The following is a 72,089-nucleotide window of genomic DNA, read 5'->3' as shown; positions in this document are numbered from 1 at the left end:
TTGTTGTCGGGGAGCGTGTGGCACCCACAATAGGGTTACCACATTTGTTTGAAATTTTATTTGTGTTTATTTGGTGATTTTAAGTTTCAGTAGTTTTCCTCTGTAAAAGTGGGGGGGCGGAACTTTTGTTTCTCTCTTGTTGCGCTGGGAGCGGTAAAGGGGAGCACGCCTCCGCTGTTTTTCCAGACGTGATTTGGGAGAGAAACGATTCATATCCTGTCCTCACTTCTCCTCTTTCACCTGCTTAAAACAGGTTAGTAAGTCGCCAAATATATGTGTATTCAGCCAAGCATTAGTTTAATTTATTGTGTGTGTGTATTTGACATTGTTTTCATAAGTATAAAAATTAAGTAAAGTTACTTTTGGAAGTGCATTTCCCCGAGTGGCTGACATGTTAAGCGCTACGAGTCCTACAATGGAGATGGCGGTTGGGTTTATTTTGAAAACTCCTGAGCACATGCTGTAGCATTTAAAAAAAAAGGGATTTAACAGCACTTATGGAGAGATAAGCACTTTATTTGCATTTTGTACCGTTTTATTCTGTGAATTTTCGTTTAATTTTGAATTTAATTATTTAATTCTTTGTTTATTGGAAACTGGTTAAAGTTAACATGAGCACATTCCATGCTGCATATTTCAGTGACCTGTACATTTTACAGAAGCCTAATTTTGTGTTAGTTTTATGCACATTTCTTGTATAATTAATACTTAATTTAAGTGTTTTGAGCCAGTAGTAGGCTGTGATATAAAAATAAGTGATTTTATGCACAAAGACTGTCAATGTAAATACATGATAATGCAGATGTGTTCATCTCAGGAATGTATGTGACCAAGAAGATTTGTTAATGTAAATGTGGAACTAAAGATGGTTTAAGGGACTTTTGAACTGATTGAAGGAACTGAGTAAACAGAGTTTAAACAAGCTGAAGTTAAAATGTAGCAATGTTTGTGACAAATTAATGTTTAATAAACCAGACGTGATTTGGGAGAGAAACGATTCATATCCTGTCCTCACTTTTCCTCTTTCACCTGCTTAAAACAGGTAACATATTTGTTAATGTGGTCATCATCCTTTGAGACCCGTAACACTTATCTCAGACAGTGGAGACAGTAGATGATCTTAAACAGTTAATGCTCATTGAAGAGTTTAAAAATTGTCTGCCGCATGCCATTTGTACTTATCTAAACGAAGAAAAAGTTACCACTCTTGATAAAGCTGCAGTCCTTGCAGATGAATTTCTGTTAACACACAAATCCAGCTTTTACAGAGGGCAGGGTGAGACAAAAGTGAAAACAATATTCTCCTCCACGTAGTCCTGGTTTTAAAAAGTCACCTGTTCACAGTTGTGCAAATGAAAAAGTTTGTTTCTATTGTAGAAAACCCGGCCTGGGGCTGATGCCTCTGCTCCCCCCAGGGGGCTGGGGGCAGGGATGGCAAGGGTAAGGTGGGGGGAGGGAGGGGGTTTATTAGGTATTTAGGGGGAGGGGGGGCTCTGGCCGGGTGGCTCGTGCGGGTCGTGTTGGCCCGCCCTCTTGGGGGGGCCCGGTCCGGGGGGCGTCTGGTCGGGGGCCGGGGCCGGGGGTCGGGCACAAGCAGTCGTATAGTCGATTTGGGGTGACCCCCCCCCCCCTTTGGTCAGTGTTGGATGTGAGTGTTATGTGGGAATGTGTGTACAGCGTCTTTTTTTTTTCTGTGTGTGGCGAGTGGGGCACAAGGGAGGGATGGGGTGAATGAGTTTTTTTGTTTTTTCTTCAGGTATGGGTGTGGTCCGCTCCCTCTCCCAAGACCATCTCAAGTCTCCGATAGGTGCGGAGCCCATCCCCCCACGTCCTGCCCTCCTCCACTTCGTTGGCGGGCGCCTTGGCCCCCTGGCGCATTAGTTGGCTTCGGGTTTGGGGCGGGTTCCCGGGCGTGCGCCGGCCCGCTCCTGGCGGCCTCTTCGCGGGGCCTGGCCCCCCGGGGGGCGGCCGGGGCCCTCGTCGCGGGGGCGGGGCGCCCCTGGGGCCTCTGGCCCTCAGGGCCCATGGCTGGGACCACTTCAGCGGGGCTGGCTGCCGGCGGAGCCCACGGGCTCGTCTCCGCGGCTCTTGAGGGCGTCGGCATTGCGGTGGCTGGGGGATTTCCTCGGGGTCGTCTCTGCTCCTTCCTTGGGGGGGGGGGGTTGCAGATATCCTGTGTCGGCCCCTCCTGGGCGACCTGCTTTAGGGACCCCTTTGGGAGTCCGGGGCTACGGGTCCCCTGACGCCTGCCTCTGTGCTCGGGGAAGGTGGGTCTTTGGTTCTCCACAATCACTATCAAGCTATTTCTGGATAATGTTCACCTAAACTAGTGCACTTTCACATCTCCCACTGGTGCTGGGTCCCAGGTATTAAGTGTTCACTTATATACAGTAATCTTATAATTTATTTATTTATTTATTTATGTTGTGTCACTTTCTTTTTTCAAATATCACATTACACATGTCAGCTTACATAATAATATATATGATTTAGCAATGGCATCTAGGTGTTATTCGAGTGTATCTGTTGCTTTATGTCTGTTGGTTGTGCTGTTCTTTTTGTGTCTCTTTCCAGGTGATGGAGCAGACAGAGGACATTTTATCATTCTCTTCCTTTTATCTCCTCTTTCTTTCACCTCTACTCTTTTTTTTTTCTTTTCTTTCACTTTTTGTTCTTCCTTTACTCTCCCATTGTCATGTCCATATAATTTGAAATTCTCCTTGCAGGAATCATAATAAAGCTATTTACAAGCATAAATCAAGTGGAGCACTATGGCGAAAGCTGTTTGCTCCACTTGTAAAAGCAAAATCTGTCGAGCTCCATCTGGCATTGAGATATCAATTCCTATTGCCATAGTGCTAGACAGGACACTGGGAAAAAAAAAAAAAAAAAAAAAAAGAAAACCCGGCCATATTATTGCTGACTGTCCCACTCTGAGTAAAAAGCAGAAGCCTAAGCCTGTAGTTTTCCTCAAGTTAGATAAAGATCCGAGTTTGAGTCAGAAGCCTAAATCAAAGTGTGAAGTGGCCTGTTCATCCTCATTTTTAATGGATGGATTTGTTTCACTTGGTTCAGACCCAACTACCAAATGTCCTATCAAAATCTGGAGAGACAATGGAGCATTTCAGTCTGTCATTTTACAGAATGTTCTCCCGTTTTGTAATCAGTCTGAGTTAAAGTGTAGTGCTGTTGTACAGTGTTTTGGTGGTTATTTAACTCTGCCTTTGCACACTGTTAACCTACAGACTGCTTTAGTGTCTGGACATGTCCCTGTAGCTGTGTGTCCCTCTATTTCCATTCAAGGTGTGTCTTTCATTTTGGGAAATGATTTGGGAGGGGACAAAGTTCTAGCTGCTCCTGTCCAACTTTCACAGCACCTTAAAACAAAAGAAAGACAAAAAGATAAATTCAATAGACTGCAACAGAAAGCAGCACCTACACTAGACAACAACATACCCCAGGAGGAGGCCACTAACATCAATGTCCAGGACAAGTGGGTTAAAAACCTCTCTAGCAGGTCGCTGACGAAGCCGGAGATGGAGGTACTGAGTAAAGGCCTGAATTTTGCCATTTCTCCACAAGAAATACCCATTGTGGAACTGATAACGGCCACGGAATCGGCCATCAGGAACAACAATCTGGCTGAAACAGAGGCAGAAAAACTCAGGATGAAAATAACAGCTACCCTATCTAGCGCCAAACCACCTCCTTCCAATCTCACACCACAGGAAAGGAAAGCCATAACATCGCTTAGCCAGGACCAAAGCATCACCATATTACCAGCAGACAAAGGAAGATGCACCGTGGTCCTCAACACTTCAGACTACCAGGACAAAATTCACACTCTACTGAGTGACACCAACACATATGAGTCTTTGAAAAGGGATCCTACCAACTACTACAAAAAGAAAATCACTGACTACCTACAACAACTAGAAAAAGACAAGGTAATCAATCGCTCATCTTATTATAGATTATATCCAGGGGAAGACATTCCATGCTTATATGGACTCCCAAAAATTCACAAAGAAGGAACACCACTCAGACCCATTGTCAGCAGCATTAATTCAGTAACATATAACATTGTCAAACAGCTTGCTAGTATTTTAGCCCCCCTGGTGGGGAACACACCACACCACATAGAAAACTCCAAGGACTTTGCTAACAAAGTCAAACATTTAAAGATGGCACCAGGGGAAACTCTGGTGTCTTTCGATGTCACTTCACTTTTCACTTGCATACCTACATCAGAGGCAGTAGAAACAGTCAGGAAACGTCTTCAACATGATAGTGACCTTAATAACAGAACTAATTTCACTCCGGACCAGATCTGTACCCTACTGGACCTTTGTCTTTCTACTACTTATTTCAAGTTCAGCAATCATTTTTACAGACAGAAGCATGGTTGTGCCATGGGATCTCCAGTGTCACCTATTGTAGCCAATCTTTACATGGAAGAAATGGAAAAGAGAGCTTTGTGAACCTTCAGAGGAACACCACCAAGCCACTGGTTTAGATATGTGGATGACACTTGTGTCAAAATCCAGCTAAAAGAAGTGGAAGCGTTCACAAGACACATCAACTCGGTGGACAACAACATCAAGTTTACTCGAGAGGATGCCAATGACAACACGCTACCTTTTCTCGACTGTTTGGTGAATTTGGAAGGAGATGGAAACCTCAACATTGAAGTGTATAGGAAACCCACCCACACAGACCAATATCTTCTTTTTGACTCACACCACCCACTGGAGCACAAACTTTCTGTCATCAGAACCTTAAAACACCGGGCCGAGCATGTCCCGACTAAAACAGAAGGGAAGCACAAGGAACAGAAACACATCAAAGATGCCCTCCAAACCTGTGGGTACCCTAACTGGGCTTTTGTCAAATCAGCAAGAAAATCCAAAAGACCCACTGCAGAACATAATGGTGAGAAGAATAAACGCAAAAACATCGTCATCCCATATGTTGCTGGAGTCTCTGAAAAACTCAAGAGGATTTTCTCCAAACACAAAATCCCAGTACATTTCAAACCAAACAGGACCCTCAGACAGAGGCTGGTGCATCCCAAGGACAAAACCCCCAAACCTAAGATGAGCGGAGTGGTGTATGCAGTTCAGTGCAGTGAGGAATGTTCTGATCTTTATATTAGAGAAACCAAACAACCTCTCCACAGACGCATGGCTCAACACAGGAGAGCTACCTCCTCAGGTCAAGACTCTGCTGTCCACCTACACCTAAAGGACAAAGGACACTCTTTTGAGGACCAAAATGTTCACATTTTGGACAAAGAAGACAGATGGTTTGAAAGGGGTGTGAAGGAAGCCATCTACGTCAAGAGAGAAAGACCTCATCAACGAGGTGTATGGTCAAGTCGTTCAAAAAAGCTCTGAATTCAGAGATCAGCTTCCAGCCGCCTCGCAGTACTGGCGCAGTACTCTAAAGTGCGTGGTGTGTTTGACAAGAAATATGAACAGAGTTTCACGGATGAAATCTTTACAGTTACAGAAGTGATACAACAATCTGCACCCGTCTTTAAACTGAAAGATTTAGACAGAGAGCCCGTCTGAGGTTGTTTTTATGCTGAGGAACTTCAAAAAGTGAAAATGCCAAATAACAAAATGTATCAAGTGCGTGAAATATTCATTTCACGCACTATGCATTTTCCCCACTGTTTATCCAGCAAACGCACCGTGCGGGAGTCAAGCAGGTCTTGGTACGCTGGAAAAAATTGCCGGAGAAATTCAACAGCTGGGTGAGAGTCGATGACCTGTGTGATGTATAAAAGTAAGCGCTTCTCACCGGAGGGCTGACAATGCAACATGGATCGCATAACCGAGGACTAGGGATTTTATCTGACTCTACCGTCCAACGCTAGCCTCAACATTTTTAAGGATAATAACATATCTAGTTTCCGCGTTGATTTAGCCAAGCCTATTAATTTACAAGGTCGGTGGCAAGTGGCTTTGACGGAGGTTTCCTACCCTCACACATGGCATAACATCCCCTCAGAAAAGGCTTAGTCTAGCGCGTACAGATTGGAAGCGGATACTATACTAATTTGGATCAACTTATCACAGAGATTGAAGCCCATCTGAGAAAGATAGATTCAGATATTTATTTCAAAGTTAACCGCACTGCAAACTTACTCACCTACCAGGCCGCCGCTCAGAATCACCTACGTTTTTCCGATCCAATAGCCTACATGCTAGGTATGGAACCCGGAAAATGGGTCAAATTCGACCACTGGCAGGCCCCTCATCCTATAGATTTTAAGGCGGGCTTCTACAACCTCTATTTCTACAGCGACGTTGTTGCCTTATAGATGGTGGGCGACATTCATCCACCGCTATTGCGAACAGTTCAGGTCCAGGGTATGTTTGGAGATATTATCACGGAAACCTTTCATAATCCCTACTATCTTCCTGTTGCCAAGAAACACATTGAAAATATACAAGTTGAAATAAAAACGGATCAGAACACCCCGGTGAAATTTACATACGGAAAGTGCATTGTGAAGCTGCATTTCAGACGTGCGACCTCACACCGGACGTTTAGATGAAAAAGGATTATGCATATAAAAAAACACATGACTGCGGCTGGAATCATTCATAGCTGTGCAACCAGTCGCACCAGCAACGCTGAAGCGTGGTAAGACGTGAGAAGGGAAAAAAAGAATCAAGAAAACATGGTTTTCCTGAAAGAGGACCCATACAGTTTCTTCTCCTATTACCAACCGTCCCCATGACTCAACTATCTATCGAAGATAAGGTCTACACTGAAATATTACCTGTGTCAGCTATTACCGACACGGGCCCTATTGAGTTCTTTATCCCCGGAGATGGAGAAAAATATCTGTATTTGAACGACACCTTGCTGCACGTTCGTCTAAAGATCACTAACGCAGACGGGAGCGACTCATAAATTACCCACTGAATACAATCTTCAGTCAATGCAATGTTATTCTGGGAGATAGGTTAATTTCACAGAGTAGCGCGACTCACCCGTACAGAGCAATGATTGAAACTTTGCTCAACTATTCGGAAGACACTTTAAAGAGTCAATTTAGCGCAGGTCTCTTTTACAAAGACACTGCGGGAGCTATCGACTCAATCGTTATGACAGATGGTCCTAACTGGGGTAAGAACCGCAGAGCCTCTTTCACAGCTAATTCAATGGAATTACACCTGATGGGGCTGCTCCACGATGATGAATTCTTCTGCGAAAGACTCCTTTTGAATTCTGTCGACATGAGGATTAAATTAACCAGAGCTAGTAATGCATTCTTTCTCATGGGACCTCGTGATTCAACCTACTGACTGAAAATTCTAGGGGCTTCTGTTTTTGTGAAAAAAGTTTCAGTCTCCCCGGCTATCTGGTTTGGGTACACTTCAGCATTAATGAGAGGAAATGCCCTCTATTCTCTTTTGCGCATATATGTGAAAACATATTCTATCCCAGAAAATTCCAGGATATGTACACAGGAGAATCTCTTTTTAGGAACTGTTATGGAAATATAATCATATATATAATAGTGTAGCTTAAAGTAATACAGATGTTAACTTTAACCCAGTAACCTAAAGAAATGGATGTGTGTGAAAACAAAGGGTGCATTCAAACTTCAGATAGATACCAGGAGCAGGAGGCACCGAGGCCATATGACAGTCTTGTGAGTGATAACGCTGTTAAAAATGTTTGCATGAGGGTGTATGTTGTTGCAGTCAAACTCCCAGGAACCAAGCTAGGAGATAGATTATATTTAAAAGTCAAATGTTAGGAAACAGATGTGTGCAGCAGACTGAATGTCTCATGTAGGTCCAGCCCCGCTTGGACTGTCTGTGTTAAAAGGGGGGGGGAACAACGTGTATGTTTTGAGACAGGCTTCAGACACAGGCAGAGAACTTAAGGTATTCGATGCTGCGATAAACGTGTACGTGTCTCCCACTTTGGAATTCCAAATTGTAATAAATATATGTTTAACTTTTGTTTTTGCCTCTGAATTCACTGCCTTTTTTCTCTCTGTGCCAAATCTTCGACCGGGTGAGACGAGAAGGGGGGGTGGAGGGGCGTTAGCTAAACGGGTCCCACAGGTGTCTCGTTAGAACCATGCCTAAATGTGTTGTTTTAGGTATGGTGAACCACAAGGCATTCACTGGAAGGAGAAGCATGTCCCCTTTCAACTTTAAGCATATGGATGTGGAATATTTAGCTCTCTGCAAAGACGGCAGACAGGTCCCTGCCAAAGCGTTTCAACCTCAATTCAACGACGGTATTTCAGTCAGAGAAGATTACATGTTCACCACTACAGGTCGTCATTTAAAAGACCTTCCTTTAAGCGTCGCACTTGAGGAATTTAACAACGGTTATTCCCTGTTTGTCTTTAATCTCAATCCGAGCGAGGACGCTGACACTTTGTCACCTGTGTGTAACGGGAATTTAAGGCTGGAAATGAGATTCAGATTTCCTCTGCCTCACACGACCACCCTGATTGTGTACGCATGTTACAACTCAATTTTGGAAATGGATTCAAAAAGGCAGGTCCTGGTGGATTTTTATTAAAAACATGAATAACCGCGAGATAGAGAGTGTGATGCATCATCTGCTGGGGAACTTATTTTACGGTGTCTGGGCATCCGATCAGCTCCCGCTACTGAAACGCACGTACAAAGGACCCGCTTGTTTTATCGTTAACACTCACCCTTTACACATGCCTGGAGAACACTGGCTAGCTTTGACTTTGGAATAGAATGATCGAGCCACCTTTTTCGACTCTTACGGATTCAGTCCAGATTTTGAATTTTATCCGTCGAGCATAGTGACATTTTTGAAAGAGAGATCCTCGAAAATATTGTATCATAATCGTCAACTTCAAGACACTCTATCAACCGTGTGCGGTCACCACTGTGTTTATTATCTGTGTCATAAAGCCTGTGGGCTTTCAGTGCATGACATATTGGCTACCTACCACAATGATGTTTATCAAAACAATGTCATGGTATATGATTTTGTGAAAAAATATCAGCATTGTATGAAAAATAGGGCCTTGTGCTTGTTTAATCATGGAACTCGTTCTTTACAAATGTTTAAAGATTGTTACAAACTGTCTCTTGTCTTAAAAAAAACAACAAAAAACTGTACGCATCAATAATTTGAAAAAATAAAGTAACTTTATTACAAATTCTTTTCTCCAGTTTTTATTTCATACAGACTTTTAGGGTGAAAATTTCAACCATGCGGGTTTTTGACTCTTTTGCTTTGAGCACATCTGTTCTCGGGGTGGGATCCTCAAAGTCTATTCCAGGGAATTTAGGGGACAGTACAATTTTTCCTTTTCGTTTCATGACAGGTTTATCACCGCTCTTCTCCGATAAGCCTGTTTCTGTCATGCCTCTGTATTGGTCGTGGGCTTGTGGGTTACTGACTGACGACACGGGGATGTTTAGCTCCTTCAGGGCTGCCATGAATGGGGTCCAACCTACAGGTTCCTGGGTCTGTGTTTTCCTCTTAAACGGACGCAGGTTTTTCAGCAAATCGACCAGCTGTGAGCCCCCATCACACAATTGCGATAAACAAGTTTGCCTTTGGAGGTCCAACCCGTGCCAACTTCCGATAACTTTTTCACTATGTATTCAGTGTTTTTGTGATCTCTGTTAGGTAGAGCTTTTAAAACCTCGTTAGCAGTCTCGTCCAATCTGCAGGAGAGGCTGTAAAACCGGTAGTGTCAGCCTCATTATTTTCAGGCATAGGGTCACGCTGCATAGTTAACCCGGGGTTCGTCCAGCTGACCCCGCTTCATTAGAGTGAGATATCTCTGCAATAGAGCGTTGTCCCTTTTAATTTTTTCATAAGAACTTATTCCCGGTTCATTCAGAATCTCTCTCATTTTAGAATCCAAATCCTCTTCGGCCATCTGTCTGATAGAAGGCTCTGACGGGGTCAAATGTTTGAACTGATGCGGTGAAACCAGATACATCTTTTGTGCCGTCCTGAGAGACATTTTCTCTCATCTCCTGATGAGACCTCCCACCAGCTCTCCGATTAAAGGAGCCACTGCAGTCAGGAGAGGAACAATAAAACTGCCCGTTTGATTTTTCAGAACAAACGGCTTGCGTTTTAAATCGGTTCTTTTATCAGCCAGCAGTCTGATGATCTTTTTCTGCTTTTCCATTTTTTATGTTGAGAAGAAGATACTTTAACGTTACCTTTTAAGATATTGAGAGCTATCTCACACAAGGCTTTGAGAAAGTCTTTACGTTTCTGCAGTGTAGCATGAAACAGAGCTCTGAACAAGGGAGCATTCCGTCTGATGCGCGCTGACATGAAGAATTAATTAAATTTAGGTTCATAGATAGCCAGCCACTCACCTGGGAGCATTCCAGTTCTCAGTCTGAAAGATCTGAGTCAGATCGACGATTAAATACCCATGAGGTTCTTTGGTGACGTCTTGAAAACTCTCCATAAAGAACGTTTTCTCTGATGGAAATACGGGCTAATATATTCAGTTGCAGTTTATCTCTGAGGTTCTTAAACAACACCATATAATTAGCGTTTAAACTGATCGTACGGCTATACTTGCCTTGATGAAACATATTCTGAGTCAGCATAATAACACTCATACTTTTATGATGCCAGTATTGGGTAAAAATCTTGACCACTTCTGAATTCTCTGAAGCCTGGAAAATTACATCCTCTAAAATAACCAAATGATTTTGATCAGGAGGAAACAGATTTTCATCATCAAAAGAATCAGGTAGTCTTTCGATGAATTTAATCTTTTTATTCATTTTTTGCAATTCAGAATACATACTTTGGAAACAGGTGTAAATCCAGACTATATTTACAGGAACAACATCCATAACATGGTTACAATTTTGCAAAACACTTTTAACAAAAACATTTTTTACCCCAACCACTCGGCCCTGCTATTAGAAGTGAAAAAGGGGTTTTGAATCTTGGATCAAATTCAACCTCCTGTGTTTCACAGGACAGCGACATTTTTCTCAGTTAACCTTTAATAGCCAAACGGAAGAGTTGTTCTGTTAGGAAAAAGCCTTGTTTTATCATACACCACCCGGAGCTTTTTCTGAAATGTGGCATTTTGAAGCTGAAAACTTCTTTTATCCCTCCTGATGGTATGCTGTGGAGCCTGTAAAACATCCCCTGTAGAACCTTGCAGATAACCTTCTACCAGGTCTTTCACGCTGTCAAAATTCACCCTCTCACTGCATTCATGAGTCTGAGTGATACCTTTAAACTTCATCAACACTTTTTTTTCGGTGTCTCGTTTGGTACGCGTAACTTTTAGGACCTGCGGAAACAAACTCTTGTATGGTGTCACCTGAAAGTTCGTCAGATAAAGCCCCCAAAACATTTCCCAGCTCGAGGGAAGTCTGACCCGGTTTAACCACGTAGATCAAGCTGGCCGTATCAATGTACAAAACACGCTGTTGAAGTCGTTCGAGACAGGTGTACAATTCAGACGCGCATTCGCAGTTGTAAAGGCGGCGATAAAGACATTATTCACCTTGTTGGGTGGAGAGATGCAACGCTTGTTGTATTTCCACTGAACCATACACATTTCATCGTTCAGAAAATGAAAGTAGCTCACTGTGTATTTACCTGAAAACAGGAAGTTGAAAAATTCATCCGGGTCGGAGACGATGCTCGTCTGAGCCAGATCATTGCTCTGTGCAAATTTGCCCCAAAAACTGTTCAGACACAATTTAGCCACCTGCCTTTTAGCCGGATTCACCTCGATCTTCTTTACATCTAGCAGGATGCCTTGCTGTGGCCGCAAGGTTGTCGGTGCATGTCGCGGCGGCAACCCTCGAACCCGCTGGTGGACACCAGCGGTGAGGGAAGCCGTCAAGCTGAAGAAGGAGTCCTATCGGGCTTTTTTGGCCTGTGGGACTCCGGAAGCAGCTGATGTGTACCGGCAGTCGAAGCGGCAGGCGGCTCGGCTGGTCGCCGAGGCAAAAACTTGGGCGTGGGAAGAGTTCGGAGAGGCCATGGAGAAAGACTTCCGTACGGCTTTGAAGCGATTCTGGTCCACTATACGGCGTCTCAGGAGGGGGAAGCAGTGCAGTACCAACACTGTTTAGAGTGGGGGTGGTGTGCTGCTGACCTCGACTCGGGACGTTGTGTTTCGGTGGGCGGAATACTTCGAAGACCTCCTTAATCCCACCAACACGTCTTCCATTGCGGAAGCAGAGCCTGAGGACTCTGGGTCAGGTTCTCCCATCTCTGGTGCTGAGGTTGCCGAGGTTGTTAAAAAGCTCCTCGGTGGCAAGGCCCCGGGGGTGGATGAGATTCGCCCGGAGTACCTTAAGGCTCTGGATGTTGTGGGGCTGTGTTGGTTAACGCGGCTCTGCAACATTGCGTGGACATCGGGGGCAGTTCCCCTGGATTGGCAGACTGGGGTGGTGGTCCCACTATTTAAAAAGGGGGACCGGAGAGTGTGTTCCAACTACAGGGGAATCACACTCTTAAGCCTCCCTGGTAAGGTCTATTCAGGGGTTCTGGAAAGGAGGGTCCGTCGGATAGTCGAATCTCGGATTCAGGAAGAGCAGTGTGGTTTTCGTCCTGGCCGTGGAACACTGGACCAGCTCTATACCCTCAGCAGGATTCTGGAGGGGGCATGGGAGTTTGCCCAACCAGTCTACATGTGCTTTGTGGATCTGGAGAAGGCATTCGACCGTGTCCCCCGAGGGATCCTGTGGGGGGTACTCCGGGAGTATGGAGTACCAGACCCTTTAATAAGGGCTGTCAGGTCTCTGTACGACCGGTGTCAGAGTCTGGTCCGCATTGCCGGCAGTAAGTCGGACTCGTTTCCGGTGAGAGTTGGACTCCGCCAAGGCTGCCCTTTGTCACCGATTCTGTTCATAACTTTTATGGACAGAATTTCTAGGTGCAGCCAAGGTGTTGAGGGGATCGGTTTTGGTGGCCTTAGGATTGCGTCTCTGCTATTCGCGGATGACGTGGTCCTATTGGCTTCATCAGGGCGTGATCTACAGCTCTCACTGGAGCGGTTCGCAGCCGAGTGCGAAGCGGCCGGGATGAAAATCAGTGCCTCCAAATCCGAGACCATGGTCTTGAACCGGAAAAGGGTAGAGTGCCTTCTCCGGGTTGGGGAGGATGTGCTGCCCCTAGTGGAGGAGTTCAAGTATCTTGGGGTCTTGTTCACGAATGAGGGGAGGATGGAGCGGGAGATCGACAGGCGGATTGGTGCAGCGTCTGCTGTGAAGCGGGCGCTGTACCGATCCGTTGTGGTGAAGAGAGAGCTGAGCCAAAAGGCGAAGCTCTCGATTTACCGGTCGATCTACGTTCCTACCCTCATCTATGGTCACGAGCTTTGGGTCGTGACCGAAAGAACGAGATCCCGGATACAAGCGGCTGAAATGAGTTTTCTCCGTAGTGTGTCTGGGCTCTCCCTTAGAGATAGGGTGAGGAGCTCAGTCATCCGGGGAGGACTCAGAGTTGAGCCGCTGCTCCTCCACGTCGAAAGGAGCCAGTTGAGGTGGCTCGGGCATCTGGTCAGGATGCCTCCTGGACGCCTCCCTGGTGAGGTGTTCCGGGCACGTCCCACCGGGAGGAGGCCCAGGGGAGGACCCAGGACACGCTGGAGGGACTATGTCTCCCGGCTGGCCTGGGAACGCCTTGTGATTCCTCCTGAGGAGCTGGCCCAAGTGGCCGGGGAGAGGGACGTCTGGGCCTCCCTGGAGGTCCGCCCGACATTTGCCCCAAAAGTAGTCGCCGCCTGCTGCATCTTCCAGAATATTTGTATAGCAGCAGGTGACCAGCTTGACGTGGAGGATGAGGAGGTCGACCCAGAGGAGGACGGCCATCTGGCAGCTGAAGACAGGGAGTGGCTCCAGCTGGCTGCATGTTTAAGTGAACATAACTACATCTAACCTAACGGAGATCAGTTCTAGTCATGTTTACATGCTGCTTCATTAAATTTTTTTCACTACCTGTAAAAATAGATAAAATAATCAGTAAATTAATTTCCATTCCAACTATTTTTTAATCTTATGTTTGTAGGCGTTGTCTATTTGTATAAGATGTTAATAGAAGTTATTTCTTTATTTTAAACCATGTTAGTAACTGTTAATAATTTGTTGAATATGTTACAAAGGGAGGAGGCCCACGGGAAGACCTAGGACACGCTGGAGGGACTGTGGCCGTTTCTCTCAATATGCGTTCTTAAGCGGTCTCGTGTGCTCGTGACACGTCATCAGCCTCAGACCGAGCACTGTTCCAATTGCCGAGAACGCCAAACCGAGAACGCGCCGAATTCCCCGGATGTTGTTCTCGCCCGCCCTCTTTATCGAGCATGCATCAGAGCAGACTTGTGCGTTCTTCAGACTGACCCCTTGCCCAGAATGCACCGCGGCCGCAGCTTGATTCGAGACAGCGCAAACAGAGCTCACAGCGGTAAGTTAAAAATTCCCTTTTCTGCTGCTGTTGTTCTTCAAAAGTACGTTTTCAGATCGTTTGAGGCGAGAACATTATACTTTTAAGCTTCCCTATGTGGCCTGTTTACAGAGTTAGTGCGTAATTTTAAAAAAAGTCAGATGTTGAGCGGAACGGAGTGACCCGCAGACCTCCAAGGGAAACCGCAGCCAGGGCTGATGTTAGTTCGTTTTTAGTACACTTCTGTCGGCCAAGTAGTGTGCGTAGTACCGCTGGTTCTGATTTATTTGTTTTGTGTTTATCTGACTGACGCGTGTTGCTGTCTCAATATTTGCTGGAATAAATTGTAAATGTCTCCCTAGGACAACAGCAGCATCTAAAATTAATAAATAAATAAAATCTACAAATGTTTTAGATCTAAGTGAGTTTCTTCTGATTCAGGACACGAATAATTGAGAGGAGAAAGAGGGAAAGAAAATAATAGTAATAATAGTATATGAAAAAACAGACATTTATTTTATACAAATGTTTAATCTTTGGAACAGAATGAAGGTGTAATATATTCAACAAATTATTAACAGTTACTAACATGGTTTAAAACAAAGAAATAACTCCTATTAAGATCTCATAGGAGATCTCTCAAATAGACAATAACTATAAACTTACAATTAAAAATAGTTGGAATGGAAATTAATTTACTGATTATATAATGTGTTTTCACAGGTGGTGAAAAAATGAAATGAAGCAGCATGTGAACATGACTAGAACTGATCTACATTATGTCAGATGTAGTCATGTTCACTTAAACATGCAGCCAGCTGGAGCCACTCCCTGTCTTCAGCCGCCGGATGGCCGTCCTCCTCTGGGTCAACCTCCTCATCCTCCACGTCTAGCTGGTTACCTGCTATACAAATATTGTGGAGGATGCAGCAGGCGGTGATTACTTTTGTGGCAAACGTCAGGCGGACCTCCAGCACCCTTAAGAAGATGGAACGCCACCGTGTCTTCAGACCACCAAAGGCACGCTCAATGATGTTTCTCACCCTGGCGTGGTGTCTGTTGGCGCGTGCCTCCACTTGACCTGTACCAAATATAAAATTAACTTGTAATTTAGGTAATATGCTGATATGTCTTAATCTTCCATCCAATTAATATAATCTATCAATTGGGTGTCATTGTTGGCTCTATTTAAGGACAAGAAGGTAAGAGATCTTACTGGCAAACTGTTTCCCTATAGGATGCACCGCAGGCCAGCCAGCAGAGGGTCAGCAGCACCTCTATCTCCCGTGGCCATCCATGGACCTTCTGGATGGGCAACAGCTGAAGGAGGAGAACGATGGTGGCCCTGTTTAGCCTGAAGGCTGGTTTCAGGTCCCCTTAATTAAAAAAATATTTGGAGGATTGGCACAGAGGTGTTTATCCTCACATATTTTGTTTCTGTTTCTTCCTGTAAATAAAAAATGCCAAATGTTACCATAATTGTTTTTTTTTTTAATTGTCACCTTTTCACAGCATAAAACTATAACTGCTTAACATGAAGATTATTATAGTTCTCTAGAAACAAAAGGTAAAATGTATAGTAAATGTAACAAATGGCTTCCCTTCTCTGGTATTTTTACCATTTCACTGATAAAATGGGCTGAACTAACTGCACATAATTTATAGATTAATAACTGTAAAGGTGGACAGACATAAAATATATATATTTTTTTCCTTAATGATCAATGCTGTGAAAGTCAGGAGGTGCAATAAAGTAGCTTAACCCTACTGTTACTAATGTTAAAATTGGGTCTTCATCTTAATTATTTATTGAAAAATAGTCACAGTTTCAACCTGATCACGTTTTTAATACCATCCTCTATGTTTTTTTTAAAGATAAAAGTAGGAAATAGGCTTTCAATCTTAAAATGCCTACCAGTTGGCAATAGATGGGTGAGCAAAGCCTGCCTTCTGAGCCTCCTCTGCCACATCAATCTTCTCCTTGCTCGGATTTGCCTCCTTAATTGCACCACCTCCTCTTCAGCCTGCTGGTAAAGCTGACCAACGACCGAAGCAACAGCAATATCGCCCGTATTGCTCATTTTGCTTCTACAAAGTGCTGATTTTTAAAGAAGAAGAACTACAACAAGTACAACTCCCAACAAAGACATTCCCGCTATTGCTGGTTTTATACCCACAATTCTGTAATCTCTTTTTGGATATTTTTTATACTTTTTAGAAATTAATTTACGGAAAAAAAAAACTTTTTCAACAAGATGTGATGGTGTAGTGTATAAACAGTTTTGAACGTTAAAGAAATGCTCAAGCGCTGTGGGTGTGATGACGTCACGAGTATACTTCTGTTCCAATACGTGCTGCGTGCTGGCGTTCTCGTCAAGTCCGATCTTACTGTGTTCTTACCGAGAACAGACTTGACGAGAACGCGAGTACGGACTTGAGAAACGGTCTATGTCTCTCAGCTGGCCTGGGAACGCCTTGGGATTCCCCCGGAGGAGCTGGCCCAAGTGGCTGGGGAGAGGGATGTCTGGGTCTCCCTACTGAAACTGCTACCCCGCGACCCGACCCCGGATAAGCGGAAGAAAACGAACGGACGGATGTTACACCTTGATTCTGTTCCAAAGATAAAACATTTGTCTAAAATAAATGTCTGTTTTTTTCATATACTGTTACTATTGTTTTCTTTCCCTCTTTCTCCTCTCAATTCTTTGTGTCCTCACTCAGAAGAAACTCACTTAGATAGGAAAAACATTTATAGAATTTATTTATAGATTTTATATTAGGGCTGGACGATATAGAAAAAAAGCATATTGATAAAAAAAATACATATTGATTGATAATTATTAAAAAGATTTAAAACCTGGCTCTTATGATATTGCTAAATGACTTACTTTTAATATATCACACACAAACACTAAATCCCAATTAAATCCTTATTTACCCAACATTTTTAACCATAACTGAAAAAATAACTCAACTTAAGAGACCTGGGTGATGTTATTAAATACTGACACAGAATAAACTAAAGTGACCAGTACAATGACCAAAATAAATATAACAAATATATAAACAAATAGAATAGCCTATTTAGATGGGAAAGGTACACTAGTTACTCCTCAGGTTCCATTCTCTTTCTATATAGTCAGTCGAGAGGCTGACACAGGGCTGAGGTCCAAGGTTGTGGCGTGGGAAGACACAGATTGTAGCTCATTTTGCACTGATTCCCTGCACTCATTGCACAATTTAAGGAGCGCTGTTAGAGAAAAACTTGCGGCCCGGAACTTTATATCGCGGATCAAGAGTGGCAAGTAATTGTTTGAAGCCAGGTTTTCCAACTGCAGACAACAGCAGCATATCCATCACTATGAAGCACGTCACTGCATGCGTGATGTCCTTATGCTGCTTGGACACTTTGTCATTTTATCACAAAGAAGGGAGCCCAGTTTAGCTTGCTATACCTGCTTTGTTTTGTAAGAAGTTCCATAAAATTCCTCGGACGATGCGGTGCCGCGGCGGGGCTGAAACAGCTTGCGCTGCTGCGGGTGTGAGCGGTTTACGTGCTGAAACAAGTTGGTTACGTTACCAGACTTTGTTTTTACCGGTTCCTTGCAAATTTTACAAATCACTGTAGTTTATTTCTGTCAGACTGGCGGACTAGTAAAACCCCGTTATGGGACAGTTTCCTCCGCTGCTCCTTGCTGCGACATATTCACGTGCTCTGTGTTGTGGTTTGAGAGGGCCGCGCTTTGTGACGCCGTTGCCTGGGCCGCGATTATGATTGGTTGACAGGAAGCTTAAAAGTATAATGTTCTCGCCTCAAATGATCTGAAAACGTACTTTTGAAGAACAGCAGCAGAAAAGGGAATGTTTAACTTAACTCGAGTAAAGCCCAAATTTAAACTTGAAATTTGTATATCTTAGTTATTGAAGTTGTAACTATTTAAACTGTATGTTGTATATTTTGCATGAGATTTCAAATATTATGAGTTTACAAATTTTGTTATGCACAACTTCTGACTCTTATGCACACAACTGTCCTTTTATGTACATTTGTCTTGTGAATGTGATCTTACCTCATACAATCTTTCTAGCTGCGATTCTCTTTCCTGTTAGGTCATTTTTGTGTCATGTCATCAGTACAGAAAGTCCCCTATACTGCATGGCCATGCATTACAAAATTAATAACACCTTAAAAATCTGTGGTATGGAACAAATCCAAGAGTCTGTAAGAGGTGGTGACAGAATGAACAAACTTCTCCAGAGAGAATCCTTTCGGATTTACACCTTTAAAAACATTTTCAAAATTGTGTAACAATTTTGAAAATGGTTGACAGTTATCAATGTAAAGTTATGAATGCCTCATTGTAATGTTTTACCTACTTTTCTTAGGTATATTCCTTATGTATTTGATCAGATATGGGTTATATCACCAGGTGACACTGGGCCAGCCCCCTTTGAACATGTGACTTACCGACAGGTTTAAATACAGGCCTTGGGCAGCCATCCCGAGTTTGCCCTGATGAAGGCCTAAGAGCTGAAATGCGTTGGCATTTTTTAAACCATTTAACCATGTTTAAATGAAAGGCTTTTTTAGAAGAATCATCACTTTTTGAGTGCCTCAGTTTCCTGTTTTTACCACATACAAAGGAATTTTGGTGAAGCAAGGAGAAACAGACGGGCAGTAGGATTCTGGTGGAGAATCTCTATTTCTAATTAAATAAGTTGGGCTATTTATAGCCTCCTAATACCTTAGTCTGATAGAAGTGGTCATTGGATATATATATATATCTTTTTCTTTTTTTAATTCAGGCGTGACTTAACAGGAAAAATAGATTGTTTGGATATGGTTAGACCATACCGAAGCTGCTTAAAAAATGACAATCTTGTTGGGGAGAACAATTTTATTTGATGTCAGGGTTCTCTGTGTTGTCCTGCTCTAACTCTACTCCTCAGGTGTGTCTAGTTGGCTGAGGGGGCGTGGCCCACACCTGCGGCTCGTTGCAGGCGGCTTCCTCTGGCTTCTTAAGCAGAGTGCTGACAGACGGAAGACGCCAGAGCCTTAACCAGTCGTGGTACGACGTGGCCTCTGACCCAACTCCTGGAAACCTGCTTGTGAGTTTTTTTCGTCTTTGAACTTTGACTAATTTTGGATTTCCCTGTTTTTGTCACAGTTTTTGGTGCTTGGATGCACTCACCTGTCTTGACGTCTTGTCCGAAGAACCAGACCTTCAGAATCCTCTCGCTCAGATTTTGCTCTGGCTCACCCCTCATACTCCCTGGATGTTACCCAGCGGGGCCTGAGATTCCCCCTCCCGAATTCTACTGGTTCTTCCCTCACTCTGGTCAATCCATCTGTCACCCACTTCCGAGGAGGCTCGCTCTGGATCCCTCACCAGTTACATCTGCCGCCCTCAGCCACTAGCCGCCAAACACCAACAGGGGTAGGATCACAGAGTTCCCTTGGCGCTACTTCTCCCCAGTTAGGTCCGCCCAGCTTTATGGTAAGCAGCGCAGTTTCTAGTAGTTCTCCTGGTTCACCTTCCAAAGTCACTTACTCTTCTTCTCTTTGCAGTCTCTCCAGGCGTGACGTTCTGACCCTGCCGAGTTGCCCGTAGTCCCATCCTTTATATCTGCCTTTTTCCTAATAAACATCTTAAAACTGTGCTTTGCTTCCCGATCGTATCTGCATGTGGGCTCGTCATCTGAAAACCATGACATTTGAAAGTTTACGTTTAACTGTAGCTCTCAGAGACTGAGTGGAGTTGACTCAGACGATACACTTCCCTAGTGTTTTCATACATCTCTTGCATCAATGCATGAATCCTATCTGAAGAACTTAGTTCATAAAAGAGCGTCTCCATTATTGTCATGACACGTTGATCCTCAGCGTGTATGGCGTGCACAGCCAGGAGATCCTTAATATAGGGGATGAGATGTAGCATATGGAATCGACACATGATGGGGATAAAATGTTGCAGATAATCTTCGTTCACCTCCTCCAATCATTGATGCTGAAGTTGGTTCACTTCAAATCCGTAGCACGTATCTTTCATAAATTTCTGACAAGCAAAGTTGATCAGATGAAGTAACGCCGTTTTCACCATTTTGTACGGGGTAGTGGGCAACCTCCCCATCGACCTCTAGCGTTGACCCTTTCTCTCCACCTTCACTCTCTAGCGTCATACCTTTATTTGAGAAACAGTGCTGAGATTACATAGATGGAGGTAATCGCACCCAACGGTCCGGCCACAGCCCGTCTGCCCCGTTTCTGTCTGGCCTTCGCATCTTACAAATACCTGACCGCAGCCTTGCCGTGAGACAAAACACAGACGGTCTATCCCAGACAATCATTATCCTGCACAGTAAATAAGCAAGCCTTGTCAATCAGCGGACAGTGGAGCGGATATGCAGTTCTCGTGTCTCCAGTGCTCCCATGTGGCGTCAGGTCATAGTGACTTTAAGATAACAATCCAAAACCATTAACCTGACCCTGTATAGCAGTATGGAGGCATCATCTTGAAGAATTTAAAGTTTGTATTTTTTTGAGTAGAAGAATGAATGAAGAATCAGTGTATAGGGAGCCTTGTTTTACTCTATTAGGTAGGGTCTTAGAAGAGGGATAGCTCTAGAGGCAGGTCCTGTCTTGTTTCACTCTAACTATAGGATAGAGGGGAGGGCGGGGTCTTAGAAGAGGGTTGGTTCTCGATGCTGATGTTTTTTTCTCAGAGATGGGATGTCCAGGTGGTCATCCTCAACATTTACCATTTCCCAGTATTGAATAATAACAATCTCACACTCAATTTTCTCAACTGTATTTAAGATGGAAACTCCAACCACAAGGTTAGGAGGGGGCATAGTTTTGAGACGGTCTCAGCAAAAGAGCATCACCTTTCGAGCGAACATGTCTAGAAAAGAAGTAACTCATAACTTTATAATGATGTTACCAAGAGAATGTTTCGTTCCGCTAGATGTGCTCGCCGCCATTTTGCTCCTACGCTACACTGACAGTGGCATGGGCAGGGAGAGACTAAGCTCTGACTGACAGCTGTTCACATGGACGTACATGCACCCGCGGTCGGCCCAGCTTTGTAAAAAAGACCCTGGAGAACAACACGGAGAGATGGTGTGTGACGTCATACCATATTCCATCTATAAAGATGCTTTTAGTTGTTCTTCTTAGTTCCTTCTTTCTAAAATAATTAAATCTTGCTTATTGCTCCTTTAAAGTCATTATGTGACAACCTGAACCTTGGTCTGGACAACAGGATAATGATCTCAAATGCAGCAGGGAAGCTTCAAGTCTTTGGTCCTGTTCTGATGGGATAAGTTTTACCTAGGGACCACATGTGATAATGTAATAATGTAAAAAAATAAAATAAAATCCCCGCAAATTACCTACTATATTTTATTGAATACTGAGGTCCTGTTGTAACAGGGGGGGTTCTGATATGTGATTAGGCAGTCTTTGTTTCCTGGGTGCTTATTAATTTGCTTTTGACAAAGGATGGAGGCTGCGTTGGAATGTTTAGAAAACCTTTTTCTTAAGCTGATATCAGGACAATGGTTGAAAGGGATGAATTCGAGCACTAGCGATCTTTTAACAGCAAAACCTGCACACACATAGAATAAAAAGGAGAGAGAACTTCTTTTCAAGTCCAAGAATTTAATAACAGAAATAAAATGAACATCCAGAGCAGTGGCGGCTGGCCCATAGGGGGCGCTCGGGCGCTGCCCTCCCTAGATGTGGAGGGGAAACGTCATTATATATATATATTTTAAAAGTATTATAAACGTCAGTTTTTATGTAATAGTATGCGGCTACATGTAATATGAATTAATAAAACACTTCTACAACTAGACTCTACCAATTGTTTCTCATTTAACAGTGCATTTCCACCGACAGAACGTATCATTTCTCTTCTTCTACACTTGTGGGGCTGTGACTCAAGGAGCCCTACAAGTGTAGCGAAATAACCAATCATACAATGTTGCGATGGATTATTAACAAATATTTGGCCAATCAGCATCGCCAAAATGACTGGCTGTAGGGCTACTTGAAAAGTAGCCCCAAGCCGTAGCGTAGCAACAGTAACATAGGTGACGTCACGTTACATCGGTAGTGGTCAGTCAGGCAGTGACAGTGACAGTGAGGTAGAGATGGCGGCGACGATGACAGTTCAAGTTGAAGAGCAGCTTCCACAGAATTCCATGAGATCTTTATTGAGTTACCCTTTCTCGAGAAGGACTATGGTGGAAAAAATCCATGTAAAGGAGCTGGGACCTGACAAGCCCGAAATAAAATTAACGCAGAGAGCCGAGCAAAAATTGAAATCCTACAACCGGACTTTTAGCAGGAGTTGGTTCCAGCGTAAGTCGTGGCTGACAGCCTGTGGGACAGCTAATGCCCTTTTCTGTTTTCCCTGCATTCTTTTTAAAAATGACCGGAGTGATTTATCGTGGACACAGTCTGGACAGACAGACTTAAAACACCTCTCCGAACGTATAAAGAAACATGAAAGATCAAGAGTTCATATGGAAAACTGTGTTAAACTGTCCGTGGTTGGAAAGATTAGCATAGCGGCGCAGCTAGATGATGGACACCGCATTGCGGTAAGAAGGCACAATGAAGAGGTAGATCGAAACCGGCACATTTTATCAAAGCTCATTGAGTGTATTAAGTTTTGTGGTGCTTTTGAACTGGCCATGCGGGGACATGATGAAACTGATTTTTCAGACAATCCGGGAATTTTCAGAGGTCTAGTCGACTTGATGGCATCCATTGATCAGGACTTAAGGGAACATCTTGAAAATGCAACCGTTTTTAAAGGCACTTCCAAGACAGTTCAGAACCAGCTCCTGGACTGTATGCTGGCTGTTCTGAGAGAACGGATCATGGATGAAGTAAAGTCAGCTCAATTTTTAGCCATCCAAGCAGATGAAACTACTGACATTTCCACTCACTGTCAGTTGGTGTTGGTATTAAGATACATCGATGAACGCAACAATATACAAGAGCGTTTTTTTGAGTTTATCAAGCTACCCAGCGCCTGTGCTGAAGCAATAGCCAGTGCTTTATTGGAGAGGCTGCAGACCATACTTCCGGAGGGACAAGAAAAAAAGTTGATAGCCCAGGCTTATGATGGAACTGCGGTAATGAGGGGTGCCACGGGAGGAGTGCAGCGGAAGGTGCAGGACATCTATGCACACGCCCACTATGTTCACTGTTATGCCCATCAATTAAATTTGGTTATGCAACAAGCAACCTCTCATATCCCTAAAATCAGTCATTTCTTTTCCGACTTGGGGGGATTTGCTTCTTTTTTTACAAAATCGAGCAAGAGGACTGTTGTGCTTGATGAAGTGGTGGCCCACCGACTTCCAAGTGCATCATCAACACGTTGGAACTTCAACAGTTGTGCTGTTAACACAGTATATGAGAACAAGGATGAGCTGGTGAAGTGTTTTCAGACTATCCGGAATGGAGAAGCATTTGATGGCCCAACGAAAAGAGAAGCCGGCGGCTTTTTGAGAATGCTAGAGGACGACACGTTCTGTTTTTTCCTTTCGTTGTTCCACAAGATCATGCCTCACGTAGACGTGTTGTACAACCAGCTGCAGAAAAAGAACATCGATTCTGTATACATCGCAGGAGTCACCCAGGCGTTCATCAATCGCATGCAGGCTATCAGGTAAGATAAATCATGAATATGTAGCCTAGCCTATCCTAAATATTTATTCTCTCTGCATAAATTATTGCCTTAAATGTTTATATGTCATCTTATTCAAACAATGCAAAGTTTAGATTAAATGTATGATTACCAGTATAGTAAGCCTTGGGGTAGGTAAATATATCCCTAGTCAGCCAGTTTTCAGAACCTAACATATGGAAACATCTGTATTGGATCAGGGATGCTGTTCCCAATCTGGCTGATGATGAGGAGTACAGGGGACCTGTTCAGGAGCCACCCTCAAAGAAAAGGAGAACATTGGGAGAAGACACACAACACCGTTTGGCACTGGAGGTAGGCACTTGCTTTGTGGTCTGATTTGAAAGAGATCATTAGGCCTAACTGAAATGTCATGAGGATACTGGTCATTTTATGCAGTGGTCCAGATCGAATATGTCAGGGGTTAAAGTTCTCCGTTGCTGCGACAAATTTCCATCATTTGGAAAAATGAGTGAAAATTGTTACGTCTAGACTGTTTTTTCAAGGTTTTAAACTGAAGCTGCTCTCAACCAATAAAACCTGGCAGAGCTGGGACATTAGCCAATCAGAGAGTAGGGCGGGTCTTTGCAAAGTGGACACCTGCCAATCTGAGCTTCATCGGCGTTCAGTTATAACTTTTGCATGAGCATCTCAAACTGGCCACAGATGACTTAGATGAAAGTAGCGGTGGTCAAAGTTTTCATTTGGAGTTATGAACTAGCAGGTCAGAAATTTCAGCGGATTGAACACCTGACAACAACCTCCCTCTGTAAGCGTGTCTGTCGCTGGTCCTGCAGTTTATTAATTAATTACTTTCACCTGTGGCCATGTCACCTGTCAGCGTTTATTCCCTGGCTTCCAGTGGCTGATAAACCAACCAGGGATCTCCGTATGATTCACTATTAGGTTTTATGTAAAAATAAAAGAGTGACGTGATAGCTCAGGCTAAATAAGTATGATGCACTTTTTTTTTTTTTTGAAGACGAAGAAGGGTTGGAATGTGAAACAATGTTCTGCATTTGACTGGGTTAGATTTGGAAAAAGTAAAAAATAAATAAAAATAAATTCCACCTGCACTTTTCTGAACCAAATTAGACAGGGCTGCTTGATGGGTTGGGTAGTCGTCTGGCAATCAGAGGGTTCGATTCCAGCTTCCCCTTGCCACATGTTGATGTGCCCCTGGGCAAGGCACTTAACCCCAAGTTGCCTACCGAGCTGCGTCTCGGTGTATAAATGTGTGCGCGTTAATGAGAGCGATTGGGTGAATGTGGCTCTAGTGTACAGCGCTTTGGGTGGTCAGCATGACTGGAAAAGCGCTATATAAGTTCAGTCCATTTACCATTTAAATGATGAGGATTTATATAGATTCAAATAATTAAGGAAACTACGTCAAACACATAAAAAAAATTAAACAGCAGCTGCAACATGGATTGGAGAGTGGTTTCTATCTGAGGGAGACCAGATACGATTCTCAGAGAGCTTTAATGTAGTTAATTTTTATTTTGGAGCGCGATGTTAAGCAACATTGTAGAAGCAAGTCGTATTAGAAACAGCTGAGAAAGCCTCCTGTCTGTGGATCTATGGACTCTTTTTACTCCAACCCAAAAACCTCTGCCAAACAGGGGGGCTGGTGACTCTCCAGCAGTCAGTGAGCGAGAGGCAGGGACACAGAGTCCATCATGGACAGGTTTCCAGTCGCAGGGCTCAAATGTAACCGTTTTATTAAACTTCAAAAAAGTTAATCTATTCCTTTTTATAAACTCACGAGTTGTGAGAATTGATTGGTGAGCAATAACAGGCAAAGCAGAGTGATTATTATAATGTGCGATCTGTGTAAAATTAAAGTGTATGACATCATCATAGTGTTGGTTATGTGTCCTGCATTGTCCAAGGCTGTGGTCGGCCTTGTATGTTCATAGGATTGATTTATATTGAATGTGGCAGGGAGCCAGAGGAGTTAATGTACAGGTGTGAAGAAGATGATGTAATGCTGTCTTTTGCACCAGTTTCAGTTTATGGAGGTTTTCTGGGGTACAGGGAGGGAAGGGAGATGAAACTGTAAAGTGGACTGTGGACCATTTTGGCAAAAGTGTGAAGGAAGAACTTGATGCTGCAAGTATGAAAGTTAACCAGGTGATGATGTTAAAAGTGAAGGAGAGGATGGAGAGGCTGTCCAGGATGACACCAAGGCTCTGAAGCTGAAAGGTGGCAGAGATACAGGAATTGTCACTGCATATTGTAAAACTACCAGATTTGGTTAAACTTGACTTTGCACAATAAGCAAGTGAGGTAACTAATGTGGCTTTATGTCCACGGTCCTGGGCATATATGGGCTGACTCAAATTTTTTTTTAGTCAAACTGATTATTTTTTCTTTAACCCCGGGAATATGTATATTGTCATATTACAACATGAATAATTACAGTAAGCCATATTGGTTCATTACATAATGTAATACTATATCTTCAGAATGATGATAACTGGACATGTGAATTCTTACTGTTTTTATATATTTGCAGGTATGTGAGACCATAATGAGACACGCCAAGGAGAGGTTTTCTTTCACCAAGCACCTCGTCAGTGCCACTCTGTTGAAAGGAGACTTGTTCCAACAACACAGCAGGAAGTTCCCAGATTCAGCGCTGGAAACCACAGTGGAAGCCTACCCTTCACTGGAGAAGGCCAGACTTAAAACTGAATTGTCTCTGATCTATAATAACAAGGAGTTCCAGAGTTGCAGTGGTGCACTGGCTCTCTATCAGGTTTTGATGGAAAACAACCTTCAAGACACATTCACAGAAACTGTACGTCTTCTGAATATCCTCATCACCACACCAATGACAACATCAGAATCAGAGAGGTGCTTCTCTACTTTAAACAGGATAAAGACTTTCCTTAGAAACACTATGGCACAAGATCGGCTTAATGCTCTAGCCATGCTCTCCATAGAGAAAAAACTGACACGGGACATTCCTGATTTTAACACAAGGGTCGTTGAGAAATTTGCCACACAGAAAGACAGACGAGCAAAGTTCTTGTACAAATAAGAACCCTTTCACTGTTTATTTCATTTATTCTCTCTTTCTCCCTCACACACACACACACACACACACACACACACACACACACACACACACATACAGAAAGAGAGAGAGACACACATTTTGTCATGTGTAAGTGTTTTATCTTATACTGTATCTTGTATCTTATACTGTTCATTTAAAAAAAAAGACTTAAAATTGCTGTAAATGGTTAACTGTATGTGTAAAATGCTAAATCTGAGAAGGGAATTAAATGTTTATTGTGGAATTGTAGTAATTTTCTGACTTATAATTTGAATGCATGTGGGTTAGGCAGGGAAATCTATTGGCCAGCCCCACCAAGATTTTTTTTCACCAGCCGCCACTGATCCAGAGAACATCACTATGTAATGCTGTTTACCTGAATTAACATAATATTTCGATTAATAAATCCTCTCTACTAGGCTAGTGAAACTTAACTACTAAGCAAAATTAAGATAAAAAGAAGCTAAGCTAAGGAACTATTTACATGCAAAAACAAACAAAAGACAAAACAAAAGTGGTTGGTCATAATCAGAATACGTCAGTGAATCCTGGTTCACTGCAGATCTGATTAACAAAAACATGGAATGGAGTTAAAACATTTGCCATGTATTTCAATCCATTCACAATGCAAAGCCCAAGTTAAACAAAACATTATTTGTTGAAATAATATTCTGAGGACCGGTTTGTCCTGTAAAATCATTTAAGTCAGAATCGCGTGCCTATGTTTATGCGATTCTACCTCCGCCCGCTAGGGGCGCTACAGCGATCGTCGCTAACCTGGTTAAAATCTATAGTTATCAAAATTGTCTTGAAAACCGGCATTAATATACCATATTGATGCGGGAATAAGGCTCATAACACCATCGGAGGATGGCAGAGCAGAACAGTTACGCTTTATGCTTTAAAACGGACTAAGGTCCGAAACCGGATGTTAGTAGGGCTAATAGCATGTTTGGCTAGCGCGAGCTACCGGTTAGCCCTTTTGTTCTAAACACCACGGTTTACAAATATTTCCCAATAAACCTTTTTCTTCACCTTCAGCCTGCTGCCCAAACCTGTCCTTTTCAGTTCCGTTCAGTTTGGCCATTCACGGAAGGGGCGTTGAAGGAGGAAGTTGTTGGTTTCTTCTTGGCAGGCTAGCGTTTAGCCCTGCAGCATGATGTGGCTAATCACAGCGTGGGGAGGGAATGGAGGCCTGGTCTGAGCACGTTCTCTGAACCGGTGGCAGTCCGATTTGAGCAGATTTCCTCAGAATTCCACAGCTTTCCGCTCCACCTTGGCTCGCTCCCCTGTATAGGCTGAGAAGAAATACACAGAGTTGTTTCGCATGCAGGATCTTTGCTCCTGCTACCGGTGATGATGTTAAGACAGCAAACTTAGCTCTGTGTTTGCGCAGACATGTTGTTTGTCTGGATTCAGTCAGGTCCTCTGCTGAAGCAGGCAGTCAAATCTAGCAGACCCTGGATCAAGCGTGGCTGGTCCAGGCAATCTCCCTCAGCTGCTGGCTTGTGTGTCGGTGAGGGCCAACCAGGCCCTCATGGTTTGGCCTTCTTTGTCTGCTCTGAGAGAGTTCAGTAGAGCTGGGGTGGTCTGCAGAAGAATGCTGAGGAGAAGAGAGTCTGCAGAAGTGGGGGTCTTTGTCTGTGGGAGGAAAGTTTTATCACCAGCAGGGGACCCCCTGGTGAGAGAAGGAGGGGCTGTCCCCGCTGGCTCTCTCTCCTCTGTGGCTGTGTCATCAGAATTCAATCTGATTCAGTCAAGCTATTTTGATGATCATGGCGGTAATATCAATCAAATGCAAATGGTGGATCGCGTGATGCAATGCACTGTGCCGTAAGTATAATTTTCTTCTGTTTATGGCCTTCTGTTACACAACTGCTAAAATTGTGTATGTGAGCGAATGCTTTGCAATACGCAAGTGCGTTAACGTCATATACCAGAGATGTTCATTAATTTCAGCAAAATCTCAGGCTTTGGTTATCCGGTGCAAAATACACCACAAAAAAGCAGACAAGGGGGCAATTTATTGATTATGTGGAGTGCCCAGGTAATGCTTATCGGTACAAATAGGGCTTTTTTGTTAAAGGTAGTTCATCAAGCTGTTGACTCGTGAGGCGCACTTAATGTTTACTCATGACTGAAGCCTCCAGGGGCCTCAATATGCATAAGCTTTTTACACCATTTATAGGTCAATTTCACTACTGGTCATACAACAGAAAACCTTCACATCAGTGTTGTGACAGCATTTGTCTGCTCAGTAAAGCCATAGGACAACAGCAGGGACGTGCAGAGGGGGGGGGGGGGCGGGGGGGGCTTGAGCACCTGCCCCTTTGCCCCTTGGTGCCCAAAGTGCCCTTTTGTCAGGTTTTTTTTTTTTTTTTTTTTTTTTTTTTTGTGCGTGTTTGTTGGTGTGTGTGTGCATGGTGCATGTCCAAAAGAATAATAATTTAGATCTACCGTGGCTGGTTACATGATCCACATAACGTACCCTCACTCTGCCCTACTTTTCCTCTCGCAGCTCCCAGCTCCGCTGCCTCACGCTGGCCAGTCTGTCCTGCCCACTGAGCTATATAATACACTGGAGTGCTAATCACCGTCTGTTTGAACGAGTCGCTTTGAAGCCACCAGCCGCCATATTGGTACTCCCTATTTCCCCCCAGTAACTAGGGAATATGTGCGCTACAGCATCGAATAACGAGGATTTTCTCATGTTCAGGGGGGGCTTAAGACTTTTAAAATGTCAAATGCCATATACTTTTATGTTATGTTCTAAAAATATCAAGTACTGAGAAAGTCATGTGCTGAAATATTTTGCATTTTATTCATTTAAATATATATGTTTAACATTTATAAATATATAAATAACAATGTACAAAAACATATATTTACATATGTGTATACATATATACATATACACATACTTATATATACATATATATATATTTAATATGAATAACATGTAAAATATTTCAGCACCTAATTTCCTAGTAGTTAATAGTGTTAGTACATCCACTGACTGTAGAATTACCTGTGAAATATTTTCACACAGCCAGAAAACTGCTTGTTGTTGCAACCAAATCCTATGGGATTCCGTGAGAGTAGGGAGTAGCAAGATGGCGGCCAGTGACTTCAGTTTTTCGGCAAAATCAGCACTCCAGTGTATAATATAGCTCAGTGGTCCTGCCCCTTTAAATCTGCAGCACACTTGACTGTGCTCTGTGCTGTTTAACTCCACTGTCATTGGTTATACTGCTTTAAATCTCGCCTTCCCTCTTTCTGATTGGCTGTTTTCTAGTCTGTCCTTGTGCGTGCTTGCTTGGAGAGGAGATTTCAGTTTTACAGTTATCATACAGGAATACTGTGGTTACCACAATTAATACTAGGCTACGGAACTAGTCCCAGTTAAGAAACAAATTATCTGCAGTAAAATAGGTGAAAGCTGCTGAGTGCAGTTCTGTAAAGAAGCAGGCGAGAGAGTTTTGATTTATGGAACTTGAGAAATGTAAGTAACCAACGTTAGCATCTCAAAATAGCATCTAGTATAATGCATTTATCAACAGAAACCTAATCTGTTTTATAAAACTAAATATTTTGTGCCAGGCTGGAGTTCTGAAGCCGGCTGGAAAGATGGAAAAGCAAAGACTGTAGACTATTAAAAATTCTGATTCTTAGCCACAGCTGCCTGAAAAAGAAAAGGTGAGGGTTTCCCTTTTACCAATATTTCGTTGCTATTATTGTTTAATTTTTTTGTTGACCCTCTGATGCAGTTCAGGTATAAATAGCAGGTGATATTTCTTTTATATGATATACAACACAACAACACTATATGCTGCCTAAACAACTGCTATATTTTGTTTAGACTTTTACTTATTTATAATAGCGTAATTAGGATTTCACAAAATGATAGTGCTATTTATTTCACTATTTCTACTTCTAGAATTAGAATTACGACAAATACAACCGAGGAACACTATTTACATTGCTTTTATTGTACAAAGATTTCCACACTGTCTATTAGTAAATTAGTGCAAACCAGGGGCGGAGCTAGACATTCTTATCATCAGGGACTTAATCCATAAAATATTACTTCATTACGAGGGTAATTTGGTACACCAAAAAAGTAAAAAGTATTTAATCTGTTGATATGGTCGTAAAATTTATTTAATATAGGCCTTAACGTATCTTAAAGTTTTATCTGCTGTTCTTTATTAGTCTTACTAGTATATACCAATAGTATGTGGTTCTCATTTGAGTGATGAAATGGACAACCACTCATGAAACAATTCAGTTTTGGTGTCACCAATCTTACTCAAAGTACAGTATTGGGTCCTCCATGCTCCTTATGTATTAAGATATACTGCACATTTAAACATCGACAACTCACTATTGTTAGGGAAATAATTTAATTGTCTGAGAAGATGTAGGTAAGGAGAAGCTGTTATCTACTCTTCAGATATATGATGTAAGAAATGTGTTTGGAATGTTGCAGATGGTAAAAATTGATAGGTCTCTGTTGCTGGTAAGTTCAAATGCAAACTTTTTCAAAGTGGGAAAAAAGTCTCAATTCAACGTTCATCAGATCGGGCGCTGCTTTATAATTTATAATAATAATAGAACTTTATTGATCTCACAATGGATAAATTCACTTCTGCATCTTCACCCATCCCCTTGGTGAGCAGTGGGCTGCCACTGTGCGGCGCCAGGGGAGCAATCGGGGTTAAGTGTCTTGCTCAGGGACCCAGGATGGTAGTCTGTGGGAGTTGAACTCAGAACCTCTGGGACCCAAGATCAATGCTCTAACCACTAGGCCACCAGATTAACAAAAAGCATCTAGTGTGTGTCGTGCTTATAAAATTTGTATAAATGTAGTAAGAAATACTGCTTTTCTCTTTAGACAGAAGAAACGAGCCCTGACGCTCAAGTCAAGCATAAAGAAATAGGAGCATGCATACTGCGTAGGACCAATGATGTCAGAGCAATGAAGTGTCCCTAGGGTTAAAGTTCAAATCAAAGTTCAAATCAAACCTACGCCCTTGATTCCATGTTACATTCTTTATAGTATGGGTTGGTACATTTCAGCCGGATGTATAGCAAGGTATGTTTCTGTATCGTGTTTTAAATCCGTGCCCCATGTGCCCTCTTTTAAATTTGAGCACCTGCCCCTTCAACGGTCTCTGCACGTCCCTGGACAACAGCCTACCAATCTGTCTTTTTTCATTTGTCACCCCATAAATTCTCTTCCTATTGTACTGCTTCTGTTTTTTTATATACGCATGAACAAAGAGGTTGAATTAAAAATTTGGAGATCTTAATTTGATGCTAGAATGCAATGTTTTTGTTCATTTTCTTCCATTCCATATCAATAATCCTCAGCAGTCACCATGCATCGATCAGCTGCCTGATGGATTGAGCACAATCTATGTGCTCCATTTCCAAATGGCCTCTAAACATGCCAGTGCTGCATGACAAAATACAGAAATAACTTCTGCATCCGCTCACAGCTGATTGTGAATAACAACACTCATCTGTTTGGCGGGAGAGGCAAGGTTGGATAAGAACAGATTACTGAGGGCCCCTACTGGTTCACATGTAGATTCCTCTTCTGCTCAGGAGTGCCAGGTCCAACCAATATAGAGTAGAGGCAATAGTTTGCCTAATTTGATTTTGATGTGATTGTGATTTAGATGTCTTGTACAATAAGCTGTCAAATTAATCACTCTAAAGGTGTAGAATACAAAAATGTACATAGTGTAATTGACCCTGCAAGCCTCTGTGCCTTTATGTTCAATAATTAAGCCATGAGTACATCTTGTGGTTGATACAAAGAACTACAAACAAAAAAAATCCCTTAAAATATACCAATTTCTTAAGAATGAACTGTGTCCTAACTAAATAAATAAATAAACTTAAAAAATACAGTTAAAGCTAAAAAAAAAATAGGTCCATTGTGTACTTGTGTTTCCAAATTATTAGAGTTTTTTATTTGGTTACAATACATTTAAAAGTTTGATTAATAATTAATTTGGAATTTTTAGATATTTGTAGATCACAATGAGAAAGATGCACAGGTGGAATCAATTTCCTAGTTATGGAGAGTAGTGGCCTGGTGGTTAGAGCATTGCACTTGTGTCCCAGAGGTTCTGGGTTCAACTGCCTCTCTGGGTCCCTGAGCAAGACCCTTAATCCCTGATTGCTCCCCAGGTGCTGCACAGTGGCAGCCCTTGCTCCTCAAGGAGATGGGTTAAATGCACAGAACAAATTTCATTGGAATATATGCCCTGACAATAAAGATTATTATTTCAAAGATGCATGGCAAACTTTTCAGATTTCTGTTTGTTAAAATAAAAAATAAAACTTTTCCATCCACTGTTTAACATCTTGAGCATAAATGCATAAATAGCTTGTACTTTACACTACAGTCAGTCATTCACCCATTCACACCCTGACGGTGGTGAGCCATGTTAGTAGCCACAGTTGCCCTGGGTCAGACTGACAGAAGCAAGGATGCCATACATCACTGCCTCCAGGCCCTCTGACTACAGCCAGCAGGCAATTCGGGTAAAAGGTCTAGCCGAAGGACACAACAACTGAGATGGTCAAAGTGGGGCATCGAGCCAGCAACCCGCCAGTTGCAAGACTAACTGCCTAAATCCTGTGGCACTGTTGCATAAGGACAAAACATTGACAGAGATCCTCAGTGGTATTGAGTAAATTGTAGTCAGAAAGGAACCCATACAGAAAAAAACTGGAAAAAAAAACATAAGAATTTACCACTACCTCAGTAGTAAATATTTATGTAAGGATAATATGTGCAATATATGGTTTACTCCTGAAAGTGGCCCCTTTTGCATTTTTCACATACAACTATATTATGAGAAACAAGTATCCATAAAGTGAACATTGTGTATGACATTTATAGGTAATGTGCATGATAAACTATATTTTCTTTAAATGTTCCATGTAATGTTCGTAGTTTTTAATTATATGTTGTAGTTTAAAATGTGTATGCTTTTTATATGTAAATCAACCCAATTATATGTTTTTTGTTTAAAGTGTGTATTCAATGTAAAAGGAATCTATGATGTTTTTCTATGATTCTTATATGTTCCATGTAATGTTTGTAGTGTTTAATCATATGTTGCAGTTTAAAATGTGTATGACTTTCATATGTAAAACAACACAATTATATATGTTTTTTGTTTGTAGTGTGTATTTACTGTAAAAGGAATCTATGATATCTTTCTATGTTTCTTATATGTTCCATGTAATGTTTGTCATTTTTAATTATATGTTACAGTTCAAAATGTATATGCATTTTATATGTAAATCAACACAATTTATATGTTTTTTGTTTGAAGTGTGTAATTATTGTAAAGGAAATTTATGAAGTCTTTCTATGTTTTTTATATGTCAACCAATTTAAAATTACTGCCACTATAAAAAACACATAGTTTTTCTTTTTTACTTCTGTACACAATTCTGTAAACTTTTAAACTGCTAGAGCAGACATGGTTAACATGCAATTATTAATTCCTGCCATGTAGTGGTATATGTCAATATAGATCTGTAATATGGAAAAAACAGGCCTAGACGTTTCACATATGTAAACATTCAGCTTTTTTATTAAGTGAAAAACAAACAGCTATACAAACTACAGTAGCTGTATTACTTTAGATTACAATTAACATGCCAATCTCACTAGCATGCCCTCAACACTAATTAAATGGGCTCCAAAGGCAGAAGTTTAACTGTGAGGTGTGGAGGTTTTACTTTTAGACCTGAGCTCGGTAATCTTGGCATTGATCGTGGTTCCAATGCTGGACAGTGGAGACCCTGGAAACCTCTCAAGAGTTGCACCTACACGTGAAACAAACACAGAAAAATGCAAACATGTACTATAGTGGACTGTTGTCAGGAAATACAGAATAGTGCACTGAATAGTGAATATGAACATAAAAGCTTTCATAAAGCTGAAAACCTACTGTAAATGGCATCCAATTTATTTTTGTCCAGTGGTAGACAAGTGTCTCCTCCACTTCTTTTGGTCCCCCGAAGATTGCTCACCAGTAATATTTCCAATGGGAAGACGGCAGTGAGGAGATGCCTCACAAACACAGTGGCTGAATTTGAATTGAGGGCATAGGCCCATGCTAGTTTGTCAATCATGACTCCAGTCCCAGGATAAATCTCCACCTGTTTAGATAAGGACACAAGGAGAGCATTAAAACAGGAATGTGTTTTGTCATCTCAACATATGTGAAGCAATATTCCAGATTAAAAGTATTCTAGGGTCTATTTGAACATGGGAACGAGTAAAACTTTTGTTCAAAAGTGATTTTAAACTCATAGCAGCATTTTCTAGTTTGATGGATGGAAGCATTCATAGCACTTTAGCTTGCAATTAACACTCTGGACAGATCGTAGGATGCATTCAGTCACAATTTAACCACTAACAAGGCTCAATATAGAATGATACTTGTTGTTGATACTACAGTTGTATCAAGAGGATCCCTACACAAAATATGAGCGTCAAAAACATTGTAAGTGTACACAAAGTTAATTTAAAAAGAATGTTTATGAAGACTCTGTTCACCCTAGAATGATTCTTTCCCAGAGTATTGCTTTAAGATACAGTATAAAGGGTTAGACATACTCATTGCAAGGACGTCTCACATACAGTACATCTATTTTCTATCTTAAGTATTTATTTATTCTTTGAAAATAGATTACCTTAGATGGCTGGGAGACAGTTGGTGATGGAATGGGGGGAGATGCAGATGTGGCTGTAGAGAGCCTAGAACTTGGGGACTTATCAGGTGTGGGTCCTGAACTGGATGTTGACTGAGGAGAACCTTGCAAGGTCAGCCTTGGTGTGATAGTCTTAGGAGGTGTGATAGAATCCATTATTTTTTTCATGCCATATAGGAGTCCTGGCACATCTAGTTGCAGAACAAGACAGGAACAGGACAGAAACAGTTTTTATCACTCCACAAGCTAGCCTACAGTATAGTCACAATACTTCCTACAGTTATTTAGACAAAATGTGTATCTGTGTAGTTGTTAGGGCTGGGCGATATGGACCAAAAGTCATATCCCGATATATTTAGGTTGAATATCAATATATGATATTTTTTCCGCAAAGTTAGAGCTGTAAAATGAAATGTTCAGTCAAATATGTTATTGAAAACTCACTACTCAAATATCAATAAAATGTAAACATAAAACTGGAGTGCCTTTTTTGAAATCAAAGCTCCGTAAGGTGCACATTTAAATAAAAAAATATCTTAAATAAAAATAGCCTTTAAAATAAAATAGGACAATCTTTTTCTGAAATAAATATATTTCTATGAGAGAAGTAGTGTGCAGTTCCACAGCAGTGCAGAGAGGGGAGCAGTGCAAAGAGCTCCGGTCAGCGGCTTGCGTGGAGCAAAGATCACGGCGCAAATTTGAACTATATCGATATATGCGATATGTTCTAATCCCATATCGCATTTGAAAATATATCGATATATCATTTATATCGATATATCGCCCAGCCCTAGTAGTTGTCTAATGGCTCAATATGAATATGACTCAACTACAGCTCATAAGAACTATATCGATATAGTTCATATATATATGTATATAGTTCATATATATATGTATATATATATATATGTGTATATATATATATGTATATATATGTGTATATATATATATATGTATATATATGTATATATATATATATATATGTATATATATATATATATATATATATATATATGTATATATATATATGTATATATGTATATATATATATATATGTATATATATATATATGTATATATATATTGTCAGGTACTGATTACTGAGCCTGAATTCAGCCACACACAGAGCTTCGTTTTATTTATTGAAGGAGATGAGTGGTGGAAAGGTAACCAGTAGACTGTACCAGATGGCAGCAGAGTGATGTTGACCGTGGCTGGAGCAGGAGAACGTAGTGGAGCCGAAGCCGGGGAACTTGAGGGAACGCAGGCAGGAAGGCAGAGACGAGGCTGGCTGGAGATGGGAGCACACGATGTGGGACGAAGGACGCTGGGAGACGTGAGGCATGAGCAGACGTGGGAAGGACGTTGACGAACCAGCAGTGAAAGCAGAAATGAGAGGAGTTTATGTAGGAGGTTGAACAGGTGGAATGAGTCCAGACTTGATTATTGCAGCAGGTGAAACTGATCCAGCATGGAGTGAAGCAGGGGAGAGAAGGTAGTGGAAGGCTCCGGAACTGTCCATGGTGCAGCAGGAGAACTGCATCCTGACATCACCCCCCCCTCAAGGCCGAATCCCAGGCGGCCTAAAACAAAACACCAGTTCAAAAACAGGAACACCCATCCCGGGTGGGCGGAGGGAGGACAGGACGGGGGGTCAGACTCCAACAAAAGGTGCCGGGAGAACAGAAACATCTTGAAGCGCGCTGAAACTCAAACTCAAGGGGATCTTGAAGCGCCGTGGAACTCGGGGATCTTGAAGCGCCGTGGAACTCGGGGATCTTGAAGCGCCGTGGAACTCGGGGATCTTGAAGCGCCGTGGAACTCGGGGATCTTGAAGCGCCGTGGAACTCGGGGATCTTGAGAGCGTGGAACTCGGGGATCTTGAGAGCGTGGAACTCGGGGATCTTGAGAGCGTGGAACTCGGGGATCTTGAGAGCGGCGGCTTGGGAGCAACGCCTCTTGAACGGCGGCTTGGGAGCAACGCCTCTTGAACGGCGGCTTGGGAGCAACGCCTCTTGAACGGCGGCTTGGGAGCAACGGAGGACGTCCTGGGCGTGGCAGGCGACGGAGCAGCAGAGTCCTCGGCAGGCTCCGTGGAGGACGACCTGGGCGCGGCAGGCGACGGAGCAGCAGAGTCCTCGGCAGGCTCCATGGAAGACGACCTGGGCGCGGCAGGCGAAGGAGCAGCAGAGTCCTCGGCAGGCTCCGTGGAGGACGACCTGGGCGCGGCAGGCGGCAAAGCAGCAGAGTTCTCGGCAGGCTCCGTGGAGGATGGCCTGGGCGCGGCAGGCGGCGAAGCAGGGTCAGCCGGCGGCAGAGCAGTAGAGACTCAGGCGGCGGGCGTCGCGGTGGGCGACCCCGGCGAGGCGCAGTCATCGGGCGGCGAAACGGCAGGGTCTTTGGTGGTGGTCGTCGCGGAGGGCGGCCCCGGCGTGGCTGGAACAGAGGCGGGCGTCGCGGTGGGCGACCTCGTCGTGGCTGGGTCAGCTGGCAGAGAGGCAGGAGGATCTCAGGTAGCTGGCAGTGGAGCTTTGCCCTTATTCTCCTGTCATGGAACTCCACTGAAGGAACCTCGGAGAGTTCTGAAGCTGAGAGTGGAGGTGGGTCCTCTTGGACCGCCTCACAGGACCTTGGAGCTTTGACTGGAGGCGGATTCCCCTGGTCCGCCTCAGAGCAATCTGGAGTCTTGGCTGGAGGCGAGTTCCCCTGGACCGCCTCTCTGGACTGGAGAGCTGGCACTGGAGGCGGGTCCCCCTGGACCGCCTCGGAGGACTCTGGAGGCTTGACCGGAGGCGGGTCCCCCTGGACCGCCTCGGAGGACTCTGGAGGCTTGACCGGAGGTGGGTCCCCCTGGACCGCCTCGGAGGACTCTGGAGGCTTGACCGGAGGCGGGTCCCCCTGGACCGCCTCGGAGGACTCTGGAGGCTTGACCGGAGGCGGGTCCCCCTGGACCGCCTCGGAGGACTCTGGAGGCTTGACCGGAGGCGGGTCCCCCTGGACCGCCTCGGAGGACTCTGGAGGCTTGACCGGAGGCGGGTCCCCCTGGACCGCCTCGGAGGACTCTGGAGGCTTGACCGGAGGCGGGTCCCCCTGGACCGCCTCGGAGGACTCTGGAGGCTTGACCGGAGGCGGGTTCCCCTGGACCGCCTCGGAGGACTCTGGAGGCTTGACCGGAGGCGGGTCCCCCTGGACCGCCTCGGAGGACTCTGGAGGCTTGACCGGAGGCGGGTCCCCCTGGACCGCCTCGGAGGACTCTGGAGGCTTGACCGGAGGCGGGTCCCCCTGGACCGCCTCGCTGGACTCGGGAACGTAGACTGGAGGCGGGTCCACCGGGACCCCCTCACTGGACTCGGGAGCGTAGACTGGAGGCGGGTCCACCGGGACCCCCTCTCTGGACTCGGGAGCGTAGACTGGAGGCGGGTCCACCGGGACCCCCTCGCTGGACTCGGGAGCGTAGACTGGAGGCGGGTCCACCTGGACCGCCTCGCTGGACTCGGGAGCGTAGACTGGAGGCGGGTCCACCTGGACCGCCTCGCTGGACTCGGGAGCGTAGACTGGAGGCGGGTCCACCTGGACCGCCTCGCTGGACTCGGGAGCGTAGACTGGAGGCGGGTCCACCGGGACCCCCTCGCTGGACTCGGGAGCGTAGACTGGAGGCGGGTCCACCGGGACCCCCTCGCTGGACTCGGGAGCGTAGGGAGGAAGCGGGTCCACCGGGACCCCCTCGCGGGACTGCAGGACTTCAGCTTGAGGGTGGTCTTTTCTCTCGACGGCTGGCGGCTCTTCTCTCTCGTCAGCCAGCGGGAAGTCAGTGAAGACCGGCAGCGGCGAGATGTGTGCACCCACGGAGGCCTCGGGCTGAGGCACAGCAGCACCATCGGAGGCCTCGGGCTGAGGCACAGCAGCACCATCGGAGGCCTCGAGCTGAGGCACAGTAGCTCCCTTGGAGGCCTCGAGCTGTCCTTTCTTCCCGGCAGCCGGCAAGTCCTCTCTCTCAGCGGCCGGCGGGTCTTTCTTCTCGGCGGCCGGCGGGACGTCAGCGAAAACTGCCGGTGGCGAGATGTGCGCACCCACGCAGGCTTTGGCCGTGGCGTGCGCAGCAGGAATCTCAGCTATAGCCAGCTGAGCGGAGGTTGCGTTGGCCGGCTGAGCGGGGCTTGCGTCGGCCGGCTGAGCGGAGGTTGCGTCGGCCGGCTGAGCGGGGCTTGCGTCGGCCGGCGGGGCTTTTCTCTCGTCGGCCGGCGGGGCTTTTCTCTCGTCGGCCGGCGGGGCTTTTCTCTCGTCGGCCGGCGGGGCTTTTCTCTCGTCGGCCGGCGGGTCCTTTCTCACGTTGGGTGGCGGCGGCAAGATGTGCGCACCCACGCAGGCTCTGGCCGTGGCGTGCGCAGCGGGAACTCCCAGCGTGACCAGCGAAGCAGGAGCCTCAACTATAGCCGGCAGAGTGGAGCTTTCGGCGGATGCGCGCACACCCACGTAGGCTTGGGCCGTGGCGTGTGCAGTGGGAACCTCTGCGGTGGTTGGTGAGGCGGTGTGCACCCCGGCCTCGTAGGCTGTGGGAGTTTCGTCAGGGGCGGACCAACATGGGAGAAGGTCGTCCCTGCCCCCGTAGAAAAAGTCCCACAGCTGATCTTCATGAATGCGGGGTGCTCTAGCCAGACTCCACTGAGCGGCGGCATCTGCACTTGGCCGACTCACCGGGGAAAAAGAGGTAACGTCGGCTGCAGTTGGTGCAGCTTCAGCGGAGATGTCAGGCTTGGCCTCGGGAGAAATCTTGGGGCGCCGCGTCCGGCGTCTGCGCCGGGAGGGGCCGGGCAGCGATGTAGAGACTGCTGCTGACGGTGGGGCATCGGGAGCAGCAGCAGAGACAGTAGTGGCAACAGTTGCTGGAGCGGCGGGAACAGCCCAGGCAGGTGCTGCAGCGGCGGCGGAGACAGCAGAGGCAGGTGCTGCAGCGGCGGCGGAGACAGCAGAGGCAGGTGCTGCAGCAGCGGCGGAGACAGCAGAGGCAGGTGCTGCAGCAGCGGCGGAGACAGGTGCTGCAGCAGCGGCGGAGACAGGTGCTGCAGCAGCGGCGGAGACAGCAGAGGCAGGTGCTGCAGCAGCGGCGGAGACAGGTGCTGCAGCAGCGGCGGAGACAGCAGAGGCAGGTGCTGCAGCAGCGGCGGAGACAGGTGAGACAGGTGCTGCAGCAGCGGCGGAGACAGCTGAGGCAGGAGCTGCAGCAGCGGCGGAGACAGCCGAGGCAGGAGCTGCAGCAGCGGCGGACAGGCTGGCCAACGGAGGTCTGGTTGGGGGTGGTCTGTGGAGAATCTGGGCGTAGGCAGCCTGCTTAATCCACTCAATCTCCTCCGCTAGCCCAGTGATTCCAAGTACAGACAACACAGTGGTTTGATCCTTATAAAGGTTCCACAGGCTCTCCGCCGTGTCAACCCGCACCCAGGGCGGGTCAACGGTGGGTAAAGTGTCCAGAAGCTTCCTCAGATCCAGGAACATGGTTTCAGCCAAGGAGCTCAGATGGGAGGCAGGCACTGGACTCTGTGTGGGCGACAGGCTCATGGTGGCTGGTTCGTACTGTCAGGTACTGATTACTGAGCCTGAATTCAGCCACACACAGAGCTTCGTTTTATTTATTGAAGGAGATGAGTGGTGGAAAGGTAACCAGTAGACTGTACCAGATGGCAGCAGAGTGATGTTGACCGTGGCTGGAGCAGGAGAACGTAGTGGAGCCGAAGCCGGGGAACTTGAGGGAACGCAGGCAGGAAGGCAGAGACGAGGCTGGCTGGAGATGGGAGCACACGATGTGGGACGAAGGACGCTGGGAGACGTGAGGCATGAGCAGACGTGGGAAGGACGTTGACGAACCAGCAGTGAAAGCAGAAATGAGAGGAGTTTATGTAGGAGGTTGAACAGGTGGAATGAGTCCAGACTTGATTATTGCAGCAGGTGAAACTGATCCAGCATGGAGTGAAGCAGGGGAGAGAAGGTAGTGGAAGGCTCCGGAACTGTCCATGGTGCAGCAGGAGAACTGCATCCTGACATCTATATATATATATATATATATGTATATATGTATATATATATGTATATATATATATATATATATATATATATATATATATATATATATATATATGTATACATATATATATATATATATATATATATATATATATATATATATATATATATATATGTGTGTGTGTATGTGTGTATATATGTATGAATGTATGTACATATATATGTATGTATGTATGTATGTATATATGTATGTATGTATATATACACTATATATACTGTGTATATATAAGCTATAACAGACACCGATCTACAGACAACAGCACTGATCTACATAGTAGCAAAACTATATACAGACAAGTGAGAGCAGAGGTGCCCATAACAGCATTTAAAGATTATATAATACAAACCGCAATTATTATTAAAAAAATTTAAAAATATATTATTATATTAAAAAAAATCTGGGGGAAAAAAATCAACAAAAAACCTAATAACGCATCTTAGAATCAAATACATTACAAAATCATAGCAAAAACTGTATAATACCCCCCCTCCCACACACACACACACACACACACACACACACACACACACACACACACACACAAATCATGTCTATCCAGTAATTTAGTACCATTTTGTTTGTTTTTGGTGTTTAATGTACTCTTCTCTACTTCCATCCCTGCTACCCATTAGCACATATTGTGTTTATGCCGGAAAAACTGTAACTGTAAAGCATGAGGATGATCTATCATAAAATCTTACTTAAGGAAGGTAATTCCCCAGGATCTGGTTCTGGTTTTATTTGCACACCCATAAGCGGAGTAAAAGTCGGGCTTCCTGGGACGTAGCTCTGGAAGTTTGCTTACTTTCAATACAAAATCGAAATTATTTATTAAGTTAGACAATAATTTAATTCAATCAATTGGTCCCATGTAGCCCCTAAAGGGGTGACATTTTCAGTCAGTTGATTTATCTTGAAATCGGGTGAGTGTCTGAAAACATAAAGTACATTTTCCTGAACTGACGTGTATTCTGTCTGAGCGCAGCTTGGTTTGACCTAAGATGGCCGCTCTGTCGGCACGCCTCTCAACCGAGGATGCGGCGTCTACGTATTTATGTCTGTGGTTTTAACTTTCTAATAAAACAAATTTTTAGTACAAGATTATTTGTATAACAAAATTCACCTTATAATTAAGGATGAAAATATTTTTTTCCAGTCCTGTTTGAACAAATAATATAACTTGTAGAGTGTATTCTGACAATACAGACAAAAGTTGCGCAATAATATTTTCCCAGACTTCTAAATATATATCCGATGATGACGTCAAGCAATACAATGGAGAGAATGTAAAACGCATCAATTCCTTTCAGAAAAATCTTAAATATTTTCTATACAATATAGTTTACCATTCTTTAATGATTTAAGTATAGAAATACGTATTTTCAGTACCGTAATTACATTATTATTTTTGGCGACCCGGAAGTTATTCTGTTCGCGCGTGCGCAAATAAGCTGATGGTACGGATCGTGCTACCGGTATGGATCGGGTAGTGACAGTCCTCAATTCAAAAGTTTAGCCAGATCTCGTAGAATTTTGCGAGATCTGGAGTTGCGCCTTTTTCTTTGCATTCCGCTGTTTCGTTCTTTTCTTACCCGCTGTCGTGTTCTTAACCTTCTGGATTTGAATGATAATGGCAAAGACTAGGGCAGTATACAGTAATTTATTTTAAAAGACATATGATGAAAAGAAAACGCACTTCTCAGGAGAAAGAAAACGAGTGGCTGAGGAAGAATGTTCCTAAACGTACGGACTTCCTGTTTGCGGTAAGGCGAATTATGTCACTTCCTGTTGTTGCTGTGTGAACTACAGTGTGTCGCTCCAGGCTCTCTCACTTCTATATTTAAACCTCTTTGCTGTAACATCTGTTTCCAAAACATAAGCACTTTTAAAACATTTTCTCTGACTGCACATCACGTTTGAGAACTCCCCGTGTTTCACATGGTTTGCTTTTTGGCGTGGTAAGAGGGCGCTAGCCTAGCGTTAGCCTAGCTTTAGCCAAGCCTTAACCTCATAATGGCTTCTCCGTCTCTGACTAAGTCTCCTATCTGCTGCTCTCTGTGTCACATAGGGTTGGGAATTGAAAAGACTATCACGATTCCGATTCCCTTATCGATTCTGTGAAACGATTAGATTCCTTTTCAATTCCAATTTGGGGAAAAAAGGAGAACAAATGATGATGAGCATCAACTTTGTTTACTTAACTATCACACGACCTTACAAACTAACAAGGTCAAGATGTCCACAGAAAATGTGCAACTGGAGTAACATTTATATTTGTTTAAATAAAAAAAGAAATATAAGAACAAACTTAAATACAGTAGATGAGTTGCTTAGAATACAAGAAAATGTAAGTTTGTTGTCACAGTTGCTTATTAATCTCCCTTCAGATAACCTCAGTCATCTAAATCTAACAGAGAAGGCATCCGTTTAATGAAAAAGCATAACTGTACAATTTTGGTAAATAAACTCGTCTCACCCTGATTTAAATAAACAAGCGTCACCTTTCTCTCGCTCCCTGAACTGCGGAGCAACTTCGTAGCATGTTTTGTTATATTCATTGCAATAGCTAAAATCAGTTAAGAATTCCAGCTACCAGTAGTTCTAATTAAACATGCTACCAAGTAAGGGCTGGATTAACGATAAAGGCACACTCCCTTAATAACCCCAAAGAGAGGTAGGAAATTGGTTTATTTCCAGAAATGGCATATGATTTACTAGGAACCAGCCAGTGATGTAAAACTAGCTACTTACCACCAGAGTTGCCTTCCATGCTGGTCATAACTTTAGCTTCTGCCGGTAAGAATCAAAAACACTGCATTCATTAAATTGTGTGCCATGTTGTGTGCGCAGGTCTTTCTGCCTGTTGGATCTATTTCCTCCCGCGGATGTATATGCCATTTTGCAATGATTGCAAAGCGCTTCGTTGCCATCTTTCTCTTCCTTAAAATGAAACCAAACTTTCGACCGCTTCCCCCAATGGGGCGGCATTTTTTTTGTTTTGCTTTAAGCCTGGTAACGTTGTGCGCAAGTTACGCACAAGTGCTTACTGAACGCCGTGTGCGTAACTTGCATATAAAACATGACGTAACTTGCGTAAAAAAACCCATTGTGCTAACGTTGTGCTGCTAAGAGCCGCGGCACGACGGAATCGAAAAGAGAATCTGTTAGAAAAATGTGAATGTAATAATTTCATTTCTTTTAAGTTACAGGTATTTGGTTTTTTTTAAGAGTTTGCTTTCAGGAAGGCTCTGTTGTATTTAACCTTAGACAGGGAGAACAAATGGTTCTCCCAGATAAGGCTGCAACAAAGCTTGCTGCCATTTTTGTTTTCCACCCCCATGTTGTAAATTCCTGAATCCTTCTGACCCAACCCTCCTGACCCCCTCTTTGATGTGTGATAATAAAGACAGAAGGACAGAGATGACGCAGACGGTCCTAAACTTTCAGGAGTGAAGTTCTCCGTTTGGGTATCTTCTGTCCTTTTCTATAGAAATGTCTAAAACTTGTGTTGTGTGGTTTTCGTTCTAGGATAAAATGGGTTATCTTTGGACTTCCGGTTTGGGTCATGAAGGAGTAGGCAGCGAGTGTGAAGAGCTCTGACCCAATTTCTAACTTGTGAGACCAAACCTTATATATTTACCACATAATTGACGTATCTTGTACACATTACCGTGTTGGACGACTTTGACCGGTTAATGGCTGCCTCCAAGCAAAAACAAACCTCGATAACCACGCGGAACGCCATTGCTAGCAAGCCAGCCACCATGGCTTCCAAAAGCCATAGCCCTTCCAAAAGCGATGGATTAACTATGACCCAACTAGTACAAGAGTTAGCCAAGCAACGAGAAAGTTTAAAAGAAGACATCTCCACCCTCATTCAAGAATCACTGGTGCCTTTACAAGCTTTGGTGAGTGCTCTGACAGAAACGGTGGGCTCTATACAACAATGCCTAACCGCTTCAGAATCACTCGCAGGTGATAATTTTGAGAAGATATGTGCTGCCGAATCTGCCGTTAAAGCTTTAAAAGGCCAAAATGCTGCACTCTTGGATCGTATTGAGGATTTGGAAAATAGGTCACGCCGCAACAACTTGAGGATTATAAACATTCCAGAAGGCAGTGAAGGTGTGGGGAATACTGTTAACTTTATGACGAATGTACTAATGGAGCTCACCCGCGGCAATGCACTCTTCGACTCAGCCCCGGTGCTGGAGAGAGCACACAGGGTGGGCGCAAAACCCAGCAACACTAGCCGCCCTCCGCGCACGTTTGTGGTATGCTTTCAAAGACACCAGGAGAAGGAACGACTACTGCAGTGGACAAGGCAGCACACAAGTACTTACCAGGGCGCTACACTGAGAATATACCCTGACTACAGGGTATACTACTGCTCTGTCTAAGAAACGCGCTAAATTTAACGGCGTTAAACAAACACTCTACGAGAAGGGGATCAAGTTTCGCTTGCGTTACCCAGCTAAACTAAGAGTCTTCCACAAGGGAAAAACCCTCGACTTCAACACTCCGGAAGAAGCACGAGCTTACTGCAATCAGCTGGTGGTTGGGGAAGAGGACTGACATGGTCTAATCGGGTCGTGTGTACCTGATGTGTGGTCACCATCTTACTGTTTGGAAGACGCTCTGACACGTATGTGAACTCTCGCTAAAGTCTATTTTGGATAATCTAATTGTTTTTGAGAATTTTGGATACCTTCTTTATCCTTCTCTTTACCTATATACTTAACATAACTGAGTGTACATTAACGGTATGTTTAACGGTATGGCTTTACTTCAATCTTTAATACCGGAATGGTTTCAACTAATAAAAACCATCCCTGATAAAAGGTCATAGGCTCTTCACTAGTTAAGACAAGAGTGTGTATCGGAAGGTTCAGGAGTTAGAAGAGAACCTGCAGTCTGTCCATGTTCCGAGGACAGGCATAGGATATGTTGACTTTGGGGTTAAAGGGAGAATTATTCTTAAGAAGGGTGTGGGGTGTTTTTTTTTTTTTCTCTTGGGGGTGTTCATCATGCTTTTCATTTTTGAAGATGTCATATGTCGCACAACATTGATAGTGTTAGGGCAGATATAGGTGTAACTCCAACATGCTTCATTACCTGGAACGTGAGAGGGATGAATGGGCCTAACAAGAGAGCAAAGATCTTCTCTCACTTAAAGAGACTGAATGCAGAAATAATATTTTTACAGGAAACCCATTTGAAAATAGCAGATCATTTCAGGCTTAAGAGGAATTGGATTGGACAGAGTTTCCACTCTAACTTTAATAACAAGGCACGAGGGGCAGCCTTCTTAATTCACAAAAAAATATTGTTTACACCATCTCGGGTCATTTCTGACCCCCAGGGACGATTTGTGATAGTATCTGGGTCGCTGTTTAACTCTCCTGTAATTCTATCTAGTATTTACGCCCCGAACTGGGATGATGTGGGCTTTACACATAAATTCCCTTCTCTTCTCCCAGACTTAAATAGTCATAGTCTTATTCTATCAGGGGACTTCAACACGGTTATGGACCCAGCTATGGACCACTCTAGCCCTAGAAACTTATCTCGCTCCAAAATGTCTCTAGCTCTTGGTGAGTTTGCTGATAGGGCAGGTTGGGTTGACCCATGGAGGTTATTTAATCCTAACAAAAAAGAATTCTCCTACTTCTCACATGTTCACATCACATACAGTCGTATCGATTTTTTCCTCATTGACAAGACACTTCTCCCTTTTACAAAAAGAACTGAATACAACACTATTGTTGAATCTGACCATGCGCCGGTCTCCTTAGATATTTTGTTCTCTCAAAATGTCACACAACCAATAGTTTGGAGATTAGACACATCCTTACTATTAGACAGTCATTTCTGTGAATTCATTGGTAAAGAAATAGATGAGTTTATATATTTTAACAGATCTGATTCCATATCCCCATCCATATTGTGGGAAGCACTTAAAGTAGTTATAAGAGGGAAGATAATTTCTTATTCTATTTCACGGAGTAAAGAAAGAAAGCAAAAAGCAAACGATCTCTTAGTATCATTAAAACAAATTGACCAACAATATTCTACTACTCCCACACCCGAATTATATAAGGAAAAGGTTACATTGATGACCCAATATGATCTTTTGTCTACAGAAATAACTGAAAAATACCAACTTTGGTTAAAAGGACAATATTATGAACATGGGGATAAGGCAGGCCCTCTTTTGGCCTATCAGCTTAAATGTAAATCGGCGTCCCGTCTAATACCTCAGATACATAATACTCCACAATCTCTTACCGTAGACCCAATAGAGATAAATAACACCTTTAAGGATTTTTATTCCAAACTATACACATCTTGTCCCCCGCAAGACAAATCTAAAATGATTGACTTTTTAGATAATATTGAGATACCACAAATAGATACACAAGTCAAAGGCAGCCTTGAGGAAGCCATAAAGTTACAAGAGATTATAGATTCCATTCATAAAATGCAGAATGGCAAATCACCTGGACCTGACGGTTTTACCGTTGAGTTTTATAAAAAAAATTCTCTTCAACTTGCTCCCCTGCTACTTGAAATGTTTAATCACTCATTTAATCAGAACCATTTACCACAAACCCTAACAGAGGCTTCCATTTCACTTCTTTTAAAGCCAGGCAAAGACCCAAATGATTGTGGCTCATATCGACCTATATCTTTGCTCAATGTGGATGTCAAAGTTTTAGCCAAACTGCTGGCATCAAGGTTAGAGAATGTAGTACCTAACATCGTCTCAACAGACCAAACTGGTTTTATAAAGTGTCGTCAGCCTTTTACAAATATTCACAAACTTTTAAATGTCCTTTATTCCCCTGCGTCTAGGGAGATTTCTGAAATAGTTGCCTCTTTGGATGCGAAAAAAGCATTTGACCGAGTGGAATTTAACTATTTGTTCACTGTACTGGAAAAATTTGGCTTTGGTTTACCTTTTATAACCTGGATACGCCTGTTATATACTTCACCTAAAGCATCTGTTCTTACAAATAAGACATCTTCTCGTTTATTCTCTCTCTCAAGGGGCACACGCCAGGGTTGCCCTCTAAGCCCACTCTTATTTGCATTAGCTATCGAGCCTTTATCAATAAAACTAAGAACAACCCCCAATTTTCTCGTTATTCGCAGGTTTGATACCGAACATAAAATTTCTTTATATGCCAATGACTTACTTTTGTATATTTCTGACCCAGTGTCATGTATTCCTACTATTGTCAATATTCTTGATGACTTTGGAAGCTTTTCAGGCTATAAATTAAACTATTCTAAAAGTGAATGCTTCCCAATTAACTATCTAGCCCTTCAGCTACCAGACAATGCGTTCCCCTTTCATATATCAAAGTCTGGTTTTAAATATTTAGGCATACACATCACCCGTACGTTCTCTGATCTCTATGGAAAGAATTTCAAACCTCTCCTACTTAAATTAGAGGCTGATTTTTAAAGATGGTCCGGTCTCTACTTATCTCTTCCGGGTAGAATTAACTGCATAAAAATGAATGTATTACCCCTCTTTTTGTATTTGTTTCAGTGTCTCCCAATATTTCTGTCTAAGTCTTTTTTCCAGTCTTTAAATAAATTATTCTCCTCTTTTCTCTGGGCAAATAAAAATGCTAGAGTTCGCAGAGAGTTTCTAGAAAGGCCCAGAGATAAAGGTGGACTAGCTTTACCTAATATGAGAAACTACTACTGGGCATCTAATATCCAAAAAATTATATATTGGTATCAAAACCCGCAGCTGGATTGGTGTAGGATTGAAGCAAACTCCTGCACCTCTTCCTCTCTTTCTGCTTTGGTCACTACTGGATTGCCATTTTCACCCTCTAAATTTACTCATAATCCTGTAGTATCTTCCTCTCTTAGGATATGGATACAATTCAGACAACATTTTAATCTAAAAGAATTTTCTATATGTAGTCCTATCTGTAACAATAACCTTTTCCCGGCTGCCAGGATGGATCACACCTTTGCTTAATGGAGGAGAAATGGTTTGGAAACTTGTGACCATTTTTATATAGATGGTGTTTTTGCCAACTTCACTGACCTTTCGGCCAAATTCCAATTACAAAAAACTGATCTTTTCAGATATTTCCAGGTCCGTCATTTTATTCAAAGTCAAAGTCCAGCATTCCCGGCCTCTCCAGCAGACTCGGGGCTTGAGAGGATTTTGCGTAACCCTTTGTGTCTCAGGAGGCACATTGCAAACATCTCAAATATCATAACTTCTCTTCAAGAAACAACACCAGATGAGCTTAGAATTGCATGGTCTGAAGAATTTGGTTCTGTTATTTCTGAACATTTCTGGGAACATGCTCTGAAAAGAGTAAATGGAACGTCGTCATGCACACGGCTTAGCCTTATACAGTTAAAAGTCCTTCATAGAACTTACTATACCAAATCTAAACTTTCAAGAATTTACAAGGACATTGATAACAGGTGTGAGCGGTGTCATTCTGCCCCAGGAAATATGACCCATATGTTTTGGAATTGCCCGAAACTGACTTTTGGTCTTCCATCTGTAAAACACTGAATGAAGCATTTAATACCAAAATCAAACCGTTTGCAGGAATGGCCATCTTTGGAGTATTGTCTGAGGAGCACATGCTATCCACTGATCAAATGAATGCGTTTGCCTTTGCCTCCTTGGTGTCATGTTTTGTTCTGATGACCCGAACACACTACACACAGAGGTGGAATCTTTGAGAGTTTATTGAAGAGAAGGTTGTTGGATGATGAGACCAGAGAGACAAAACTGCACGGGAACAGGGGTGTAGAGGATGGCAGGAGCTGACGACCCGGAGCAAGAGTCCATTAACTAAAAAGTGGCCGGGAAGCAAACAGACCCTGTGGCAACGTCAGGGCAACAGATCAGAACTCCTTCAGGGCGGCCAATCAGGTAAGCAGTTCTCGGGAGACAGCGGGGCACAGAGCAGAGCTTCTCCAGGGCGGCTAGTCAGGTCAGCAGTTCTTCTCAAGCTAAGAGCAAAAAACAAATCTTCCAAGGCAAACGGGGACTGGCATGGAGAGGTGGAGAACAGAAGACGGACCAGCACTAAAGTGAGGCAGAGGGAGGTTTAAATAGGAAGACTAACAGGTGAAATGCATCTGACTGAATAATTACTAACAGGTGTGACTGACTGCAAGGAGAGTGAAGTGAAGGCTGGGTGGAAGGGAAGGAGGAAAGTAAAATTTAACAAACTAAAACCCAAACAAGGTGGAAAAACTGAGAATAATAGTAAACAAAAGCCGAATCAAAACTAAACCATGACATTACCCCCCCCCTCAAGGCCGGTCTCCGGACGGCCTAACAGACTAAACAACCACCAACCCAGGGCGGGTGGAGGGTGGTACGGATGGTGGGCTAAAAAGCAAACAAAAAACTACCCACTCAGGGCGATCCAAGACCAAGTAAAAAAAAAACTAAAGCGGACTAAAGGGGTTTCTAACAACCCCTGGTAGGCAAAACAAAAGCGTCTAACAGATGCTGACAGACGAGCATCGCCACCAGGCTAACGGGCAGGACTAGACGTACAAATGCTAGAGGGATGGAATAGTCGTACGGAAATGCCAGAGGGAAGGAACGGGCGTACTTAACGCCAGAGGGAAGGAACGGGCGTACTTAACGCCAGAGGGAAGGAACGGGCGTACGACAACGCCAGAGGGAAGAACGGGCGCACGACAACGCCAGAGGGAAGAACAGGCGTACGACAACGCCAGAGGGAAGAACAGGCGTACTGAAAACACCAGGGCTCAAAACACACACTGGAGCACGACTGGCATACAGAAACGCCAGGGGAACTCGCCAGGGCGTGCGGGAAACGCCGGGGCTTGGGGAAGACAACGCCAGGGCTTGAGGGAAACGCCGGGGCACAAGGGAAGCAGGAACATCTAAAACGCCAGGGAACAAGAACAGAGGGCATACTAACATGCCGGGGAACCGAGGGCGTCCTAAGACGCCGGGGAACCACGAGTCAGAGGGCATCCTAACATGCCGGGGAACCACGAATCAGAGGGCATCCTAACATGCCGGGGAACCAAGAATCAGAGGGCGTCCTAACACGCCGGGGAACCAAGAATCAGAGGGCATCCTAACACGCCGGGTACCCGAGAAACCCAAGGCAGAAGGCGTTCTAACACGCCAGAGGACCAAGAAGTCTAAACGCCAGGAACAAGGAGGCGTTCTAACACGCCAAGGAATAAAATAAAATCCAGAATACTAGGGAACGGAGGGCGTCCAAACATGCCAGGGGACTAAGGAACTAGGAGGCCAAAACAAAAACCAAGGAAGCTCGAACCAGACAAAGTAAGGAGCGTAAAGCTCAAAACCAGGGATAAGAAGCCTAAGGAGCGCTGGGAACTAAAGGTTTTAACAAAATAAGGATTAAACCAATAACTGGAAAACGAGGCACGAACTAAATTATAAGCAAAACTAGAAAACTGGGGTAGGGATAACACAAAGAAAAACTAAGCAAAAACTAGGAGATAAAACTAAAACTAGGAAAGGAACAAACACAAAAGAAAAACTATAAAACTAATGCAATACCAGAAAATCAAAACAAAGAAACTAGGGACCGAACTGGTAAACAAATGTAAAAACTAGATAGCTAAGGCTAAAGTAACACAAAACAGAAACTGGAAGACTAAGGTAAAAAAACAAACAAACAAACAAACAAGGATACTAGAGCAAACCCGGAACTAAAGGCAGGTCTAGAATACTAAACAGTGCTAGAAAAAACAAAGCAAAGGAAAAACTAAGAACTCAGAGACAACAAGGAAACGTCCGAAATATCTCTCATACAAAAGAATGCTAAATAAATCAACACTAAGACCGAGCTCTAACAAAACAACAAACAAGCACTGGCCTTAAGGGCGCAGGCAAAGACGGTTGCTAAGCCGCAAAGAGTCCTCGTGAAGGTCGTCCTGGATGAGGCAGGCGGCGGAGCAGCATCGCCCGACTTAAACCTTGAGGGGGGCGACCCCAACGAGGCAGAACCTGACGGCACAGATACCTCAGTTGGTGGATCTGGCCGGACAGGAAAGTCCCAGGCGAGCGTCGTGGGGGACGACCACGACGAGGCACAGTCAGAGGGTGCGGAGACCGCAATCTGCGGCTCCGGCCGAACAAAAAAATCTGAGACGAACGTTGTGGAGGTCGACCACACGAAGCAGAGTCAAGCGGCTCAGAGTCCGCAGTCGTCGGCTCCGACCGAACAGGAAAGTCAGAGGCGGGCGCCGTGGTGGACGGCCCCGACGAGGCAAAGCCAAGCGGCTTGGAGTTCGCAATCTGCGGCTCCGGCCGAACAGGAAAATCAGAGACGGTCGACCCTGGTCAGAAGAACAGGGAGCGGGAATTACGTCACCTGAGGACACGGACTGCTGCGAAGCGACTCCCTCGGCGAACTCGAGCTGACGCGGAGCAACTCCGTCGGCAGTTTCGGACAGTGGCAAAACAAATCCCTCGACGGCTTCAGAGAGCGGCGCCGGGCTGCAGGCTTCAGCGGAAGCCGAGATAGGAGGCGGATCCTTCTGGACCCGCTCGTGGGACGTGGGCGGAGGCAGAGGGGTTCCCTCGGAGGCCTCGGGCTGAGGCAGAACGGAACTTTTGGTGGCCTCGGGCTGAGGAAGAGCGGCTTCCTCGGAGGCCTCGGGCTGAGGCAGAGCAGAGCTTTCAGCGGCCGGCAGAGCGGAGCTTCCGGCGGTCGGCAGAGCAGAGCTTTCGGCGGCCAGCAGAGCGGAGCTTAGAGCGGAGCTTTCGGCGGCCGGCAGAGCGGGGCTTAGAGCGGAGCTTTCGGCGGCCAACAGAGCGGGACTTAGAGCGGAGCTTTCGGCGGCCTTGGAGGGAGGCGGAACAGAAACTGTCTCAGAAACAGCCGCAGACCAGCAGGGAAGAAGATCGTCCCGGTCACCATAATAAAAGTTCCACATCTGCGACTCCGTGATACGCGGGGCTCTTGCTGGAGAGCAAGCAGTCCTTTGAGCAGCAGCTGGGACTTTTATACGAGGGGCCAGCTGAGTGTCATGGAGATGGCGACAGAGACTACGGGGAAAAGGTGGATGTCTGACCAGACTCGTCAGCGTAGCTATGCTGATGTCGGGCTGGCTCACCGGGGAGCCAGGGGCTGTTTCAGGCTGCCTGAGGACCAACGGTGATACCTCTGCGCCGGCGTGCACGGTGTTTGCGTTGGGAAATGCCGGGCAACGAAGTGGAGGCTGCTGCTGATGGTGAGGCAGCGGGAGCTGCGGCTGAGACAGGTGTACTAGCGGAGGAGATGGTTGAGACGGGAGGAGCAGCGGCAGCCGGCAGGCAAGTGAGTGGTGAGTCGAATGACGGGGTGGATCCTGACCAATAGTTCCAGTCGATCTCCTTGAAGAGGCCCACAAACTGGGGATGTCCGGGGAACTGGCGTGCCAGGCTCGAAACCTGGCCCTCCCAGATGGCTCGAACCTGGGCGTCCGCCTCCACCCACTGTGCCGATGGATCCAATGAAGCGACTGCGGCCAAGCAGCGCTCGAGCTCCTGGAGGACTGTCTCCACGTCACTGACCAATTGTGGAGGGAGAGGAATTATACAGTCAGCTCCTGCACCAGAGCTCTGGGTGTGTGTCGGGTTCATCTTTGGCTGGTCCGTACTGTCATGTTTTGTTCTGATGACCCGAACACACTACACACAGAGGTGGAATCTTTGAGAGTTTATTGAAGAGAAGGTTGTTGGATGATGAGACCAGAGAGACAAAACTGCACGGGAACAGGGGTGTAGAGGATGGCAGGAGCTGACGACCCGGAGCGGGAGTCCATTAACTAAAAAGTGGCTGGGAAGCAAACAGACCCTGTGGCAACGTCAGGGCAACAGATCAGAACTCCTTCAGGGCGGCCAATCAGGTAAGCAGTTCTCGGGAGACAGCGGGGCACAGAGCAGAGCTTCTCCAGGGCGGCTAGTCAGGTTAGCAGTTCTTCTCAAGCTAAGAGCAAAAAACAAATCTTCCAAGGCAAGCGGGGACTGGCATGGAGAGGTGGAGAACAGAAGACGGACCAGCACTAAAGTGAGGCAGAGGGAGGTTTAAATAGGAAGACTAACAGGTGAAATGCATCTGACTGACTAATTACTAACAGGTGTGACTGACTGCAAGGAGAGTGAAGTGAAGGCTGGGTGGAAGGGAAGGAGGAAACTAAAATTTAACAAACTAAAACCCAAACAAGGTGGAAAAACTGAGAATAATAGTAAACAAAAACCGAATCAAAACCAAACCATGACACATGGTTGGTCGTAGACTTATAGTCTTACTCTGGAAATCATCTGAACCACCTAAAGTCTCGGTCTGGCTCACTGACTTAATGTTCCTCTTGAAATTAGAAAAAATCAAATACTTTATTAGAGGCTCCACAAGACAATTCCACAGAGTGTGGGACCCTATGATGGTGTACTTTAAAAATCTTAAAAATATAGAGTTACCTCCATAAGCCTATGGAGCCCTAGGATGTAGATATGTGTGTGTATATGTGCATGTATGTATATATACGTATATGTATGTATATATATATAATATAATTGATGATGTTCAATTGTTGTATTATTGACATGTAATGTCCTCCGTTGCCCCCCCCCCCCCCTTTTTTTTTTTTGTTGAATGTGGGTAGGTGGGTGAGGTTTGGTTGTTAAAAGATAAAGCAAATTCAATCCATGTTACTGTACTTTTATGTATCTTACTTTATAGTTTTTTGAATAAAAATATATTTAAAAAAATAAAAAAATAAAAAATGGGTTATCTTTTATAACCCTAACAGAATCGTTTAGCGAGCTGCCAAACGGTGCCACGGAATTGGAAAACACGGAACCGGTTTTCGATTCCCATCCCTAGTGTCACATGTCTCGCCGAGGAGCCGACCTTAATTATTGGCAGCTCCTTACTAAGAAGGAAAGACACCAAGGACCATAGTTAAATGCCTGCCAGGGGCCAGACCGGCCAAAACCAGACATAGAATCCTACCTAAAACTACTGGCTAAGGATAAGCGTAAATACAGTAAGATTGTTATTCACGCCGGCGGTAATGACACCCGGTCACGCCGAACAGAGGTCACTAAAGTTGGTGTTGCTTCGGTGTGTAAGTTTGCTAAAACAATGTCGGACTCCGTAATTTTCTCTGGTCCCCTGCCTGATCTGACCAGTGATGACATGTTTAGCCGCACGTCATCATTTAACCACTGGTTGTCCAGGTGGTGTCCCGAAAACGACATGGGCTACATTGATAACTGGCGAACTTTCTGGGGAAAACCTGGTCTGATCCGGAGAGACGGCATCCATCCCACTTTGGATGGTGCAGCTCTTCTTTCTAGGAATCTGGCTGAATTTGTTAGTTCTCCTAAATGCTGACAACCCAGGGTCCAGACCAGGAAGCAGAGCCGTAGTTTAACACACCTCTCTGCAGCTTCTGTACTGTTACCCACCCATTACCCAATTGAGACGGTGTCTTTCCCATGGCCAAAACTTAACAGATCAAAAACTGATCTAAAAGGAACAAATCAAAATCTAATAAAAATCAATACAGCTCCCTTTGAACCAAAAAATAAAACAATTAAATGTGGTTTATTAAATATAAGGTCTCTCCCTCCAAAGACTTAGTTAATTACTGAATTGATTTCCGATAATCAGATTGATTTATTTTGTCTCACAGAAACCTGGCTACAAGAGGACTACATTAGTATAAATGAGTCAACTCCCTCCAGTTATTTAAATTTCCACATTCCCAGATCTAAGGGAAGAGGAGGAGGAGTGGCGACCATCTTTCAGTCTGATTTATTAATTAGTCCCAGGCCAATTAATAACTACAGTTCTTTTGAACATTTAACCCTCAGTTTCATCCAAACTGCAAAGCAATAAAACCTCTTCTGTTTGTTGTTTTGTATCATCCACTGGGCCCTTTCACTCAGTTTCTCGATCAGCTGTCAGACTTCTTATCTGATTTGGTGTTAAACACTGACAAGGTTATTATAGTGGGTGATTTAAACATTCATGTCTACACTGACTGTGATAACCTTAGTGTAGCCCTTAGAACTATCCTGGATTCAATTGGTTTTGTTCAAAATGTGCATAAACCGACGCACTCCTGGTTACATACTTTAGACCTTGTGCTGACATATGGCATTGATTGTGAAGAATTAACAATATTTCACAACCCTGTCCTATCTGACCATTTTTTAATAACCTTTGAGTTTATTCAAATCTTGGTGTTAGTTTTGACCACATGTCATTTAAATCCCATATTAAACAGGTTTCCAGAGTTTCCTTTTTTCACCTCCGGAATATTGCCAAAATTAGAAACATCCTGTCCAGGAGCGACGCTGAAAAACTGGTCCCTGCATTTGTTACTTCAATTGTTACTTCACCGTTTCAAAAAACGCGCACTCGCGTAAAATACGGGTTGGAACTGCGCGTTATTGTACGGACGATAATTTGCCTCATCAGCTTGCCATAGAAACTCGCAGAACGACACACACAGACACACACACACACACGGGAAGGATCATGGAGGAGCCGACAGAAGGAGAGCGAGAAGATCAGCCAACTGACCCTACCACATCGTGGCCTTATCTTCAGACATATATGAAACTTGTTGAATCCTCAGATAAAAAGTATGTGTTCAGATGTCTGCTTTGTAATCCGAAAACCAAACTGTTGTCGACGTCCAAGACATCGAACACCAACCTAAGAACTAATTTCCCTCCTGCAGTATGCAAGTGAAATGTCTAGCGTCAGTGTAAATCCCAACTCACTTTAGCCAAGTGTAAATGTCTACACTGTGTTAGGTCATTGGCTGATCTTTAATAAATGTTTTAACCAGTGTATATGACTCATTTTGAATTGATCTGACATTAGGTTGGTACAACGTTAAGTAGCTTCTGATGTAGTTAAGCTACTTTTAACACATTTGTGTAACTTAGCTTGCTATGTTTCTATAGGTGGTAGCTTTTGTGTAGTGAAGCTTAATTTATTGTTGAGTAACTGATAGCTTAGCTCACTACACTGGACAAGTAGCTTGCCCAACACTGAATGTAAGTGTAGGCTACCACATTTTTTGTCCTAAATGTTGTGGCCTGTGAAAAAAATGTCTAACTTTGTGGAAATAGGCTACTTGTATTGTTTCAATGTTGCTTTTGTATAGTTATGCATAGCTTCATATCTGCACTAGCCTACCACACTGGATTATGAAAATGTACTGAAATGATGGACATAACATTTGGGAAAAAGAGCTTTTCTGCAATGTCCGAGAGGCAGGCACAAGTGAGACAAAACTAGACCTGTAGCCTGATGTCATTGTAATTGCCCCTATGCCTTTTCTGACCCCCCACCCCACACACACACACAGGAAAATGATGAAGATTGTAGTCAAAGAGAAGAAAACACAAGGGCACCTTTCACAATAGCACAGTTAAGCATTGTTACAGTTTCTTTTGCTATCCATCTGATTTTTGTGCCTGATTTGGATTATTTTGTATGATTTGGGTAATTAAGGAAACCAACGAAGATACCAGCCAAGGACAAGAGCCGACAGGAGAACATTTCACATTGGCACAGGTAAGCCACCCCCCCAACTCTCTCTCTCTCTCTCTCTCTCTCTCTCTCTCTCTCTCTCTCTCTCTCCCCCTCTCGCTCATAATGTGTGATTTGTGTCCTTAGGAAAACAATGAAGTTATCAGTGAAAGAGAAGAACAGACAGAATGTTTCACATCAATGCAGGTAAGCAGCATGCAATCTCTCTCTCTCTCTCTCTGAGTGCATGCTGGGAGTTTGTTGGTGGAGAGTGTGGCTGAGAGTTTGTGAGTAATCTCAAACTTCTTTTTTCTTTTCTAACTGTTTACTGTATGATTGTTTAATAATTATTAGTTTTGTTTTTGTCACTCTAAGTTACTGTGCGTTTGGTTGCTTAGGGGGGTGGTAGGCCGTGTTTCTTGACAGGGATGGCGTCCTTGGTGGCGGCGTCCCTGTCTCTGAAGCATGGGGTGAGGATAATGCCTCAGCCCAGCACCACGGTGGAGCAGGTGCTGCTCGCGGTAGGAGAACAGGTGGGGCACGGAAACATCTCGTATGCCTCATGCATGAATAAGGCAGTGGTTGTGTTTTTGAAAAAACTGGAATTTGTTAGTCAACTCATAGAAAGTGGGTTTGTCTTTGATGATGAGTTTTTTCAGGTTTCCCCACTGGCGGTTCCTTCGGTACGGATCACCGTATCTGGTGTTCCCCCGTTTGTTTCCAACGAGGCTCTGGAGACAAAGCTGAAGCATTTCGGGAGATTTGCGAGCGGGTTCCGGGTGGTGAGTCTGGGCTGTAAGGACGCCAAACTGAAACACGTTCAATCTTTGCGGAGACAAGTGTTCATGTTTCTTGATTCTCCAACTCAAACACTGGATGTCTCGTTCCGTGTTAAACATGAGCAAGGACACTACATGGTGTATGCCAGTGTAGCTGTGTTAATATGTTGCACATACTACTAATAATTTTATTTCTAAATTAGTTATTTTGGTGAACATTCTCAAAACCCTATGTGTAATATTTTCCATGTAAACTCAGTGTTGAGTTGAATATGGTGTTTTGTTTTTTTGGTTCCATATCACCCGTTGTAGCGGGGGGGGGCTCATCTTGCTGGCACACAACATTGTGAATGTGACGCAGCTCTATTTGCCCGGCAAAATTCAGGAAGCTTTGGCACGGGTAAGACGTGTTGTGATGCTTCTGTCTGTTGGCTAAGTTAGCTTAAAATTCTCTGTCTTAAATTGAATACAAAAGTAACCATAGGATTGTTAAAGCATTGCCAAACATATTTATGCTGTCTTGGCTGGTGAAAACCGTCTTTTATTTAGTTAAATTTAACAGAGATTTCTCCCTTATTTGCAAATTTGATGATCCCTTGCAGACTGGAGACTGACAGAGCGTCTAACAGCCTGTGCACGTACTGACTGTGTCCCCCGCTACTCCTATAGGTGTGTTATGATATAAATTGCTCATTTGAATTCTGTTAAGTATTCTTTTTACTAAAGGGCTGCAAAGCTTAGGCGAAGATAGGCCATATGTTAAAAGTGCAATTTATTTTTCTCATGTAATGATAATCTCTGTGTTATGCACTTAGAGTGTGTAATATTTTGACTGTTTTGCTAGCTTTTGCTCAATACGTCACATGTTACAAGGACACACATTATTTTGGTGTGTAAATTTTTATTTACAGTATTTTTAAAAAAAATATAAATAAAAAAAAAATTCAGGAAGCTTTGGCACGGGTACAATAAATGTGCGCATCCTGATTCCTGGCCCGAGTGGTGTCCTTCATTTTTAGAGCAACCGGATTAAAGCTGCTACACCAGCTCGGGTAATATGAAGTGTTTTGACTGTGGAGATGTGGGCCACAAGCGGGTGGCGGAGCGCGCTGCTGATCCGGCGGAGCCCGCGGCGGAGCCCGCGGCGGCTGCTGCGGCGGAGTGCGCCACGTATGCGGCGGGGCCCGCGCCGGCCGCTGCGGCGGAGTGCGCCGCGGCCAGCTGGCGGCCGCTGCGGCGAAGGACAGTGGGGAGGGGAGCAGTGGACAGTGGACGCTGGCCGAGGCTGCTACCCGTGATAATGCTGAGATGGACAGCTGCTCTGTGGTAGGAACTGACGGTGATGGTGGTGGTGATAGTGGCTCCGTGGCTGGGACTGAGGGTGATGCGGCCTCCAGGTTAGTACAGACAGTGCTGTAGGCGAAGAGGAGGCTGTGGTCAGGGCAGTGCAGAGGGCGGATGACCTGGGGAGGTCAGAACAGGATGCAGGGTGTGCTGCTGTACAGAATGTAGAGCTGCTGCAGGTCAGCCCTGACAGTGAGCCAGATGATCAGGTGAAATCTGCTCGTGGCCATGGTGACATAGACTGTGAATCTGACTCTGATTTTCACATTGCATCATAGCAGACAGTTACTCTCAGAGTGTTGATTTGTATTCTCTGGAGGAGATTAATGGCTTCCTGGATGACAGTTTTGGAAAAAAGTAAACGTCAAAGAATATTTTCCTGATGTGGATAAATTTATACAATCAGTCACTACATTGCAGAGAGTTGTTGGTTTTGATTTACTGGACAGCAAGAAACGTTTTCGTCTCAAGAAGCATGTTACTAGTCTAAGAAAAACTTTTAAAATGACAAAGAACAAAATGTCAAAGAAAATGAAACTAAAAAATAAAAGGTACTATGATCATACATCACTGGGTGTTTCGACTCTTGGTTTTCTCTGCTGGTCTATCTCAAATTCTCCTTACATGCAGGGTCTAAGAGTGGCCTCGTTAAACATAAATGGGGGTAGAGATGGAAAAAACAGCTATATTAACGGACGTCATCACATAGAAAAGACTGGATGTAGAAACCCACACTGATAGTACGAATGAAATAGATTGGGGCTTATGGTGGGGAGGGCAGCATGTCCTTAGCCATGGGACAAATCTAAGTGCAGGAGTCGCCTCTAAGTTAAATGTAACTGTTACATCCAGCACAGAGGTGGTGAAGGGCAGAGTCCTTATGGTGAGAGCTGAAGTAGAGGGATTCAGCTTCACTTTCATTAATATGTATGCACCAAACCAAGGCCCTGAGCGGGAAGGAACTTTTAAAATAATGAAAGAACTAAATAATATTGGTACAGGAGAGTTCATTGTATTGGGTGGTGACTGGAACTGCTGCACTGACTTTACATTAGATAGGACTGGAGAGGAGCCACATATTAGATGTGTGGAGAATAAAACACCCATCAGATAGGCAGTACACTTGGGTCAAAATATCAGATGGAATAGTAAGTGCAGCTGGACTGGACAGATTTTATATACCTGCTTCTTTTACTGCAGAAGTTTTTAGCTGTCAGATCCTCCCAGTTGTTTTTACAGACCATCATTTAGTCTTAATGGAGCTGTTTTTTTCTCCCACTGGAAAACCAAAACCTTTTTGGCGTTTTAATGTTAAATTATTAAATGATCTTAATTTTTGTGAAAATTTCAAATTGTTTTGGGCCTACTGGAGATCCCAGAAAGATGATTTTCTTTCCCTGGCTCATTGGTGGGAGGTAGGAAAAGCCCAAATCAGGGTGTTTTGTCAGGAATATACAGCCAGTGTAACAACAAACGTCAAGAGAGCTGTGCAGGAGTTAGAGGACCAGATAAGAGACTTGGAGAGTGTTATACAAGGAGATCAGCAAAATGATCTTTTACAATCAAAAAAACAGGAGCTAAACTCTTTTCTGCAGGAGAGAGCTAAAGGGGCTTTAGTCTGAGCACACTTCACCAGACTACAGGACATTGATGCACCAACCACGTTCTTTTTTAATCTGGAGAAGTTGGTTGCTTCAAAAAAACAGATGACGTGTCTCCGCCTCCTTGATGGGAAGGTGACCATGGACCCAACGGAGATGAGGAGGCACGCAGTGGACTTTTATATAGACTTGTTCAGGGCGGATGGCTGTGATGTGGATGCTGCTGTGGAGCTTCACCAGGGACTTCCTCAGTTGGATCCAGGAGATCGGGAGGCTCTCGGTTTGGAAATAACTCTTGATGAACTGACTGCTGCTGTGTCTCAGATGGCATCTGGCAAGGCTCCAGGAATAGATGGTCTACCTTCAGACTTTTTTAAACATTTCTGGACCATAACGGGACAGGACCTTTTGAACGTTTTTAAACAGTGTTTTATCAAAGGGACGCTTCCAACATCCTGCAGGCGTGCAGTTCTTTCTTTGCTGCCTAAGAAGGGAGATTTAGCACTTTTAAAGAACTGGAGACCAGTAGGTCTTTTATGTACGGACTACAAGATTCTTTCCAAAGTTGTATCAAATAGACTAAAAATTGTTATTGATTTTATAATTGGTGCAGATCAATCATATTGTGTACCAGATAGGTCTATGTTTGATAATTTGTTTTTAATGTGTTATGCCAGAAGCTGGTTGAATATGCTTATTATTATTATTAATTATAATTTGGTATTATAATTTAAACAATAAATCATTCAACTCAAAATTCCGCTATAACACAATATAGTTCAAATGGTGGTGATGTTAGCTATAAGCTTGTAAGAATTTATACCACTAATGCATTAGTTAATTTGCTGTTATGAATTCATTTATGCTGGAATAAATGATCTGGTCGGACTTTTAACCGACGAGGTTTATCTGGCAGCTGTGAGAACCCCAATGTGACTGCAATTAGAGTTTAAATCCTTATTCCTTATCACCATCCAATGATATGTCTCTGTATTAATATCAGATGTTAACTCCAAAGGAGGTTAGCTCTGAATTCTAAATAGCCATGCAACTGTGAATTAGATTGAACACAAAACAATGTCTATTCCGCAGTCGTTGGTTTTATTGAACCAAAAGCAATTCCCTGTTACAGTAGTTCTCTGATTCAACAACTTTGGAATTCTTACTCACTACTAAAACTAAACATGCAAAATATATATATGTAGAAATAAAAGAACAAAACAAAAATAAACAATGGATTAAAATGAGCGGTTAGCAGATCTTAACTTAACTCACAGTTGTTTAACACTGCCCTCAAAACACCGGCATTTGACGTATCAGCATTGACAGACAGAACAGCTTTGGGAATCTCACTGGACGCTTTGATGTCTTACCAAAAGCTAGTTCAGCTAAGCTCCCTACAGTTCAGATACACGTCACCCTCCCAAGATGGCTGCTACGATGACGTATGGTCTACCAATTTACGTGAGGCGTGAGGGGAGGTCCGAATGACGTAACCACGCTTACGCTGATAAGATAAGATAAGATGGTCTTTATTGATCTCACAATGGAGAAATGGATGGGATAATGCCTCGCTTCGAGAGGGCGCGGCTAACTGGGAGTTTAAAGCGAAGCCCGCGAATTGAGCTCGGACAAAGAGATTAAACTGATAAGAAGAAGCGAAAAGAGAGAGGGGGGAAAGCAGGGAAGAAGATGGAAAGAACTGAAGCAGTAACCCACGGCGGGGTTATTGATGAATCACAAATCAACACAGCAAAATCAATTGTAAAATGCATGCACATACAAAGAAAAACATTCAGCAAAATAATTCCAACTTTGTCGTGGAATAAAAGCATTAACCAACACCTACAAAGTTCTAACGCCTGCCCAGGCACTTCTAAACACCCTGTGGTGTGGGTGAAAAAGAAATAAAAAGGGAGAACCCCGTTACTTTGAGGTGGATCCGGTTGAAGTCCCGGTGAGTCCGTGAGCTCCGGATCACGCGGCGTCCTGAGCGCACCAGAGCGGGCAGCAGGCAGCAGGCGAGAAGGCTTTTTCGTCTCTCCCTCCAGGCTCACGACCGCTTGGCTCGGCCCAGCACAAGCGTAGTCCTCTTTCGATCACTGGGAGATAAGGCGGCTTCCAGTATTTGATCAGAGGGAATTAAAAGTACCTTTTTGAGTCGACCTCCTGTCTACACAGGGAATAGTTTTGCTCCGAAAAATCTCGGTCCAGCGAGAAACTCGAGCATGTGGCGTGGGATTGCCCCACGGAGTGAAACAGCTGTGTGTCTTCTCGGGTTGGCAGGCCGCCAGGGAAGAAGGCAGATTGTCCTGCGTGGCCGAGTTTTATCAACTTTTGCCTAGCAACATTATCTCTCCGCTCCGTTGCCAGGTCGGCAGCCATTTTGGGCCGCGTTGCATGATGGGAGTTGGTGGCCATTTTGACCACATTGCATCATGGGAAATGCAGTCCGTCATGTCCCGAATTAATGCAGTCTCGTCACATTTGAACTGGCATTACAAATGAGAGATGTTTTTGATATTTGTAAAATTTATGACATCAATGTTGGTATCATATCTATAGACCAGGAGAAGGCTTTCGACCGCGTGGATCATGAGTTTCTTTTTTCTACCTTAAAGACTTTTGGTGTTGGGGAGGGTTTTCTGTCTTGGGTGAAGCTGTTGTACAGAGATGCTTGTTGTGTGGTGAAGGTGGGAGGTGGATTGAGTGTTCCAGTACCAGTTAGGAGAGGGATCAGATAAGGCTGCCCCATCTCAGGCCAGCTTTACAGTATTGCCATCGAGCCTCTCCTCTGCCGGTTGAGGAGCAGACTGAGATGTCTCTCCCTGCCAGAGTTGGCTCAGATGCCACCTGTTGTTGTATCAGCATATGCTGATAATGTAAATGTATTTATTTGCAATGAGGGAGATATTCAAGAGTTACAAAAAAGTTTGGGCTTGTATGGAAAAGCTTCCTCCGCCAAAGTGAACTGGGAAAAAAGTGAGGCTTGTTTAGTGGGGGAGTGGTGTGTGGGGAGTATTCCTCATCTTCCTGGGAACCTTAAGTGGGGAAAAAGGGGTGTAAAAAGCCTAGGAGTTTTTCTAGGGAATGAAGATTTTCAGAGCCAAAACTGGGAGGGAGTGCTGGAAAAGGTAGAAGCCAGGTTGTCTAAATGGAAATGGTTGCTACCTCACCTGTCCTATAGGGGAAGAGCTCTGATAGTAAATAACCTGATCGCATCATCTCTGTGGCACAAGCTCATCGTGTTAGTGCCACCATCAGGCCTACTAAAAGAGGTGCAGCAGCTCCTGGTGAACTTCTTTTGGTCCGGTCAACACTGGCTGAGGGCACCGGTCTTGTATCTCCCTGTGGCAGAGGGAGGACAAGGACTTGTAGACATTCTGTCCAGAACCACGGCTTTCAGACTGCAGACAGCACAGAGGTTGTTGTATGGCTGCAGTCGCTGCTGGTTAGCTCCTGCTCGACTGCTACTAAGGTTTGCTGGCCGGCTTGGGCTGGATAAGCAGTTATTTCTGCTAAGATCAAGTGAAGTTGACAGGACTCACACATTTCTACAGCTCCGTGATCAATGCCTGGCAGACACTGAAGGTCACAAGAACTCAGGACCCTGGGCCAGGGATGTGGATCTATGAGGAGCCATTGTTTCACAACAACTTCCTTGGAAACCCCACGTTTTCCTCTGCTACATTAAGAACTAAATTTGTGCAGGCCAGCATTACTAAACTGGGCCACCTCATAAAAGCATCCACGGAAATGCTCGGTGACATCACCAACATCAGGTCCTCCAGAGTGCTGAGCAGGATTGTGGAAGAAGTCTGGCAGTCCCTGTCTGAGCCACTAAGAAGGTTTGCTAAGAATCACGCTACCCAATGGAAGGATGACGGCATGTACATTTTTCCCTCTCTGAGTGTCTTTCCTGCTGCTGAGGACTGGCAGGAGGAGAATGGTTTTCTTCTCACCATGAAAGCACCAGTGCTGGGTACTTTCAGCTCCTGTGGGAAGAAGCAGCTCTATTACAACTGTGTGAAGGTGTTGAACCTTCGCTCTCTGGCTGGAGTGAAGGAGTCAAAATGGTGTGAGGTATTTGCTTCAGACGTTACCCCTAAAGGCAGGTGGGGGGTCCTGTATAAACCCCCTGTTGAGAAAAGGATGGCGGACCTTCAGTGGAGGATGATACATGGAGCAATAGCCACGAACAGACACAGAGCTCACCTAGATCCAGGCACTGGGGAGGGCTGTCCATTTTGCACACAGAGGGAAACATTAGAGCACCTAGTGGTGGGTTGTCCTCGGCTGGTTGATCTTTTTAGAGTTCTGAAGGAATGGATGGAAGCTTTAGGAGAGGTTTTCTCTGTCCCTCTGTTTGTTTTTGGACCCAAATACACAGTAAGGAGAAAACTGACATTGGTTTTAATTAATTTTTTATTTGGGGTGGCTAAATTAGCTATTTGGAGGACCAGGAAGAATCAGATGCTGGGTCAGGGTTGGACAGATGTGGTGCGGAGCCTGAAAGGTCTGGTTGCGGCTCGTCTGAGAGTAGAGCATGCTTTCTACACACTCACTAGTAATTTGGAGCCTTTTTGGGCTCGGTGGGGGATCAGACATGTTTTATGTTCAGTAGAGGGTGATGGCTCACTGGTTCTTAATATTTAACTTATCTTTGTGTGTGGTAATTAGTTGTTTTTTATCTTGATGATGGAAATGAAGTCTGTGTTCTAATGTGAAGTAAATAAAAGAAGTCAAGTCTCTCTCTCTCTCTCTCTGTTTTTCTCACTGTATTACTTTTTTTCTTTTTAAGGTTTTGTATTTGTTTTTCTCTCAGGAAAACAACGAAGATAGCAGCTAAAGAGAAGAGCAAGCAGAAGAACCCTACACATTGGCAGAGGTAAAACAATAGTTGGCCTACATTCAGTGAAAAAATTTGATTTGACATAGTCTTACAAGACAAGCAATGGTTGGAATAAACTCATGTTCATTATGCAATCCATGGAAGTGTATTGACACACTTATGTTCTATCATTTTATATATCTTATATATATGTATGCTGTATTTTTTTCTCTCTCAAATATTATAAACCTCCATAACCCAGTATAATGTAAAATTGAAAGCAAATATTAAGATGATATCTAATGCTTTGTTTATTTTTCTACAATTTCAGGACAGAAATATCCCTTCCCATGGATTAACCGAAGAGCAAAGCTGCATCTCAATACTATCCTTAGCACTGAAACACAACACTACAGGTGTATTGATGGAAGATCTACTGAAACTTCTAAGATTACATTCTGCTGGTACAAGTGCAGTTCCTGCAAGCAAGTATTTTTTGGAGAAACCATTAGCTAGTCTTGTAGATGTGTTTGAATACCATCATTATTGCAGACTATGCTCTAAATACCTTGGTATATCACAATCACAAGAATGCACACAAGAAACACTTTCATGTGTGTCATGTTCCTCATCCATAACAGTAAGGGACAGCTTACAACAAGGTCATTACTTTATTACTGTACCATTAAAGGAGCAACTGAAAGACATTCTTGAGAATCAAGGTATGCATGATCTTTGTTTTAGCGGCAATAGGCATGTAATAAATGATGATAGGGTTATTAAAGATAACCCCTTTTATCCTAGAATGAAAACCACACAACACAAGTTTTAAACATTTCTATAGAAAAGGACAGAGGATACCCAAACGGAGAATTTCACTCCCTGACAGTTTGAGATCATCTGCGCTGGATCATTTCTGTCCTCTTGCTTTTATTTTCACACATCAGGAGAAAAGGGTCAGGGGGGTTGGGTCAGGAGGTTACAACATGAGGGTTGAAAAAGGGTCAGGAGGCTTCAGGAAATTACAACATGGGGGTGGAAAACAAACATGGGAGCAAGCTTTGTTGCGGCCTTCTCTGGGAGAACCATTTGTTCTCCCTGTCTAAGGTTAAATACAACAGAACCTTCCTGAAAGCAAACTCTTAAAACAAACCAAATACCTGTAACTTGATAGAAATAAAATGATTACATTCACATTTTTCCAACATTTCCCCCCTTTTAATAATTTTATTGAAAGCTTAACTTAACCTACTTCAAGTATTATTTTCTTGCATTCTGCATTTTTAATGAGGCTGTCATTTTGTTAAGCATTTAACAAGGGAAAAGTTAAACTACAGGTTGTATTTCTGATTTGTGAAAGCATTTGATATTGAAACATTACATTTCCCATAGTTTTAGCAATCATAGACTTTAGGCATGGGATTACACAAGCAGTAAAAACACAAAGAATAATAAGAACAACAATAATGGGTGTCATTATTTTCAGTAAAAGGTGCCACCACAATCCTGAAAAGAACCAGGAGAGAATGTTCATTCTTAGAGGAACAACATCCTGGGACATTGCTTGTTGCAGATTCTTCAAAGCAGACATAGCTTCAGTAATATGAGTTTCATTTGCGTCAGAAATGTACGTACAGCAGGAAATTCCAATCATTACACGTATGCCACCTTGGCTAGCAGTTTACATGTCCAAAACCATTCTGTTTTGCAGTAACAATAAACGCATTTCACTTAATTGTTTGTTTTGTCCTTTAATAATGTCCATAATCATGTTCACCAGAGTCTTTTATCTATAGTCCAGTGTCTCAATCATCAGCATAGATTTACCAACTCCAAACCACGGGAAAAGTGAAAGTCCTATTTTACTCCCTGTGCTCCAGTGCTTATGTTCAGAGGGAACGTTGGAACCCCACATGGGATCATGGGGTTGGAACACTGAGCTGGAGCTGAGTTCTCTTCTCCTCCTACTAGAAGGTTGATTTTCCTTCACAGCTTGAGCTGAGATGATGACGGTGTGGTCAGAAACAAACATAGGTGCAAGGGCTGTCCTCAGGAAACACGTTCCGTCTCCTGCCGGCAGGCTCTTAGCATATAGGGTGGGTTGTCTGGTGGATTTGGGCATCACTGAGCATACGTAGCAGTTACTCATGTTCTTCTCTTCAGCCAACATCGTCACATACATCTGCCACAAGTTGTCTGGATGATGGTCTGGGAGATTTCCCAGCCAAATCTTCATGGCAGCCATTTTTGCTAGGTTAGCAGAGATGTTAATTTTACCCAGGACTCTAAAGAACAGGGATCAGTTGGTTTCTTCACCGACGTTGAGACGAGTGGCCCTAAAAAACCAAACCCCTTTGAAGTCGGACTTCCCCACTGTTCCAACCTTTAGGCACTTAACACTCTCTGTAACTTACAGTGGCTGAGGTGAACCCAGGAAGGTCTTTCAGCGATCATTACAGCTGTTGGCATGGTCAGGAGCTCTTGGAATGGTCCTTCCCAACTTTGGCTCACCCAGTCCTTCCTTCTGATGATTTTGATTCAATTTCAATTCAATTCAATTCAATTTTATTTATATAGCGCCAAATCATGAAACATGTCATCTCAAGGCACTTTACAAAGTCAAGTTCAATCATATTATACAGATTGGGTCAGATTATACAGATTGGTCAAAAATGTCCTATATAAGGAAACCAGTTGATTGCATCAAAGTCCCGAAAAGCAGCATTCACTCCTGGGGAACCGTAGAGCCACAGGAAGAGTCATCTGCATTGTACATGGCTTTGCTGCAATCCCTCATACTGAGCAAGCATGAAGCGACAGTGGGAAGAAAAACCACCCAGTCTCATGGTCTCACTGCTTGTGGATCCTGTGGAGACAAAAGTTCTCCTGGCAGTAAATTTGCATTGGACACTTCTTTAGACTTCATCATTTCTCTCATATAGTCTGCTAGAGTTTTTCCTTCCTCCTTAGATGACGTCTGTTTTGTGAACAGCGGTAATTTATATGGTCTGCCATATATTATTTCAAACTGAGTCAAACCACTGCTCGTTGGAGTTATTCTCATGTACAGTTTTACTAAGTCCAGACATTCTGGCCATGGCCTCTTTCTTCCATGCACTTTTTAAGTCTGGATTTAAATGTCCCATTTGTCCTTTTCACAAGTTCTGCACTTTGTGGCACGGTGTTTCTTTAAGGTTATCTGTAACCTGCTTGCCAATTTGCTGAATAACCTGATTCAGAAAATGTGGACCATTTTCACTGTAAATTTTCTGTGGGATGCCAAACCTTTGCATCTATATTTTAGCTACTGTCAGTGCATCTGTGTGTCAGTGCATCTGTGTGCTTTGCTGGAACTATTTCAACCCATTTTGAAAATCATTACCAGACAGTATTTGTAAGGGCCACTTTGTCAGTTCAATAAAATGCATATGCATCACTTCAAAAGGTTCCTTTAGTTCTGGAAACCTTCACTCTTCTGATATAAAATTTATTATTTTTTTGTATGAAATAAATCCTATGAATTAAATCCATATGTTGCTGTATTATAGTTATCCCTCCCTTTTTGAGACATGGCAATTGCCCATGGCTCAAATAAGCTGCTGCTTGGACTAAGCTTTTAGGGAGAACTGCTTTGTTACAAACTATAGAATCCTTCTGATTCATTGTTGCTACATTTTTTTACCCACATTTGTTTTACTACAGTTGGCGCTGTTTGTCTAATTAACAACACTTCTAGAACAATGATTTGCTCTGTTTTTTGCTCTAGGTAAATATCAGAAAGACCAAATTGTAATACATCCACTACATGGGGGTCTAGTGGTTGAATGAAACCAGACCACTTCAGCTGAACCTCCTACAGCCATGGTAGTTGCTCAAACTGCTAGCAGACATGGGGGTAGCGCTGCTGCAAACAACACAGAAGTCGTAAAACTAGAGCTAAGATGGGGGTTGGTTTGTAAGTAAGTTTTACTTTTAGCTCTGTGAATTGCTGCTCTGCTTCTGAAGTCCACTGGATTGTGTCTGACATGACCATCGGCATGTCATGAATAAGATTTAAGAAAGCTAAGTTTTCTCTACATAATGTCAAATCCAAACTCTTCAATAATTACACAATTCTAAAAAGACATAATTAGTTTTTTAGGCTCACTTACTATAGCAATTCTTCACTTCCTGTATCTTTTTACCTTCTTCTGAGATAACATGGCCTGTAACAGACTCATTTCTGCACCCACTGTATTTTATCTTTGCTAATGTTGTTTCCTGTTTTAGCCAAAATGATGTAGCAGCTGTTTTAAATGCAATTAGAAAGCCACCTATGTACATTAATACTTTACTTCCATGCTTTGGATTAAAGCTCTTTAAGCATGTTAAAATAGCCTGGATGAAAATTGTAGAACGGTCTACAAATCCCTGTGGCAGGCGTGTGTACGTATTTTATTTTCTTCCTTGAAAGTAAAAGAAAACCAAAACTGGAGTTCTGGACATGGTCTAATTATTCCTGCATCCAATGAAATGTTTATAACTGCCATTATACCCTCCTGTTCTTCATATTTTAGCTGGTACTGTTTTATCCGCAGCCTGTACTTTGATTTAGGAACTATTTTAACTGGTTCTACTGTTGTCAATACTCCTACATCAGTTGGCCCTGTAGACCACAGAGCATTTGGAACACCTTTTAAATAATTTTCATCGGATTCTGATAGCAAAGAATGTTGGATTATTTTGTCTCATGCCAAATCTTGGACATGGGGTTCTGCATCGAACAGAACTTTGTAAGGCTGTTTCCATAGTTCTGTACTAGGGCTATAAAGCCAGCCTGTTTTGTGTGGACACAGCTGAAAATCAGACGGTCTTTCTGCAGCTTTTAAACCCGGGCCTGTGTCTCTCCACTGCTCTTTACTGGTCTTAAACAATGACAAAAAATGTTCCCATGGTAAGACATACAATTTTTTCATACGTGTAGAAAGCATAA

At 43.8% G+C, this 72,089-nt stretch overlaps 1 protein-coding gene and 2 long non-coding RNA genes across 3 annotated transcripts; 1 reads left to right on the top strand and 2 right to left on the bottom strand.

Moving 5' to 3' along the window:
* Positions 1-22,117: 22,117 nt before the first annotated feature.
* LOC118557937 (zinc finger MYM-type protein 1) lies at positions 22,118-27,427 on the top strand. Its single transcript, XM_036128441.1, has 3 exons — positions 22,118-24,101; positions 24,320-24,434; positions 26,638-27,427. The coding sequence occupies exons 1-3, from the start codon at positions 22,570-22,572 to the stop codon at positions 27,163-27,165; spliced, it is 2,175 nt and encodes a 724-aa protein (XP_035984334.1). The 5' UTR covers positions 22,118-22,569; the 3' UTR covers positions 27,166-27,427.
* Positions 27,428-34,870: 7,443 nt separating this feature from the next.
* Positions 34,871-36,142, bottom strand: LOC118557912. Its single transcript, XR_004928107.1, has 3 exons — positions 35,914-36,142; positions 35,166-35,376; positions 34,871-35,040 (listed from the first exon to the last, which is right to left on the bottom strand). It is a non-coding gene; the product is annotated as an uncharacterized LOC118557912 (long non-coding RNA).
* Positions 36,143-41,563: 5,421 nt separating this feature from the next.
* Positions 41,564-51,328, bottom strand: LOC118557807. Its single transcript, XR_004928027.1, has 3 exons — positions 51,311-51,328; positions 47,555-47,556; positions 41,564-41,969 (listed from the first exon to the last, which is right to left on the bottom strand). It is a non-coding gene; the product is annotated as an uncharacterized LOC118557807 (long non-coding RNA).
* Between the last annotated feature and the right edge of the window lie 20,761 nt (positions 51,329-72,089).

Source organism: Fundulus heteroclitus, chromosome 24, assembly GCF_011125445.2.
Source record: "Fundulus heteroclitus isolate FHET01 chromosome 24, MU-UCD_Fhet_4.1, whole genome shotgun sequence".
NCBI lineage: Eukaryota > Metazoa > Chordata > Actinopteri > Cyprinodontiformes > Fundulidae > Fundulus > Fundulus heteroclitus.
This window is presented reverse-complemented; position numbering and strand designations above follow the sequence as displayed.

What these genes read in the sequence shown, in the direction of transcription:
- LOC118557937 (XM_036128441.1), top strand. Translation starts at nt 22,570, where the DNA reads ATGGCGGCGACGATGACAGTTCAAGTTGAAGAGCAGCTTCCACAGAAT. An exon ending in AATCGCATGCAGGCTATCAG is followed by an intron (nt 24,102 to 24,319) that starts GTAAGATAAATC and finishes GTATTGGATCAG; the next exon opens with GGATGCTGTTCCCAATCTGG. An exon ending in AACACCGTTTGGCACTGGAG is followed by an intron (nt 24,435 to 26,637) that starts GTAGGCACTTGC and finishes ATATATTTGCAG; the next exon opens with GTATGTGAGACCATAATGAG.